Source organism: Citrus sinensis, chromosome 6, assembly GCF_022201045.2.
Source record: "Citrus sinensis cultivar Valencia sweet orange chromosome 6, DVS_A1.0, whole genome shotgun sequence".
NCBI lineage: Eukaryota > Viridiplantae > Streptophyta > Magnoliopsida > Sapindales > Rutaceae > Citrus > Citrus sinensis.
In genome coordinates, this window is record NC_068561.1 from 8,277,845 (window position 1) to 8,349,933 (window position 72,089).

The 72,089-nt window shown below is 35.0% G+C and overlaps 4 protein-coding genes across 16 annotated transcripts; 1 reads left to right on the forward strand and 3 right to left on the reverse strand.

Moving 5' to 3' along the window:
- The first annotated feature begins 12,884 nt into the window (after positions 1-12,884).
- On the forward strand, positions 12,885-16,580 carry LOC102609541 (probable pectate lyase 12). The gene is made up of 5 exons (XM_006491618.3): positions 12,885-13,246; positions 13,523-13,992; positions 14,726-15,168; positions 15,799-16,007; positions 16,373-16,580. The coding sequence occupies exons 1-5, from the start codon at positions 13,116-13,118 to the stop codon at positions 16,551-16,553; spliced, it is 1,434 nt and encodes a 477-aa protein (XP_006491681.1). The 5' UTR covers positions 12,885-13,115; the 3' UTR covers positions 16,554-16,580.
- Positions 16,581-17,679: 1,099 nt separating this feature from the next.
- On the reverse strand, positions 17,680-24,450 carry LOC102610138 (transcription factor MYB48). 13 transcript variants are annotated; one of them, XM_052443346.1, is made up of 8 exons: positions 23,899-24,241; positions 19,323-19,893; positions 19,139-19,214; positions 18,808-18,864; positions 18,567-18,715; positions 18,412-18,481; positions 18,197-18,297; positions 17,680-18,110 (listed from the first exon to the last, which is right to left on the reverse strand). In XM_052443346.1, the coding sequence occupies exons 4-8, from the start codon at positions 18,861-18,863 to the stop codon at positions 17,920-17,922; spliced, it is 567 nt and encodes a 188-aa protein (XP_052299306.1). In that variant the 5' UTR covers position 18,864; positions 19,139-19,214; positions 19,323-19,893; positions 23,899-24,241; the 3' UTR covers positions 17,680-17,919. The 13 variants fall into 13 exon arrangements, with proteins under 13 accessions (XP_052299306.1, XP_052299304.1, XP_052299307.1 ...); XM_052443344.1 differs by having other exon boundaries at positions 18,808-19,039; XM_052443347.1 differs by having other exon boundaries at positions 19,292-19,893.
- A 4,064-nt stretch (positions 24,451-28,514) lies between these two features.
- LOC127903089 (uncharacterized) lies at positions 28,515-29,261 on the reverse strand. Its single transcript, XM_052443747.1, has one exon. It carries the CDS (start codon positions 29,259-29,261, stop codon positions 28,515-28,517), a length of 747 nt encoding a protein of 248 aa, XP_052299707.1.
- A 9,511-nt stretch (positions 29,262-38,772) lies between these two features.
- Positions 38,773-42,782, reverse strand: LOC107176445 (uncharacterized). The gene is made up of 4 exons (XM_052443748.1): positions 42,653-42,782; positions 42,051-42,520; positions 41,427-41,996; positions 38,773-39,102 (listed from the first exon to the last, which is right to left on the reverse strand). Exons 1-4 carry the CDS (start codon positions 42,780-42,782, stop codon positions 38,773-38,775), a joined length of 1,500 nt encoding a protein of 499 aa, XP_052299708.1.
- Between the last annotated feature and the right edge of the window lie 29,307 nt (positions 42,783-72,089).

Below are 72,089 nucleotides of genomic sequence, written 5' to 3' on the forward strand. Positions count from 1 at the left end.
CATCCTTCTCATCTCTCTCATCAATACTTGAATTGAGCAGTTGGTGGTTGATCCTTTTCATTTGTGTTTCGTTCTTGGTTGTGAGACATGATTGACATCTAAGAAAAAATGTTAGAAATAATGTGGAAATGACATCACCACACTCCCTTACGTGATTCACTCAAGAAGATGATTTACTCAATTCCACTCGTGTTTTACTTAAATTATGGCTTTTATCCTCTAATACGCTCACACTCTCTTGCCTTTTTCCACTTGTAGTAATTATGACTCAGTTCTTATTAGACTAATCAAACCAATATCAAGATTCCAGCAAGAGTTCACAAAGATTACACCAAGGAGACTTGGATTTCAAAATCAAGAATACAAAAAGTACACACGATCAGGTTTCGGAAGTAAAAAATAACTAAAATTTTGGGCAAAAATTTTCACCTATAGGGTAAAACCAATTTTGGACTCTCCAAGACACGGATAATGGAAAATGAACAAAAGATTTTAAGCAGAGATCAGGAATTCTTTTTTTTTTTTTTTTCACTCTCACTATCCTCTTCATTCTTCTCTTGTTTCTTTATTTCCTTTTTTTTGTTGGTTCCTTCTTTTTTTTTTTAGGTACAAATCAATATAGGAGACTAACGAAACTTAGAAATTAAAGCAAGACTCACAACTCAATGAATTAAAATAGAGAGACACAACAATTCTAGAAAGAGTGCAAAATTCAGCCAAAAAGGTCTTAGGGATTTTTATAACCAAATTTGGGAGAATGGGAATTAAGACTTACAATTAACAGGAATCGAAAACTAAAGAGAGAATAGACAAAACCTTGTCAGAACCTCGCTCTGGTACCAAATGATACGAACCTCGCTAAGAACTGACCCGACCTTAATCAATTTAATCTCCAAGATCGATTTTAAACCTATAATTGAATAGAACCGAGACCCGATGCTCAATGAAAGTGCGAACCTTAGTATGTGAAGGTGGCACAATCAGTTATAGATGATCTGATTGATAAGTCAAGAGTTTGAATGCTGATAAGTGCAGATTTTTCATATATTTTACTATTAATTTCTCCATCTTTTTCTTGTTTTGGTCTTAAATATTCTAGTTATTTTAGTTAATTTTTAAATTATACATATTTTACCCTTAATTATTTAATTACTAGTTATTTTTATTTGTTATTTTTAATTAATTAAATTATTTTATTGAATAGGGAATTAATTGGAGATTATGAACAAAAAGGGCATGAAGAAGTTCAAATTGAGAAGGAATAAAGATTAAATTGGAAGACAAAAATACAGTCAAAAATTGATAAAACCGAGTGGAAGAAATCAAAGCAATTAATCCAATTGAGAAATGTTGAATAATTAAAAGATTTAATTTTTTCCAATTGGCAATTGGAGTACGCGTGCATGGCATTGCAAAAGTGGAAAGCATTTAAACGGGCCCGCTATTGACTTTCAAAAGTTGGAATTAATGGCTTTTGGTGGCGTTAAATTGGAGAAGGATTTCAATTAGAATTGGAAAAGGATTTCTTTATTCTTGTTGGAGAAGAATTCGGTCAACTAACATTATAAAAGGAGATTGCAGCCGCTGGACAGAAAAAAAGAGCAGGGCAGATCCAATTCGGCAGCAAGAGGAAAATCAACAGCCGCAAGAAGAAGAAAAAATCAGCAGCCGGAATTCAATTGAAGAAAAAGGCAGCCGCTTGAATTAATCTCCATGATTGGTTTTGTCAATTCTCTTATTCCCAATTCAATTATGTTAGGCTAGATTTTTATTTGGTTGAGGGTGAATTCAAAACCCTAAACATGCTATGCAATTAAATTTAAATTCTACCATTCAATTTATTTAATTGAGATTGTTTATGTTCTTCTATAATTAATGTTCATGGTTTATTCTTGTTTTGTTTGAGTGGCCAATTAGATAGGACTTGAATAAATTTTATTGCTAGATTAAAATTCTTGATCCGTAATTGTCTTGATATTTTAATCATTAGTAGCAAGTTGGAATTAATGATTTCAATTGGAGAACATAACCTAGGTTAAATAATCCGAGCTTGTGTGTTTATTGCCTAGATCAACCTAATATCTTTCTTTGTTTAATGCTTCTATTATCTTAAATTTAAAGAGCTTGTTTTAAATTATTTAATGGTTAGAGATTAGGTGAAGAACTTATTTTACCTAACGACACACTAATGAAAGATTGAGACTAACAGAGCTTATTGTTGTCTATGGTTGGTAGTTTTAATATAAATTGATAATAGAATTGATATATTATGTACATGTTTGGTGGTGGTGAATGATCCTTTAACCAAAGTTTTCATCATTATTATTTCTTTCTCCTTTAATTAGAGTTTTTATTAAATTCTTGTTCGTAATTTTAATTTATTTATTTCTTACTATTTAGTTAAAAATTCATAAACCCCCCTTTTATTTTTAATTGGCATTTTTGTTAGTTAGATTAATTTATATTATTATTACTATTATTATTATTATTACTATTACTATTATTTTATTTTAAATCTTGCTTTGGAGTTAATAATAAATATAACTAGCATAGTCTCTGTGGGATCGATCCTTACTCGCTCTGTACTAATTATTTATACTAGTGGTAAGGTTTTAAATTTGGTGCACCTTAACGACACTACCAAATTTTTGGCGCCGTTGCCGGGGACTAGCATTTAGTTTGTTTATTATCACTCGTTTTATTTTATTATTTTTATTTTTATTTCTTTTCTCATTTTATTTATTTATTTTATTTTAATTAGTTATTATTATTATTTTTTTGTTCTATATTTAGATTTTCATGAGCATAGAGGACATTCGATTGAAACTCGAACAACTTAGAGCAACCTCATCATATTCAGAACTCGATTTTGCCATCCACATTCCACTCCCGAAGACAGAGCCAAGCAGCCCAGAACCCGAACCAATGGCTCCGAATAACAACCGAACACTTAAAGAGTTTGCAGCTCCTAACTTGGACTAGCAACCCTTATGCATTGAGAATCCAAACCCTCAGGTAAACTTTGAACTCAAATCTGGGATGATTCATCTTCTTCCTACTTTTCATGGTCTTGCAGGAGAGGATCCAAATAAGCACTTGAAGGAGTTCCATGTGGTCTGCTCCACAATGAAACCAGCCGGAGTTTTTGAAGAGCAAGTTAAGCTAATGGCCTTCCCATTGTCTTTGGCGGATTCAGCCAAGGAATGGTTGTACTATCTTCCCTCCGGTACTGTCACTACATGGAATGAGATGCGTTAGCTATTTTTGGAGAAATATTTCCCAACATCAAAAGCTGGCAGCATTCGAAAAGAAATTTGTGGAATCCGACAGTATAATGGAGAGCCGCTCTACGACTATTGGGAACGATTCAAAAAGCTATGTGCTAGTTGCCCTCACCATCAGATAAGTGATCAACTTCTTATTCAATACTTTTATGAGGGTCTACTACCTATGGATAGGAGTATGATTGATGCCGTTAGTGGAGGAGCACTCGTGGATAAGACACCAGAAGCAGCCCGAAATCTCATTGCTTACATGGCTGCTAATTCCCAATAGTTCAACACTAGGAACGATCTACTGCCGCCACCTAAGCGAGTCAATGAGGTAAGTACTACTTCTCTAGAAAAACAAGTTTCAAATCTTACTTTTTTGATGCAACAATTAGCTCTAAGGCAACAAATGAGACCGTGTGGCGTATGTTCTATGGTCGGACATGGGACTGACATGTGCCCTACTATCCAAGAGGGTTCACATGAGCAAGCCAACGCAGTTGAGGGGTTCCTAGGCCAACCAAGACAAAGGTATGATCCCTACTCTAATTTTTACAATGAAGGGTGGAAGGATCACTCTAATTTTAGGTATGGGAACCAACAACAAGGCATTCCTAATGTGGCACCATCTCGACCACCGGGCTACCCCCAACAGCGGGTGCAACAGCCTTACCAAGTTCGGCCACCTCCACCTCCTCAAAATCAAGGTACGTCTTTGGAAGATCTTGTAAAAGCTCTCTCTACTAACTCTATGCAATTCCAACAGACTACCCAGACACAGCTCCAACATTTAGAGAATCAAATTGGCCAATTGGCCACATCTATGAGTAGGATAGAGGCTAGAACTTCAGGAAAGTTACCTTCTCAACCAGAAATTAATCCAAAGGAGAATGCTAGTGCTATGTCTTTTAGGAGCGGAAAACAGTTGGAACCATTATTAGCTAAGCCATCAAAAGTGTCCACAACATCATCGCACTCTGTGACCAATCCCTCCTCTGAGGCTCTTCCTTTAACAAGGAAAGATGATTCCCATTCGGCATTGCCAGTCGATCCATCTGGCCAGGTAAGTACCCCCTCACCTCGAATTAAGACTCTTTCCATTCCTCCACCATTTCCTAGCAGATTTAAACAATCCAAGAAAGAGGAGCAAGAAAAGAGATCCTTGAGACCTTTCGTAAAGTGGAGGTAAATATTCCTCTACTTGATGCTATTAAACAAGTGCCGCGTTATGCAAAGTTTTTGAAGGAATTATACAGCAACAAGCGAAAGTTGAGCGGTAACGAAAAGGTAAGTGTTGGAGAGAATGTTTCTGCTGTACTTCAAAGAAAACTTCTACCTAAGTGCAAGGATCCAGGTACTTTCACTATCTCCTGCACTATTGGTAATACCAGATTCGAAAGATGTATGTTAGATTTAGAGGCCTCAATTAATGTTATGCCATACTCGATTTATAACTCCTTGAATTTAGCTCCAATGGAAGAAACTGGTATAATTATTCAATTGGTTGACAGATCTAATGCTTACCCGAAGGGGGTTATGGAAGATGTTCTTGTGCAGGTCAATGAATTGGTTTTTCCAGCTGATTTTTATATCCTTGAAATGGAGGATGAGTTGTCGCCCAATCCCACTCCTATTCTGTTGGGGCGGCCATTTCTTAAGACAGCCCGAACCAAGATTGATGTTCACGATGGAACCCTCACAATGGAATTTGATGGTGAAGTGATCCGCTTCAATATCTTTGAGGCAATGAGGTATCCTAGTGATGTTCATTCTGTTTTTTCCATGGATGATATTAATACTTTGGTGCAGGATTTCTTTGAATTATCCGGTAATGACAGTTTTGAAATTGCGATAAGCAAAAATCTTACGAAAGATGATTCTAAGGAACATGCAAATTTGATAAAGTTGGATGATGAGGTAGAGGAAGCTATGGCGATCTTAGATGGAGTAGTCACATTACGCACCCATAGGTATAATGTTTCTTACCTTGAATTGCCTTTATTAAACGAGAAACTTTTACCTTCAATTGTGTAGGCACCTACCTTAGAACTTAAACCACTCCCAGAACACCTGCAATATATTTACTTGGGTGAGAATGAAACACTTCCAGTCATCATTGCTAAAACCCTCACCCCAGTTCAACAAGAAAAATTAATTAGGGTGCTTCGGGATCACAAGACGGCAATTGGCTGGACCATTGCTGACATTAAGGGAATTAGTCCTTCCATGTGCATGCATCGCATTTTGCTAGAGGAAGGGCTTAAACCAACGAGAGATGCACAACGCCGCCTTAATCCACCAATGGTGGAAGTCGTAAAAAAGGAGATACTGAAACTCCTTAATGTGGGGATTATTTATCCCATTTCTGATAGTAAATGGGTGAGTCCTGTGTAGGTAGTTCCAAAAAAATCAGGCATCACAGTGGTCAAGAATGAAGAAAACGAGCTTGTGCCAACTAGAGTTCAAACTGGGTGGAGAGTTTGCATTGACTTTCGTAAACTGAATGCAGCCACTCGCAAGGATCATTTTCCTCTGCCATTCATTGATCAAATGCTTGAAAGGTTAAGTGGTCACTCTAATTATTGTTTTCTTGATGGTTACTCAGGTTATAATCAGATCGTTATCGCTCCGAAAGACCAAGAGAAAATGACATTCACATGCCCCTTCGGAACATTTGCTTACCGACGCATGCCGTTTGGTCTCTGTAACGCTCCTGCCACTTTCCAAAGGTGTATGATGAATATTTTTTCTGATTATGTGGAGAACATCATTGAGGTATTTATGGATGATTTTACAGTTTATGGTGATTCTTTCGATAAATGTTTAGATAACCTTACACTTGTTCTTAAACGATGCATTGACACTAACCTTGTGCTTAATTGGGAAAAAATGTCATTTTATGGTTAATCAAGGTATTGTACTAGGCCATGTTATTTCTGAAAAGGGGATTGAAGTTGATAAATCTAAAATAGATCTTATACACTCCTTACCACCTCCCACTAGTGTGAGGGAGGTTCGTTCTTTTCTTGGTCATGCAGGTTTCTATCGCAGGTTTATCAAGGACTTCTCCAAGATAGCTTTACCTCTATGCAACTTACTTCAAAATGATGCAACGTTTGACTTCAATGAAGAGTGCCAAAGAGCTTTTAAGAAGTTAAAAGAGGTTTTGACATCGGCCCTTGTGATTCAACCACCAAACTGGGATTTACCATTTGAGATTATGTGTGATGCCAGTGACTATGCTGTTGGAGCCGTGTTGGGCCAGCGTGTGGGCAAGCTTCCTCATGTCATCTATTATGCCTCTCGTACATTGAATGATGCACAACTTAACTACTCCACTACCGAGAAAGAACTTTTAGTAGTTATCTTTGCCTTAGAGAAATTTTGTTCTTATTTAATTGGATCTAAGGTGATCGTTTACTCTGACCATGCAGCTATTAGGTACTTGCTCATCAAAAAGGATGCCAAGCCACGTCTTATTCGATGGATACTTCTATTGCAAGAATTTGATTTAGAAATTTTAGATAAGAGAGGTTCTAAGAATTTGGTGGCAGATCATTTGAGTCGACTTACCTATAATGAAGATGCAGTTCCATTGCATGAGAACTTTCCAGATGAGCAGTTATTACATGTAGGTATAGTTACTCCTTGGTATGCAGATATTGTCAATTACTTGGTTACTAGGACAGTACCGAAAGAGATAACCAGTGCACAAAAGGCCAAGATCAAGAGTGATGCCAAGTACTATGTGTGGGATGAGCCATACTTGTGAAAGCATTGTTCTGATCAAGTTATTAGAAGGTGCGTACCCGAAACTGAATTTACTTCTATTCTCACCTTTTGTCATACTTTGGCTTGTGGAGGACATTTTGGACCAAAGAGAACAGCCCTTAAGGTACTTGCGAGCGATTTTTATTGGCCATCACTATTTAAGGAAGCATATTTGTTTTGCAAATCTTGTGATCGTTGTCAGAGAACAGGTAATTTGGGACCTAGAAATCAAATGCCGCAATCTCCCATTCTTATAGTTGAGATTTTTGATGTTTAGGGCATCGACTTCATGAGACCATTTCCTTCATCATTTGGTAATCTCTATATTGTTCTTACGGTTGATTATGTTTCAAAATGGGTGGAAGCAAAAGCCACCCGAACTAACGATTCTAAGGTTGTGGTAGATTTTATAAAGAGTAACATCTTTACAATGTTTGGAACACCAAAGGCAATTATCAGCGACAGAGGCACTCACTTTTGTAACAGGTCAATAGAAGCCCTCTTTCGAAAATACAACATCACTCACAAGGTATCTACATCTTACCATCCCCAAACTAGTGGGCAAGTTGAGGTGTCTAATAGGGAAGTGAAATCAATCCTTGAAAAGACAGTTAATCCGAATAGAAAGGACTGGAGCTTGCGGCTTGATGATGCACTTTGGGCATATAGGACCGCATATAAAACTCCTATCGGTATGTCACCCTACAGGTTGGTATATGGTAAGCCTTGTCATCTTCGAGTGGAACTTGAATATAAAGCATGGTGGGCTGTGAAGCAATGTAACATGGAACTGGACGCCGCCGGCCAACACAGAAAGCTCCAATTGCAAGAATTAGAGGAAATTCGAAATGATGCCTATGAGAGTTCACGAATCTATAAGGAAAAGACTAAGGCTTTTCATGACAAGCAAATCTTGAGAAAGAATTTTGAAGTTGGACAGAAAGTTATGCTATTCCATTCTCGCCTTAAGTTGTTTCCAGGTAAGTTACGTTCTCGATGGGTTGGGCCTTTTATTGTTATTAATGTTTTTTCTCATGGTGCACTTGAGATCAGGAGCTTAAAGACAGGTAAAGAGTTCAAAGTTAATGGTCATAGGTTGAAGCCTTATTATGAAAATTTTCAAACACTCAATGTAGAGGAGGCTCCACTTTATGAACCTGTGTACGTTGATGAGTGAAACTTGAGAACCAGGTCAGGCTGAGGACAATAAACCAAGCGCTTATTGGGAGGCAACCCAATGGCTGGAGAAAAGATTTTGAGAGCACGCCATAACAGATTTGATTTTTCTCCCTCTCATTCTCATTTACTTTACCTACGTTGTGTTGAATTTGTTTGTTTCTGTTTGTGTGTCTCATCTCATTTTCCCATGTTTAATTCTGTCTTTTGTTAGCTTAGGCTTACATTGAGGACAATGTAAGAATTAAGTGTGGGGGGTGGATTTCAAACTTAGTTTTTGTTACTTCGTCTTTTTCTTTTTACAAAAAAAACAAAAAAACAAAAAAAAAACAAAAAACATTGTTTTGAATATTAGCCAGTGATAAGAATTTGATTGACAATGAATATGGTTCTTAGAAAGGGTTGAATATTACCTTAGTTTATACTTGATTCTTGTGTTGATTTCCTCTTAATTGAGATTCTTTAAACCATGAGCACTAATATCAATTCTTTCATAATTTTGACTTAGAATTTGAGATTGACGTAGCTTGAGTTGAGAATTTTAGATTGAGTAAATGACTGTTTGTCTTGATTCTTATCTCCACAATACAATGTAGTATACACAGGCACCATAGTCAGAAATAGCTACCTATAACCCTTAAGAGTGAAGCTATCCTTGAGTAATTTGGGCCTATGTACCACCAGTATGTAGAGGATAATCTACCATGAGAAGAAGGCTACCTTAAGGGGTAGAGTGAAAGCTCCTGACTAAAAAAAAAAAAAAAAAAGAACTTCAAAAGAAAATGCACACAAATGCCTGTAAAAGAAAAAAAAATTGGAGATCAAGATGATAAGATTAGTTTGACTTACTCTTTTCTTTGTTCAAGGCAAAGGCTGTTGATATTGAAGATTTTAGGAATGGATTTTAATTGAATTGATTCACACACACACTATGAGAATCAAAAGAGAGATGTGATTGACTATTGAATTAAAGTTAGAACTTCGATAATATTTGAAATTTTCTTTGAGCTATATGATTTATGCAATCTTTGAGGCTAGTTTTATTTTAAATTCCTTTGTTCTTTTTCTGCTAAAATAAAAAAAAAATGCAATGATGTTTGTGGGTATCATCGCTAAAGCCCTCACGAGATTATAACTCGTCCACTAGGGCCGCCTAGGGGTTTAAAGGCTTGTTGCATACGCTAAATGCAATCGTGATTTCCTACGAAAGTGGTCTAGTTTAGGTTTTCTTTTTATTTTTGTTCTAGGTTTGCTCGAGGACGAGCAAAGGGTAAGTGTGGGGGAATTTGATAAGTGCATATTTTTCATATATTTTACTATTAATTTCTCCATCTTTTTCTTGTTTTGGTCTTAAATATTCTAGTTATTTTAGTTAATTTTTAAATTTTACATATTTTACCCTTAATTATTTAATTACTAGTTACTTTTATTTGTTATTTTTAATTAATTAAATTATTTTATTGAATAGGGAATTAATTGGAGATTATGAATAAAAAGGGCATGAAGAAGTTCAAATTGAGAAGGAATAAAGATTAAATTGGAAGACAAAAATACAGTCAAAAATTGATAAAATCGAGTGGAAGAAATCAAAGCAATTAATCCAATTGAGAAATGTTGAATAATTAAAAGATATAATTTTTTCCAATTGGCAATTGGAGTACGCGTGCATGGCATTGCAAAAGTGGAAAGCATTTAAACGGGCCCGCAATTGACTTTCAAAAGTTGGAATTAATGGCTTTTGGTGGCGTTAAATTGGAGAAGGATTTCAATTAGAATTGGAAAAGGATTTCTTTATTCTTGTTGGAGAAGAATTCGGTCAACTAACATTATAAAAGGAGATTGCAGCCGCTGGACAGAAAAAAAGAGCAGGGCAGATCCAATTCGGCAGCAAGAGGAAAATCAACAGCCGCAAGAAGAAGAAAAAATCAGCAGCCGGAATTCAATTGAAGAAAAAGGCAGCCGCTTGAATTAATCTTTATGATTGGTTTTGTCAATTCTCTTATTCCCAATTCAATTATGTTAGGCTAGATTTTTATTTGGTTGAGGGTGAATTCAAAACCCTAAACATGCTATGCAATTAAATTTAAATTCTACCATTCAATTTATTTAATTGAGATTGTTTATGTTCTTCTATAATTAATGTTCATGGTTTATTCTTGTTTTGTTTGAGTGGCCAATTAGATAGGACTTGAATAAATTTTATTGCTAGATTAAAATTCTTGATCCGTAATTGTCTTGATATTTTAATCATTAGTAGCAAGTTGGAATTAATGATTTCAATTGGAGAACATAACCTAGGTTAAATAATCCGAGCTTGTGTGTTTATTGCCTAGATCAACCTAATATCTTTCTTTGTTTAATGCTTCTATTATCTTAAATTTAAAGAGCTTGTTTTAAATTATTTAATGGTTAGAGATTAGGTGAAGAACTTATTTTACCTAACGACACACTAATGAAAGATTGAGACTAACAGAGCTTATTGTTGTCTATGGTTGGTAGTTTTAATATAAATTGATAATAGAATTGATATATTATGTGCATGTTTGGTGGTGGCGAATGATCCTTTAACCAAAGTTTTCATCATTATTATTTCTTTCTCCTTTAATTAGAGTTTTTATTAAATTCTTGTTCGTAATTTTAATTTATTTATTTCTTACTATTTAGTTAAAAATTCATAAACCCCCCTTTTATTTTTAATTGACATTTTTGTTAGTTAGATTAATTTATATTATTATTACTATTATTATTATTATTATTATTATTACTATTACTATTATTTTATTTTAAATCTTGCTTTGGAGTTAATAATAAATATAACTAGCATAGTCTCTGTGGGATCGATCCTTACTCGCTCTGTACTAATTATTCATATTAGTGGTAAGGTTTTAAATTTAGTGCACCTTAACGACACTACCAAATGCTATGGAAATCTAATAAGTTCAAAGAGTTAGCTTAAGAACCAAATAGAATTAATTCTCTCACCAATTACATCAAAAACTGATTTGTCTCTGATTATTGGATACGAGTACATTATATAGGGTTGGTTACAAGAATTTTAGGAAATAAATCCTAAATTAAAATCAAATCGAATCCTAATCTAAAGCAAATAGGAAAAAATCTAAATCAAATCAGAATCCTAATCGGTTTAAATGTCTTACATCAATTAAAATGGAAACTAGGCAATTAGAAAAAGAAGTAACTAATTTGTCTTGTCACTAACCCCTCAAGAAACGGGAAAGTATCTGAAAAGAAAAATAGTATATTTTCTAAACGGGAGAGTATCCAAAAAGGAAAATAATATATTTTCCCACCATAATGTGCAACCAACTTCCTGATTTCATGGAAGTGATTATTTGGAAACTTCAAAAGCCTGAATCACGCATTTAGTAGTCTGAATATTATGTGGATTTCAACGGGTCTCCACAAATTTGATTGAGCCCAAGTTGCTTGAATAAACCCATTAAACGTTTTTTAAAATTTCTTTGCACGAGCACTTATGACGGGTCCGATATAAACTTGAATTGGATCTGAATATGCCTCTTTTCACGTGCTTATGACAGTTTTGTCCTCAATTTCATCAGAAAAGGAAAGAGACAAAAACTGTTATTTGTTGTATGAAAAATAATATAATGGATAAGTGTCAAATGAAGAAAGGGTGAGTGAGTCCCTTATGAAGTAGGGGTGCATTTGGCAGCTTATTTTATATAATATTTAGTATTGAATTATCATTTTAATGCTAACTCATGTTTGGGTGTAATTTCTAGTTACATTGTGCTACAATGAAGGGTGAATAAATAAATCCATGTGAGAGTAGGGTTTAGGTTGTTTTTCATTAAAACGATGTTCATATTTAAATATAATCATTTAACGTTAATTATTCAATAAATTATAATAAATTTAAATTTATTAAATACTTCTTTATATTTAAATTTCAATAAAATATAAAATATTAAATGATAATATAAAATATTAATAAACCTAAATATTTAATAAATAAATTATAATATATTATTACAGAAAATCATTTTAATTATTTTACTATGATTATGAAAAAATTATTTTAGTTTTATTTAATCATTTACTATTTACTAAAATACTAAATTTTAAAATAAATCGGAATTAAACAACTATATTTGACATATATACATAAATAAATTATATCAAAATATAATAATATAATTTACTAATAAGTATTTTATTATTTAATAATGGTGTATTATTAATTATTATGTATTATTAATTTAATAATTAATTTAAAAATGAATACTAAAACCCTAAATATTAATAAATTTAAATAAATTAATATTAATTTATTTTTTATACAAAATATTTTTTTTTATAATACAATTCATAACAAAAAAAAAATTATATTACAACTTAATATAATACACTATAACGCAACACAGTATAATCCAATATAACTAATGCAGCACTACCTCATAACTAAATTTTCCAGGAACTTTTTAAAACTGCCCACTCATATCTTGACACATCGCCATTTACTCTCACTATGTACTGTGTGCAAATTTTGATTTGCTCTGCTAGTAATGTATGTGAAGTGACAGTAATATCCTTAAACATATAGAGAAAGCTAAGAGACCGTTTTCCTCGAGTGGGGAGTTGATTGTGGAGACGCAATTCTCTCTCTTGTGCTGCTTTTCTTCAAGTGAATCCCAAAAGTCTATCAGCGGCATGATTATAAATGAAACCACAGTGAAAAAGACTGTAAATATTTGAGTGACAGAAGATCAAAATAATTGTTCTCTTTTCCACTCATAAATCTTCATTAGAGCTATGATTACACTGTACCAAGCAGTAGGAAGATACCCAATATACCTCCAGTATTATTCTCAAGCTAGCCGGCCAATCGCTATCTCGTAGAGAAGGACAAGAGCAACAATGTTTCAAAGAACCTGCATTGTCCTAATTTCTCTCTTAAGCTCATTTTCTCCACAAGGCAGAGCAATGCTCAATCTCACTTTTCCCATTCCGCATCCCAATCCTGAAGACGTAGCTCAAGATGTTCACAGGTATCTACAATCGTTAATTGAGTCTCCTGGTTTTGTCTAAGAAAATTGGTATTTGAATAAAAGGAAGGCCAAATCACCTAACAACGCCGTTTTATTTGTTAATAAGAACAAGAGAGAGATAAAATGACAGTTTTTTTGGCGGTGATTTTATTATTGTTTTGTCAATGCGATACCCTGCATTTTCTTTATTGTTAGCTACCAATAGCATTATGAGTTATCTTTACTATCTTTTTGCTCTGGTAGGTGACTTCGTCTGTACTGTCTTTAATTTTGCAGGAGAGTAAACGCTTCAGTGTCAAGAAGGCAAATGCTACAAATTTCTGAAAAAGATCAATCCCCAGCAGCCACATGCTTCACTGGCAACCCCATAGACGACTGCTGGAAATGTGACCCTGACTGGGCCAACAACCGCCAGAGACTCGCCGACTGCGTTATCGGCTTCGGCCAGTACGCAATGGGCGGCAAAGGCGGTGAATATTACATCGTCACCGATTCATCAGATGATGATGCTGTCAGCCCCAAGCCAGGCACGCTGAGATATGCTGTCATACAGCCTCAGCCTCTGTGGATTGTGTTTCCCAGTAACATGCTCATTAAACTATCTCAAGAGCTTATTTTTAACAGCTATAAGACTCTCGATGGTCGTGGGGCCAATGTGCATATTACCGGTGGCGGCTGCATTACTTTGCAGTATATTAGCAATGTCATTATACACAACATTCATATCCACCATTGTGTGGAATCAGGTAAGAAATTGCTTGGTTGTTTACATAATTACATGCATTTTTAAATCGAATAAAATGAGATTTTTCAAATTAATATTCTGATCAGTATGTTAGACTTGTAACCTGAAACAATATGTTAGATCTGTAACCTAAACTGTTAGACTTGGGTCCCCCTAGCTTATAGCTGCTGTGAAGTTGTGAAGTTGTGGCCTTCTAAGCGAAAATTCTATTATTATAAAGATGTGGTTAAGGGTTTTATACTTACAATTTTTATCTAAATTATTGTATAAAAGTCATATTTATCCAACTGAAAAAAATTATATTTATTAACTATTATATTCTTTTATTTCGTATTATAATATTAGAAGAAATTAAGAAAAAAAAATATTAAGAGAGGATCCTACTTCTAATCAAATAGATATCTTACTATTTATTTTCAAATAAATGACGAAAAGATTCTCTTTTTATCATGTAACTATGCAGCGTATATAAATATGCACGAGAATGATAACCCCATCCCTAAATTTTTTATTTGATCATCTCAAGTATACGACACCCCGGGACCCACAGCCTAATCCTAAGCTTAAAGTTAAAGGCATTGATATTTAACCTAATTGTATCCATAGAGTGCACAGTGCGCCTCCGTTAATCTTGAGGGGTCCAGTGAATTTCGAATCCTAAGATTTTCATAAATATAGGTACATAGTTCAAAGAAGCCCAAATTTTTACATTATTCCAATTTCTACCTACTCAGGTAACGCTAATGTGCGTTCAAGCCCAACACATTATGGTTACCGCACAAAATCAGACGGTGATGGAATCTCTATCTTTGGATCCAAAGACTTATGGATAGATCACTGTTCCCTTTCTCATTGCAAGGACGGTCTGATCGATGCAGTGATGGGGTCAACAGGAATCACGATATCAAACAACTATTTTTCTCATCACAATGAGGTGATGCTGCTGGGCCACAGCGATGACTACTTGCCAGACTCAGGAATGCAAGTCACCATAGCTTTTAACCACTTTGGGGAGAAGCTGGTGCAGCGAATGCCGAGGTGTAGGCGTGGTTACATTCATGTAGTGAACAATGATTTTACAGAGTGGGAGATGTATGCAATTGGTGGTAGCGGTAATCCTACCATTAACAGCCAAGGCAATCGCTACACTGCACCCACCAATCGTAATGCCAAGGAGGTATAACAACTATTCTAATTTTTGTTGTTGTTATTATTATTATTATTATTATTATTATTTTGGTATTCTGATCCAAAAGGAATTATTTAGGGCTTGTTTTTCTATTTGCTTGCCTTTTAAGAACTTTGTGACATGTATATTATTAGCCACGTGAAACGGCAAATCAAAGACAAAACGAGTAGAGGATGATTAGAAATACTCTCTTGATTAATTTTTTGGTATATCTAACTGTACAGAGCAACTTTTTCATTTTGAGTATTAGAAAAAAGTAATTTTATTTTTATTAAGTTGGGACATATGGTTTGCATCCTAAGTAATATAATAAAATTAGCAATTGCAATATCACTTGGTGACTAATACGGTATATTATTATGCTAATGATAATATAACAAATCAATAATTATTTAACATGTGGTGATCAATTATTAGTGTTGTATTACTTGAAATACAAACTACATATTTTAACTTCTTAGGCACGACGTTAGCGTTAGAAAACATAAGGTTATTCTAAATTTTAATAACCAAAAATGAAGGGATATTCAAGGCGGAGTTCAAGTTTTGGTGGTTTCAAAACTCTAGCTAAGACTACTTGTATGAAAAATAATAATTTAGTCGACGTTTATGATGCAGGTGACGAAGAGAGTGGACACAGCAGAGAGTCATTGGAGGGACTGGAACTGGAGGTCCGAGGGGGATGTAATGGTAAATGGTGCATTCTTTGTGGCATCCGGTGCAGGTGTTGAAGTTAAGTATGAGAGGGCCTTTAGTGTGGAGCCTAAATCGGCTGAGCTCATTGAGCAGCTCACTTGGCATTCTGGTGTCCTTGGTGTTGGTGGCAGGTAAACTTAGCATTACGCTTCACAATTTTAATTTTCTTTCCCTCCTTTTATTTCTTCTCCTTGCTTTTCCTTTTTCTATCTTTATTCATATTTCCCCCTTTTTTTTTTCTTTTCTTTTTTTGTTAAACCCCTCAACTTTATGAATTATCACCTTTAAGCTTTGACCCCAAATAATTTGAAAACATTGATGCAAAGTAAACCCACAAGATTGTTTACACTTGACTGCACTTATGGGTATGCTGACAATTGCAGTTATGTGACTAGCTCCTCATTGGATCACATAGCACATAACACAAATTTAATAATAGAATAATATCTAATTTTAAGGCGAATTAATGTGATTTGATTTTATGCAATGGATGCAGGGACAACAATTTGGGAATGTGGAGCAGAGGACCTAACGATGGAGAAGCTGGATTTGATTCATTTGATTCAGGAAGCAAAAAATCGTTGACAGCTTCCTCAATCTATGCTATATTTCCTTTCTTAACTGCAATCTCTTGCTTTCTATTCTTGTATACTAGATCCATGACATTCATGTTATGACAAGAAATTAAACAGCGATTTTCTTTAGTATTTTTTTTTTTTTGGTTTAAACCATCCGATTTCCGGCAACCGCATTGGACCCCGACTAATTCGGATTCAGGGTGTAGTCACAGTTAAGGCTCTTTACCCCTCCCAAATGGTGTGTTTAGTGAGGATCGAACCCGAGAGCTCTTCCCACTTACCCAGCCTGCGCCGCCAACTGAGCCACAACCGTTTGGTCTCTTTAGTACTTTTTTAATTTCGCCTTTCGACAAAACAATGAATATACGTATACACATACATTTTTTTTTTTACTAACTTCAAAATCGCAACAGGTAAATACCTATGTTTATTTTGTTGATAATATTGATTAGGCACTCATCACCTACGTATAATTAATTACTGGAGATTTATTTCAACAAGTCACTACACCTTAATCTCGAACATACTAAGCCTTAAATTACAGAAATTTTCCTATAGATATGTTTTGTAACTAAGCTATCTACCACCATAGATAAACACACACACACAAAAAATAAAGACTCAACTTATCCAATAACTGTAAAAACTAATTTTAACATGAACACAAATATCTTGGTCTTTGTTCAACAGTGCCATGCGATGGGGGTGTAAATTTGAATGTTTCAAAAACAAATATCACGAAATAGAAATGTGAAAGATAAAAGAAACAAATTTTCTGGAAGTTGTTAATTTTGTTGAACGAAAGTCTGAATAGTAAATTTGAGTTTTCTAATTTTTATATAGCTACTAAACCCTTATATTCAAAATCAAGTCTTAATTTTATTAATTAGTAGACGGTTGACATAACTTAGGTATTGGATACTTAGGTATTGGATTCAAGTCTCGTGTTATATGCGTGTGATTTAAACAATGAACAATGAAATTTAGTAATTTTAGATATTCAAATTCTTTCATGGTGCTCGAAAGTGAAATATTTTTAATTTTTTAGTTAATAAAAAGATTAAAAATTTTCAATTTCCTTTAACTTGATGGCATCGATGTAACGTGTCCGGGCCTTCTCTCCTATTTGGCATTTATTCTTTTTTTTTTTCTTTTTTTTTTAAAATTTTCTCTTCATCCTTTACATCTATAGTTCTACACTTCTTTATATTGGAGAACAAAAATGTACACATGAGAACGAAAGTGCATGGAATTAACTTTGAATTTATACAATCTGATAACTTGACAGCATATGTAATCTTTTTAACAACTAAAAATTCATTCATCACCTGGACGCTTAACTTAATTCATATCCCAAATTGAGCCTGACCAACCCCATGTATCAGTATATTCTGAAATGCTTGCCTGGCATCCAAAACATGACTCCACAATGTTGGAACCACCCTGCTGTGTTATTTTACTTTGATCATCCGATTTCGTATGGTGAACTTGCAAATGCAAAGTTTGGAAACCCAAGAACATCGAATGAGTTGTCAGTTCCAAAAGTATTCTCCCCAAGCTTGTGTTCATCATCAGTCTCATGCTTTTGCACATTAAAATCAAGATTCGAAAATAAGGAATCTCGCTTGGCATTGTTTCTTCCAAATTGAAAGTTCTCTGAGTGAGAACATAGTTGTTAATCTGAGACTAATAACAAGTTTATACGGCAATCATTAAAAAACCTGAAGCAAACAGCAGTGCACCTTGCTCTTGAGCTTGAATTTTCTTTCTAATACGAGTTCTCCAACAATTCTTGATCTCGTTATCAGTTCTTCCAGGCAAGCTTCGTGCAATCCTCGACCACCTACAGTTCAATATTGTTCAGAAAAATCTTCATTTAATTGTGTGCCCGTGCAAATAAATTTTAATATTCTTATGAAGTTGAATGATGATCTGTTCCTCTTCAGTGCTTATATACCCGTGCTTAATATTTGGACGAAGATAATTCAGCCATCGCAACCTGCAACTCTTGCCACTCCTCTTTAGACCTGCGAGTAAATATTTAAACTTATTAAATCTATTAGATGAGACAAACAATGTCTCTTTTTCTATTTCTATCCTGTTAAAACATACCAGATGCTTTAGCTATGTAATCCCATCTTCGCTCCCCAAAAAGAGTTACAAATGTTACAAGTAACTCATCTTCTTCCTCGTGCCAAGGCCCCTTGCGCAATTTCTCTTCTTGCATGGCTGCTTGATATACCATTGTTTGTTGCAGAATGCTGAAGAGAGGTTGAGTCTTCTTATAGAAAGAACAAGCTGGCAAAAAGTGGGCGAAAAGAAAGCAAAAGAAACAGTGACCAGAAATTCTTACACAGCATCCATAGTTGTAGAACACTGGTTTGTGGGAGCTCCACCATTAGCTGACATACTGAAATAGGGTTATGGTGAGGTCATTCATTAATATTTCTAAGTTTGGTTTCTTGATATGGATTATGTTCTTTATCACTTCTTTGCATCATCATGTTTTGTCTGGTTCTTTATGCAAAGGTTGTCTTTTGCTTCTACAACTACTTTCATAGCAGATGCAGATTACTATTATGTCTCTGCTAAATATAAAACATCAAAATTCAATATTATAACCAATAAATGATTAATAAAGGGAAGAGACAAAAGGATAGGATAAGGATTTCAGGTAAAAAAACCTGAATTTGAATCTTCATCTATATCTACTTCTTTCCTTGACAGGGGCATCATCATCCCACTCATATCTCCTCCCTCCTGGAACCAGGTCCTCTGGTTATTACCGGTAAATGTTTATCCAACTTCAAACAGGAAACATTTTAAATCTTTTTCACCAGCAGATTAAAACAGTTTCAGAGACAATACTGAAAGGAGTGATGATGCATCTCATCATTCAAGAAATGGGTGGAGACTTGGGCCTTCATGTTGAATTGCAGCTTTTTCATCTTTCATGGCTGGACAGGTAACAAGTGTCAAGACCATAGGGAGACAATCACTTAGAAATCCCAATCAACCATTTTATACGTGAACAATACTTCCAAGCAAAGCTTTCAAAGATGGTGAAAACTAAATAAAAACTCTCCCAATTAATGAAAAAAGGTTCAGTCAAATTTAAGTATGAAAATACATGACCCCCTTTCATAGTATTATTAGTATCAAGTCCAAGAAATTATGAGCCGGAGCATAAAAGAAACAGAACCTCCATTGATCAACATCCAGCTTTTGACCCAGACATCATTTGATTTAAAAGTAGGTAGCTAGAACACAATGCAGAATGAAATGCTATCTATGGCCACTTTGCTCAGGTGGCTTCTGGATAGTAAAACTGATACAAAATGATTAAACAGCTGCTTCTTTTCTCTTGATAACTGAAAAATTAGCACCACTACCGATCGATGAAGGATTTGTTCATGAGGTTGACAGCATCATCCATGAACTGCATTAAAAAAAACAACCAGATTAATCAAGAAATCCACCAAATACGCAAATTGCATTCAGAAAGCATAAATTTTTCCTGGCAATGAACATATTTATAGAAGTTTGAAATAAACATAGAAGAGAAACAACAAACAAGTGTATCGTAATTACTATAAGATCTAGGAGAGCAGATGATATTTACTAGTATCTTCGAGTCCTCATAGCCGTTCTCACAAAGAAAGGAGTAATAGGCTGACGACATTAATTTTCTAGGGATTCACTGACATAAATGTGAATTCAAATTTTGTGCTATGGTTTTTAAGTAAGAGTTCCAACTCATGCTGGAGTTCTCAAATTTTCTGCAAGATGTTTCAGCTCTTTTAGTGGGAGGTTTCAAGTCTGTAACCTCAAAGACCTGTATGGTAACCTCAAAGACCTGTATGGTAGCTAATGGCCCATTCTTCTGTTCAAAATTAAAGGCGACCGTGCGTTTGTATATCCAATTGATTATAGTTTCAGATGCTTTACCAGAGACTTGAAAGTTAAAGCACGGATTGTATTTGCATCAATCCAAAGTATGAAGAATATCTTATTGCAAAGATCAATAATAGTGTTTCATGACTTTGTTAGAGGCTTAGAGCATCATCTCTCTCTCTCTCTCTTCTCTTTTCAGTGGAGTTGGGAAGAGGTTAAGCAGCCCTAGTATTGCAGAAGTCTAATCATAGATGGGTAACTTAAGTAACAAAAGCCACCATCTTTGTCTGCCACATCGTGTGCTCTTTTCTCTACATAAATAACAAACCAGCCAATTTCAAGGTTGTAGTCATCAACTAGCCACAAAAGATTTCTAGATAAGAAAATAGTATGTACTAAGTATATAGATAGGTCTCCAAGGCATGGTTGAGTGTTTAAAGGCCAGCCGGGTTCGAATCTTAGGGGAGGTAAGGGCTGAAAAACGAATTTGGGCTTGTCCACCCCCTTACCTCTTTCTTAAAAAAAAAAAAGAGAAAAATTTCATCGAACAGAGAATTTGTGATGAATTTGCTTTTTCTTAAAAGCATGCAGCAGGAATCTTCTCTGGGTTTTTGTTTCACATTTGTCATTTTTATGTTATTTCCTGTCCAATCCTACCTTCTAACTCCTGGATATCATTCCAGTGCTCAAATGGTTTTCAATTTGTTAAAGATTCACAATGGAGAATCAAATAATTTTTGGGATCATGAATTGGGAAATAACAAGTTGAATTTTTTCAACTTATTCAAGAACTTGAAGTAGTACCATAATGATTAAAACCTAATTTAAAAGTTTGCATTGCTTAGTAATCTTCATTTACAGAATATTTAACACACATCAGACACAAAAGGCATCTACTTCGGAAAAAAATAAATTAAGATAAATCCCAGTGTTTTGGTTCAGTTTTGAGAGACTAGGATAATACATTTTTTATTTTATTTTATTTTTTTTTCAAGATTTAAAACTAGACAAAAACTAATAGAGCCATCGTGAGATCTGATACAGTACAAAGTGTTGATTTGGAAAAAATACTATTTCAGCAGCTTAGAGTAGAACCTACAAAAAACGGCATCAGAGGTGGCACTGATAGTGGCTAGCGACACTTTGACGCTAAAGTTAAGAAGGGTAGGATGGTGACTAAATTTCTAAAGGAAAATGGAGAGATAGTGTGAAATGGAGAGAAACTAGAGGGAGGATGAGGTAATTACACCCTGCTTGAGTTGGTGATGGAAATGCCTCTCGCAAAGGATTTAATCAACAAAACCACTTGGAGATTTAGCTAGGAATTTATAGAAACAGAAAAAATAATAGTCTCCACCTAGAGGTACCTAATAATTGGCCCATTTCATTAGATGGTTGTATGACAATACCAATGTAATAGTCTATGTTGAGCCTTGTAGTACTTGATTGGAGAATAGATAGCTTCCAATTGGGCTCCATTTGGATATTGCCTTGTGTTCACCTTAAATCCGCCTTTCTAGTGGTTGGGTGTTTCTAGTTCTTTGAATGAAAAAGGGCAATCATCATTTCTATCCCTCTCCTTTTCCTTTGCCTTGTTCACATGCTATGTCCCAAATTGGCATACACATTATTTCTGATTTTACTCTCGAACAATACATTCCCCCCTCCCCCCAATTTTCTGATTTGGCTATGACTTATTATTTTCCCTTTAGTCAGTAGGGAACTTCTAGTAAATCTTTGCACTAATTTTCAAAAAGTGGGATTGTCCTTTAATGCATCTTTCAATACAAGGAAGTGAGGAACAAAAACCTGGAGATAAAATCAAAATGAATGCATTGCTTATTGAAAGATGACCAGTGGACAAGACGAAGGAAAAGAAAATGATAAAAATGATAAGTGCCCTCTTTAGATATTCTCTTCAAAGAACTAGAAGCACCATACCAATAAAAAGGTGGACATAAGAAAAATAAGGAAAAATCTACATGGGTACCTTATGGGAACCACTTGAAAGCTACCTTATCCAGACCTAAGAATGAAGCCTTATTCCCTTATTTTGTGTCACTTCTCATGTCAGCTCAGAAACCATGTAATCTATACAGTGATCGCCAACAGGCCAATCAAGTACTTGCCAACTCAGCAGAGATTCCCACATGACCAATAGGTCAATAATTGAGTAATACCTATACCTAGAGAGGGAACTGATAACTTCCTTCTAGAAACACCTAGCTTATTCTCCAAGCAGAAGAGATTTTCTCAATTAACCAAGATAATTCTCTACTTTACCCTTGAAATAGAATAAGCTTGCTAATGATTACATGCCAACGAGGCCAAATGAAAGGGTCCCAGATTAAGCTAGGGTTTTAATAAGTAACTCATTCTCTCTAGTTTCTCTGCCTCTCGCTCTTAACTCTTGTTTCTTCATTGTTTAGGTCTCAAGAACTTATACACCATTGTACTCTTCCAAGCTTGAGTGTAAGAGTGTTTTCATTTGCCAGACTAGCTCCACATCTAACGTCTTTTACTTCCCCATAGGTTCTCTATGCTGCTGACATTGTTTTCAATATCAACCCTCTATACCAAATCAAACCTCCCCTCTACTGAACTTGTAACACACGTATCATGTTAAGTCAAAAAAATTTCTTTTCTCTAGTGTTTAACCTTAAAAACAATTTATTATCAACTCTAAATGTATTGACTTAAGTACCCCTAAATTGAGCTAACACACCCAGCAAAATTTTCAAAAAAGGAAAGAACTCTACCTTTCCCAACAGCTTAAGTTCTTTTCCAACTGGTTCTAAGAATTTCAGGTCCACCTCAATTGGCCAAACCTATAACATGCAAAACAGGAAATACTTAATAAGCAAGATAACTATACTACAACAGATACAAAATGCAAAAGGAAACTACGAGTGAGTGATAATTTTTTGCTAAGTTTATGATGCAATATTAGACCATAAATAACGGTTTTAAATACATCACACTATCAAAGAACTCAATGTATGTTCTCCTAATGAACATAAGACCATCAGAAGCAGCTACAGCTTCCTAAAAGTTTACATAGATGTTTTAGAATAACCATAATAACCCACAAACAAATTCCACATAGAAAAAATGAAAGGCTGTACAACGAAGTTTCCCTTTTTCTAACTTTGTTAAAATAGATTAAGGCAGTGTCCTCACAATGTCAGTATGTTCTGTTCTAAACTCAAGGCTATGAAAGCATTGCATTTGAAAGCGTTGGATGTGCATGCAAGTCAGTACTCTTATTATACAAGTCATATAAACAAATGAATATCAAATATAGTGAAAATTTAGAAGACAAAAAACAAACTTATGTTTTATTTGCTCAAGGCACAATAACAGAAAGAGTCTGTTGGCTATCGTGGTGTATTTTTTTTTTTTTTCCTCAAAAGACCATTAGACAAAACCGCATTGGCTTAAAAGCTATACAACTACAGCTCTGCCAGAAGCAGTCATGCAGAGCGGAATTTATTCATAAATTTAACAATGACAAAATACCATAATCCGAAAAAAAAGAAAGAAAAAAAACCTTGAGACCGAGCAATCGAACAGGTTTGATTTGGCCAGGAACAATGCAATCAGGGCCAGCTGCTTCCACAATAGCATCCGAAGCCAACCCACTACCAACCGGATCCGGATGCTGCAACATTCTCAATTGATGCAAAAACAAATAATTTATTATTAGTAATAATAAGAGAAAGATAAAGAAAGTTAAAAGTCAAACAAAACCTTGCTGATGGCAAGGGCGTAATTAGAGTAAGGGGTATGAGCGACACGAAGAACAGGAGAGTGGTGGATTTTAGGAATTGGTTTTACACCCGATTGCCGCCACGGCACATCCTTTTGCAGCGCCGCTGCTCCTCCGCCTTTTCTTGCCATTGAACTTAAATTTCAGTTTGAAGAAGATAAGGCGATGATAATTGATTTTGGGTTTTCACAACTAGAATAAACAAGTTTCTGCCTTTCTCTTTCTGGTGTAAGCGGGATTAACGATTTTGTCAGCTTGAGGTTGAGGCTCGGGCTCGCGCTCTTGGCTATGCTTTGCTTGCTTGGATATAAGTACAGGTGTGTTTAAGTAAAGGTGCGTTTAGTCAAGGGTTTGGGAAATTTACAGTAATAACCAAAAAAAATTTTGCTTTTTTTCATCTTAACCCCCCAAAAATATTTCTATCAACATTAGCCATAAAACAACATTTGAGACCAAAATACCCCTCCCTCATCTCTCCCCCAACACTCCCTTTCACTCATCTCTCCCAAACCGATCCAACTCCCATCATCGGCGGCGACATCAACACTTGTCGGCGGCGACTCCATCTCTCACCGGCATCCGATCTACGATCTACAACCTTCAACAAAACCTAGGTTAGTTATTTTTCTTATTTTCATTAATTTAAAATGAGATTTTAGAATAATAATAGTTATAGCTTGAGAATAATAGTGGTGGTGATGATGTTTGTGGTGGTTGGTGGTGTTTGGGAGTATTGTTTTCGATTTTGAAGTGATTGCGCTTAATTTTGGGGGTGGGAAGGGAGGGGGGCAGGGCGCGCGCGCGCCCATCGCTGGGCAGCAGCACGCGCGCCCATCGCTGGGCAGCAGCACGCGCGCCCATCGCTGGGCAGCAGCACGCGCCCATGCGCGGCTTGCTGTCGCACCAAAAATTAGAGTTTTTTTTTTTAACGAGTCAATTTTTTTTTCTGTAAATGTAATGTAATAATTTTATAAATATTACAGATACATGGCGAAATCAGAATCACCGGATATTGAAGTAGGCAAGATGTATTTTCGTTATGCTGATCACTTTCCTGGTCGAATTTCGAGCATGTGTATGTTATCTTCGATCGTAAAAGCCATCGAGGAAAAATTAACAAAGCGGCAGTTGAGTATGTTCAAAAAGGATATATTTGGGCATTTCTTGGAGTGTCGAAGTTTTGCATTTAGTGGGGTAATTTTGCACAATCTTTTACTGCGGCAAGTGGCCCATGAAGAAGATAGCCGTGAGGATCAGTTATGGTTTCAAATTGGTAAGCATTTGATTCGCTTGTCAATTGTCGAATGGTGCTTGGTTACTGGACTTTCATTTGGTGTTGATACCAATCAAGAAAATGATGAAATAGAGCAGAGGCTACGGAATACGTATTTTGGTGGGGTGCATCGTAAGATTAATGTGAAGCAATTCGATGCAGTATTTAAGGAGTTGAAATTCGAGGAAATAGACGATATGGATGCATTAAAGATTGCGTTGTTTTATTTTGCGGACAGAGTACTAAATGCAAGAAAAAATCACTGTCAAATTACTTTCGATTGGCTTGACCAAGTTGATGATATCCAGTACTTTCGAAAGCGTCCATGGGGTCTATTGTCATGGGAAATGATTTACGAGAGTCTTGACAATGCACTGTTCGAGAAAGACGAGAAATTTAAGAAGACTTGGTTGAAAAATCCAGATCATAATATTGAAAAATACAATCTTTACGGCTTTACGGCTTTACGTCTGGGCTTCAGGTGCTTTTTTTTTGTTTATTAATAAGTTTTATAGTATTAAATATTTGATAGTTGTTTTATTTGATTTTTCACTTTGGTTGTTGTAGGCTTGGATTTACGAAACAATCGGAGGGTTGCAATCAACATGGGTCGTCAAAACGAAGAATAAGATTCCCCACATTCTGTAATGGAAGCCCATGGCGTCTTCGAGAATCAAGTCTTCGAGAATCAACTTTGCGGAGGTTTATTCGTTCTTCAACGACGAATCTCTTCTTGTAAGTAATATGTATTACTTATTTTTTTAACTTTACTAAATTTAAAAAATGTATACTTAAAATTTTCAATTGAATTTATGGCAGGGGGACGTTTTACAAACTCTTGAGCCAAATTCAAAGGACAGTAACAGAAAATATTAGCTCTCTGTGAAGGATTACTTGCCAAGCATTCCAGACTGGGTTCATAAGGTCGGTATACTCTAAGTACTAAAAATTTGTTAATCGAAATTTTTGACTTTTCATTTACTAATTTTAAATGATACTTTATATAGCATCAACCCTCAATCAACGCGATGCCGTCGGTTACAAGGCAATCAGACGAGCATGACGATCATGACGACATACCAAACCTAATACCAGAGCAGCGTCATGACACTTTTGAGGATGAGGTGGATTATGACACTTTTGATGATGAGGTGGCTGTTGAATACCACCAACAGCAAACAGATAACTCTGATGACGCACGAGATTCTGAGGTTATAAATAATATATGATATTTTTCCTTTATAAATTATTATTTTTTTATTGTTATTCTAAATTTATTTTTTCCTTTTATAATAGTCGAGGACAAAGCTGTTTAATGATTACGGACGACGACGACTGGATAAGATTGATCGTAACATGTATGAAATAAAGTCAGAATGAAAAGATTTTAAAGAAACCATTGTTGGCTTCATCGACACATTTTCTAAGCGTCCAAATAAGGATTCTCCCACTGCACGATCGTATGCGGTAAGCTAATTTAAATTTAATAATTATGTTCGTTTAACTTTTAATTTGATAGTTATTTAATATGTTCTTTTTGGCGAATATACAGGCCCCGGATGACTATGGAGTGTATACTGACGTGGGCAATGAAAATTTGTCTACGCCCACGTCATTGTATAGTTTCTACGGGGATGTTAGTGGGGAGAGCGTGCAGGTGTTCACAGAGGTGCCTCCGGGCGTTAGTAAGTTCGGCCGCACGTACATACCGTCGTATGTTTATAACAGTCCTTACATGATTCCTTCGATCAGGCGAGGACAGAACGTCCGGCCTTTACCGCAACCCCAAATCATGGAGCATGCGATTGACATGAGTACGAGTGTGGATGTAAATCCACTGAGAGGATTGGAGGACTCTAGTTTGTTTGCTGAGTTTGATCGATGGTTCACTGGTGATAGCAGAGTCCGCCGGAGAGTCCAGCACCCGCAGTCATTCTTTCAAATAATTTTGAATATATCTTCAATGGGATGGCTAGGCGATGAGGTATTTATATTTTCCTCGTGGTGTATTCTGTTGTGGATTTGTGTATAAATTTTTTTTTAAATCGTAATATTTCTATTTCTATACAGCATATTCACGAGTATCTCGCTTGATTAGCGAGAAACAACGGCAGTATCCAAATGTCTTACTCCAACGTGTCACACATACTAACACATTTTTTTGGGTAACGTGCCGACAAAACTTATAAATACTATTTAATTTGATTTTTAATTATTGCCTTTAAGTTTTGTTCATTTATGCATTTCTTGGTTATCTATGTACTAGGTGTTCTTGAATCAGTTATGGAACAACGGGGATTGTGCGGTCGATTCATTAGTATTCAAAGACCGCTTGAATAGTTATCTTTGTGGGCGACAGCACACAATGTCCAAATCAATGACGGATGTCGATATGGTATGTATTTTATTACATTTCACATGCTCTATAATGAAAACATTCGAGTTGTTGCTTTTTCTTTGTTGTATTTCAATTGCATATATAACGAACATGTTTTTCAATTTTTATATGCAGTTACTTATCCCTGTTAACTTGGACGGCGCGCATTGGGTACTAGCACGAGTTGACTTTCGGAAAAATAAAGTCTGGATTTATGACTCATTACTCACATTTCGCGACAACAAAAGGTACAAGTTGAAATTCAAGCCACTTGAAGTTATATTCCCTCGATGGTTGGAATATGTTGGCTTCTACAATATCCGACCTGAGTTGCGGAGTGAAGACCCGTGGAAAGTTATCGCAGTTAAGAGCGCGCCGCAACAAGAAAGAGGCACTGGTGATTGCGGTGTTTTTGTATTGATGGTTACGATGTATTTAATGTTCGGGCTTAGATTGGAGTTTAACGCTAGTCATGTCGAGTACTTTAGAAAGAAGATTGCGGTTGATATATTTAATGACGATATTATATTGTAGACCTATGTAGTAATTTTAATGTTGAAATTTGATTTTTTTTTTAATTTGCGCACTTAAGTTTATATAATTTTAATGCTTCACATTTTGAACTTTAAAATAAAATAAAGTTTTATGAAATATAAGTGTACAATACACAAAAAACAATAACAGTTTTAACCAACGAAACACAAAAACAATAATAGTTTTAACCAACGAATAACACACAAAATACAACTAACTTCGAGTCGACGCAATAGGATTCTTACATCGCTTACGATTATGGCCTAGTTCATGACACCGGCCGCATCTTACAGTCCGCCGGTCAACGTCCTCGCCAGCCGAGGGTATTCTGAGCTCTTTAAGATGGCCAGGTGGTGGTGCCTCAACTAGTGGGTATACTTGCATCTCCTGAATTTCATCTGGAACTTCCCAATCAGCCACATCACCAACTGGCTCCACTGGTTGTGCATAAGCCATCGCCAACGATTCTGTAGTGTAAAAGTCCGAGCAAAGGTTAATAAAATCCACCCGGTGTGTTAGACATGCCGCAATTGCATGAGCACACACAAGCTGATCAAGCTGAAACACTCTGCAGGAGCAAGTTCTCTTTTGCAAGTCAACCAACCCTTCCTTAAGCCCACCACCTATAACTTGAAAACGATGCGGAGACACCGGCAGAACTATCATTCTTTCAGCTATAGTTCTCCTCTCAGTGACTATTTCATCCGCCCATGTTGTTAGCCGAGTAGTCATTGATTCAGCCACAATTTTTCTATCATAAAACCATTGCTGCAATGTTTTCCTAAAGTGATCAACAAGATGAGTAACAGGAAATTTTCGAGGTTCCCTCATGAAAGCATTAACACTCTCTGCGATGTTGGTGGTAAGAATGCTGTACCTCTTACCTTCAAACTGAGACCTTGCCCAATTACACGTACCGACATTATTTTCTAGGTAATCAACCGCACCCGAGTGGATCATCCACAACCCTTCAAGTTGTCTCTTAAATTCCTCGTGGCCATATGCTTTTGCTCAATTAATAAAGGCAGGCTCAAATTCATCCCAAAGAGCTTTGGACATTCTAAATTGTGACTTAATGTTACCTTTGACGTGGTAAAAACAAACGCCATGAGTTGCATTGTGAAATACTTTAAGAATGGCTCTCCTTATGGCAGTGCATCAATCAGAGATAATTACCAACTCAGGTCTATCACCAATCACTCCGTGTAACTTCATCATAAACCATTCCCAAGCATCATTGTTTTCTGAATCCATGATCCCAATGGCTAACGGATACAATTGATTGTTACTATCAAGACATGTTGCCACGAACATGCTTCCACGATATAGTCCCTTCAAATGAGTACCATCTACAGCAATGACAGGCCATATGTACTGCATAAACCCCTTGATGGAAGATCCGAGTGCTACAAAATAGTACAAGAAATTACCATCTCCATCCTGCTCGAGGTGAGTGACTGTACCCTCATTCGCTGTAGTTAGTACGTGAGAGTATTTAGGGACCAAGTTGTATGACTCTGCAGGGTTGCCGCGAACTATTTCAAGACCAACTTCTCTCGCCCTATATGTCTGCTGGTATGTTAACTGAACACCGTATTCTTGTTGCATATATGCTCTTATGTCATTGGGAGTATAAATCCTCTTATCTTGAATATATTTTTCTGCGATAATATGACCGACAGCCCGGCTCCTTACTTGATGACGTCCATCAACCAATACCTCATTATGACAAGTGTGTACATTATTAATTCTCTTCACTACCCAAGGAACATTTTGCTCGTTCGAACTTCTAGTTGCTCGAATACGCCATTTACATGATTCTGAACAACAGTGTCGTAGTAGACCGTGCAATCTTGAAATCAAACTTATCTCTAAAGGCCACCTTGCATAGTTGTAATATAAGCTCATTCTTCTCAGCAAATAGCTTACCCACGCTGATATCATCTGAGTCACAACTGCTAACAAAGCTTGGAGCAACCATGTTCGAAGGCAAAGTTGGAGCAAGACTTGTAAGGGGGTCAATTCTCCTTCTTGATCGAACCATAGAAGGAATATGTCTATTGCCTCTGTTATTCACGGGAGTATTGTCTTCACACTCATCCTTATGCTGAAACGACGGAACATTCGAAGGACCGGCTCCTCCATCATCACCATCATTATTGAAACGAGTGCCCCGCCTTGTATTATTAGAAGGTTCTGCACAAACATTATCCCCCTCTGTCTCATTATGAAAATCATCATTGTCCCAAAAATCATTGTTGTGATACGGAGAATATCGTTGCTCCAACGACGTTGTTATTGGAAATACCGTTGTTCCAACATCCTGTAACGTAACGCCATTATCATCATCGTTGTCATAATTGTCGTGGATTGGAGAGTAATATTGCTGCAGCGATATTGTCCTTGGCAACACCTCTTCATCATTATCGGGGCCATACATATTTGCTCTAAACGAAGTTTCTGTATCGACATGTGGCTCAATACCTTCGCTCGGAACTCGAGGTGATGTGGTCACGAATATAGGAATGCATCCAAAATTAGCTACGTCAGATGCCATATGCAACACAACCCTCACCATTTCATCGTCACATATATCCATGGGCATTGCACATATACGATATAATGTGTTACTAGACCTCAAAGTTGTCTTCATTGTGATACTATAGTCATTAAGGTTTATTTGTAACATCTCGTATACTCTTGTCAATAACTGATCAAACAGATAATTTTTTCCAACCAAAAAAGCTCGATTTTTACCATTCACGTACTCCATACGACCATTCTCTAATGTCTCCCACCAACCATCGTAACACATTTCAAGTACAACTAAATCCATTAAGCCTGAAATTATAAAAAAAAATTATTTGAGTCCTATTAAAATAATACAATTTTAATGAATCTCCAGGTGGGTGAGACAGGCAGCCTGTCGCCAGATTCAGATTCACCCGACTCAGTTCAGTAAGTTCAGAAAATAATTCATACCACTAAGTGACGTCGATTTGTGTTGGATCTGGATAAATTATGATCGGATATCACTTTTACCGTTGTCTTTTGAGGTCGCCGTTGGCTGATGATTCAAGAGTGAAAAACTACTTTTGGTTTGGCGATATGGGAGAAACAATGTTGGTTTTGTTCTGTAAAGAAGGGTAATTTGGGAAGAAAGGCTTGTGTTTGGCTAATGTTGATAGAAAAAAAGTTAAGAGGGTTAATTGCGAAAATAATAAAATATTAATGGTTATTTTCGTAAATTTCCCCAAGGGTTTAGGGAATGGTAAATAAGTAATGAAAATAAAACTCATATTTATTCGTTAAAATATAATTTGAGAAATAGAATAAAATGTGTAGGTCATATATAATTTGAAAATAAGAAATTGAATTTTATGTTCATGGGGAGTTGGGAATCAGAATGAAGGAATGTGAATGAAATTATTTTTGTATCCCTATAATTTTTTTATATTTTTCGAATTACCCTCGTTCAAATCTCAATCAATTTTATTATTTTAAATGTCATTATTATTATTATTATTAATTTTATTATTTTAGTTATTATTAATTATTATTATTATTTTTATTAATATTACATTATTAATAGTTATTATTATTATTTTTATAATAATATTTATATATGTATTTAGTTTATGAAAATTACATTATTTAATACTATGAATATTTTGGTAAATTGATTCTCATTCTCATTCTCATTTATTTTGCTAAGTAAACACATCAATGACATTCCAGCACATTCTCATTCCCATTTATTTTTGCCAAGTAAACATTAGAATCTCATTCACATTCCTCATTTTTATTCCAGCTCATTTTCATTCCCAGCCCATTCACATTCCATGAAGTAAACGCACTATAAAAGAAAGGATAAATTCACTTGAGAAGCCGTGATTTTTTAAATCGCCTCAAACTATCAATTCATTAATTGAGTCCCAATTCTCAATTTAAGTTATAAATTTTAAAATAAGAAATTTTCTATAATGTTATATATGTTTCTACAATATTGATAGTGGCATTGTTGTAAGCCGATAGATATAGTGTTGCATTACTTTCTAAATTGAAAAATCAAAATTTAGAATCTTAATTACCAATAGTGTTTACTTCACATTTTATGAGTGGAAATTGCAATCAATTACATGGAATCCATGCGAAAACGGTTTTGGGAAATAAGGGTATATTTGGAGCATGTGATTATAGCGTATTATAATATTATTTATATTAATTTAATATTAAGGCAATGCTTGGAAAGAAATTGTATTGAGATAAATGGGGTGCGCTAATGTGGCATTGCTTTTGCTTTTTTAATAATAATAAATAAATATAACTTTTTAATTTTATAAATTATTATATAATATTAATTTTTATTTATTTTATTTTTACATCATAATTATTAAAATAAATTAATAATTCTATAATTTATTATTCATATTTTATTTTTATTATATTAAAAATATAACTAAATAATGTATTATTTAATTATATAATAATTAATAAAATTGATTAATATTTAATAAGTTAATATAACTAACAATAAGTACTTAAATAATATATAAAAATAAAATATTACATAATATTGCATTATTTAATTATATTATAGTAATTAATATATAACAATTGATTATTATTTAAAAAATTAATATAACTAACAATAAATATTTGTATATGAATAAATTTAAATAATATTAATTAAAGTTAATACTAATAAAAATAATAACATAAAATATCATTACGTTATGATATTAGTTAGGGATTATTTGATTAAATTATTTACTTCGATCTTTATTTCACATGTTATATATTTAAAAAATACTGAAAAATAAATGTTATACTGCCGAAAATATAAGGCTATAAGCTTCAATCTTTACAAAATATTGTGATACTTTTTAACATTTATACTAAAAATAATGTTAAATTTCTAAAATTTAAGACTTCTATATTTAGTGTTTTTCTAGGTACTAATAAATATTATTTTCTAAATATATAATTTAAGTTAATCACAAAAAATTAATACAGTATAATATAGTACCAAACATTGTACAACATTATTATAACATTATATTTAATTAATATTATTTAAATTTATTCATATATAAATATTTATTATTAGTTATATTAAAATAATACAATACATTTGTATTAAAAGAATAATATACAATCTAATACAATATAGTGTATCAAACGCACCATGTGAGTACAATTCTCTAGGAAGGTGTAAGAATCAAATTCCTATAAATGAAGTACCAATTTTACCCCATTTAACTTTTAATATCCCAAAATTACTCTCCCTTTAAATTAAAAAATAAGAAAACAAAAAATCAAAACAAAAGTGAGCAAATTGTCGTCAGTGTCCCGGCTCGTCATTGACAAAGCTCCATCATCTTCACTAGTCATTTTCCTATGGAGCAGCAGTGCACAAACACCTTTGTGTCATTACCAAAAGCTCCCTCGTTATTGCTATTCATCGCCTATGGAGACGTGACCGATTGGCCAGCACATCGTTGCCGTTTGGGTACTAGCAACCAACTAAATAATAATAACATAATAACGAGGATGATATTATTATTATTGTTGTTGTTATTTTTAGTTTTAATATTATTTTTATTTTTATTATTATTAATATTATAATGGACATACAAGGAACAACAATTAATAAAGATTATTTTAATAATTTATAATAGTTTATTATAATTTTAAGATAAATTAAACACATCAATGAAATTACAGTTCATTCCAAGTTTGATCTTTACAACTTAAGTAAATAACTATTGTGATTCCAATTCTTCATTATGATTCCAGCATATTCCGATTTCAGTCCATTCTGATTCTAACCAATTCTAATTCTCGTTTAATAAATGCACCATAAGTGTTTTACTCTCATTCATTCATTTAATATAATGATAAATAGTTAGTTAATTAAATAATAATAATAAGTAATTATTAAGTTGTAGATAAATATAGAGGTAAAATCCCATTTAATCTATGTTTGCTGCTTTGATCTATTCACCTGCCAATATTAATCCTCTCCCCAATATTAATGGTCCCCCAAGTCTCAAAAGTCTCCTAATACTTAGTCATTTTGAGATGCCATAACATCAGTATGAGAAACCAATCCTCTTATTGTTCCAACTCTTTTATGCACATCCCAATTTATTTTTGTAATTAATTTGTAGGGCTCTTCTTGTTTCTATTTGAAATTGTTTCATTAATTTCTTGAGTTGTTAAAATTTTATGCGGTAAAAATGAGAGTAGTTGTGACATGATATGTAATTTTATCTATGAGGGAATTATTTACTGAAATGCCAAGGTTATCAAGAATGCCAATTAAAGAATAAATAAATAATGAAGTAATTTGACCTCTATCATTGATGTATTTGTTTGTCTGGCAGTCTGTCGTAATACCTTTCTTCATTCTTAGTCATCAATGCTTTCAAAATCATAATTAAGAAAGTTTTAAAGCAAATCAGAGGTTGAAGAAGTAGCTCACAAGAAAATTAAAGATAATGGCATAAAAAAAGTACTTAATCAATCTCATCCTAATGTAGCATGTAGGTAGTTTAAATTATATTTACAGGATTGTGGCAAGGTTGATGCTTACAAGAATCAGGGGATGAAGAACAAATACGAATAAAAAACAAGTTTGATAAAGTGACGTGAGCCTTGTTCTGCTAGTCTTCTATGTAATGGAATCTGAGCCACTAGTTCTTGGGTGAGTACCAAAGTATTAGATAATGCCTTGAATAGAGATAGAAACTGAAAAAATAAGGGAAATTTACAGCAATAACCATAAAATTTTATGCTTTTTCCATCTTAACCCCCAAACTAATTTCTATCAACATTAGCCATAAAAAAACCTTTCAGACCAAAATACCCCTCTCACATCTCTCCCCCAACAATCTCTCTTTCACTCATCTCTCCCAAACCGAAGAAACACCCATAGTCGGCGGCAACATCAGCCCTCGTCGGCGGCAGCTCCATCCATCATCGGCGTCCGATCTACCATCTACGGCCTTCAACAAAACCTAGGTTAGCCATTTTATTTATATTTCATTAATTTAAAATGAAATTTTAGAATAATAGTGGTTGTAGTTTGAGAATAATGGTGGTGGTGGTGGTGGTGTTTGTGGTGGTTGTTGTTGTTTTGGGAGTCTGTTGTTTTGGGAGTGATTTGTGATTGTATTGTTTTGGGTTGAATGATGCTGCCCACCGAGGGAACCGCTGTCCAGCGAAGGGCACTAGAGCGCACGCGCCGCTCGCACAAGTGACGAGCGCTAGCTTGCACCCATCGCTGGGCAGCAGCGCGCGCGTGCGCTTGCTGTGCTGTCGCACCAAATTACAGTGGGTTTAATTTTTTTTTCCGTCAAGTTAATTTCTTTTATTTTTGTTGTAAATGCAATGTAATAATGTTATAAATATTACATATATATGGCGAAATCAGAATCATCAGAAATCGAACTAGGCAGGATGTATTTTCGTTATGCCGATCACTTTCCGGGTTGAATTTCAAGCATGTGTAATTTATCTTTAGTCGTAAAAGCCATCGAGCAAAAAATTAACAAAGCGGTAGTTGAATCTGTTCAAGAAGGACATATTTGGGCATTTTTTGGAATGTCGAAGCTTTCCATTTAGTGGGGTAATTTTGCACAATCTTTTACTGAGGCAAGTGGCCCATGAAGAAGACAACTGTGAGGATCAATTATGGTTTCAAATTGGTGAGCATTTGATTCGATTGTCAATTGCAGAATGGTGCCTGGTTACAGGACTTTCCTATGGTGTAGATACCGAACTAAGAAATAACAAAACTGTGCATAGGCTACGGAATACATATTTTGGTGGTGTGCATCGCAAGATCAATCTTAAGGAATTCGATGTATTATTTGAGAAGTTGAAATTCAAGGCAATGGACGATATTGACGCATTAAAGATTGCGCTCTTTTATTTTGAGGACAGAGTTCTAAATGCAAGAAAAAATGACTGTCAAATCAATTTCTCATGGCTTAACGAAGTAGATGATATAGAGTACTTTCGAAAGCGTCCATGGGGTCTTTTGTCGTGGGAAATGATATACGAGAGTCTTGACAATGCAATGTACGAGAAAGACGAGAAATTTAAGATGACTTAGTTGAAAAACCCAGATCATAGCATTGAAAAGTACAATTTTTACGGCTTTACGTCTGGGGTTCAGGTGCATTGTTTTTTTGTTTATTAATAAGTTTTATAGTATTAAATATTTGATGGTTGTTTAATAGGTTTTTCACTTTGGTTGTTGCAGGCTTTGATTTATGAAGCGATCAGAGGTTTGCCGTCAGCATGGGTCGTGAAAACGAAGAAGAAGATTCCCCGCATCGTGCAATGGAAGCTCATGGCGTCTTCGAGAATCAACTTTGCTGAGGTTTATTCGTTCTTCAACAACGAATCTCGTCTTGTAAGTAATATGTATTAGTTATTTTTTTAACGTTACTAAATTCAAGTTATGTATACTTACTTAAAATTTTGGATTGAATTTATGGCAGGGGGACGTTTTACAAACCCTTGAGCCGAATGCAAAGGAGAGTAGCAGAAAATATTGGCTCACTGTGAAGGATTACATGCCACGCATTCCAGACTAGGTTGCCTACTCTTCTAGGTGAAAAGGTTAGGAATTCCATTAAAGCCCTTTATGATAACCGCATTCCTTATGATGAACTCACTTATGGTGAGTTAGTCAGTTTCGTCAACAAAGAAGGTTTAAAGATCTGTCAAGATTTGAAATTACAGAAACGACTTAAATGGGAGCTTAGGAAATCTAAGCAAGAATTAGACAGTTTCTGTAAACAATTTAATTATGACCCCTTTAAAACTTCCATTTCCAAAAATTTTAGTGGTGAGTGTTCTTCCAAACCTCACAAGAGACATTACAAATCCAAAAGCTATAGAAAGCCATTCCAGAAATTTAGAGAATCTTCTTATAAGAAACCCCAGAGGCCTTACAAGAAGCCCAACTTCTCTAAGAAAAAGGAATTTAAACCTAAACACAAAGCCCCTTTCAACTACAAAGAAGCCATATGCCATAAGTGTGGTATAAAAGGCCATACTGCAAAGTATTGCAGAATGAATCGAAAGCTTCATGAACTTGGCCTTGATGAAGAAATCCTCTCCAAAGTAGCCCCTCTTCTCATAGAGTCCTCTGACTCTGAGTCTTCTATGTCGGGAGATAGTGACCCCCTTCAGGTCGATGAGCTTATTGACTCAGATACCTCTGCATATAGCAGTAGTGATTCTGAAACAGATTCTTATTTAAAGAAAATCAATGTCTTGACTAAAGATCAAGAAACCTTTCTTGAACTCGTAAAGCATATTTCTGATCCAAATCTCCAAAAAGAATATCTTGATAAGCTTTTGAAAACTCTAGATTTTAATAAAGCTGAGACTTCTAAAATTCCAAGCGTTAAAAAGAGTTCTTATGATCTTACTAAAATTTTGGATAAAAAGAAAATGAAGAAAACTGCTCCTAACATTCAAGATCTTCAAAAAGAGATTAAAGAAATCAAATCCGAGATTAAAGAATTAAAAGAAAAACAAAAAAGTGATTATGATACTATCCAACTTCTTTTACAAAAACAATTACAAGATAATTCGGATAATGAATCGAATTCTGATAATGATGATAAAAATGATCAAAATCTAGAAAACATTGAGTCTGTACCCAATGATTTTCTATTTGTTTTAAAACAAATCACTATGAGAAAATATTTAATTAAAATTACCCCAATTTTTTCTAGTGAATTTGCAATAGACGCCATTGCCCTTTTTGACACTGGTGCCGATTTAAATTGCATAAGGGAGGACATTGTCCCCAAAAGATTTCATGAGAAAACAAAAGAAAGGCTTTCCACAGCCAACAATTCAAAACTTAAAGTAAATTCTAAAGTCGAAGCTTCAATTTATAATAATGATTTTGAATTTAGAACTTCTTTTGTTCTTACAAATGACATACACCATGCTGTCATTTTAGGAACCCCTTTTATAAATCTTATTACTCCCTATACTGTCAATTACGATGGTATATCTTTCAAAGCAAAAAACAAAAAATTTGTTTTCCCATTTATTGAAAAGCCAAAAACAAGTAATTTGAATATTGTTAAAGCTTGTTCTGTTTATCAGAATCAAATCAATAATCTTCTCAGATAAAGACAAAGTGATTTAATGTTTTTACAAAAGGATTTAAGTTTAAAAAGAATCGAAAGCATATTACAAAATGATTTCATACAAAAGAAAATCTCTGATTTCAAAGCACTCATTGAAAAAGAAATCTATGCTGATCTACCATCTGCTTTTTGGAATAGAAAACAACACTTGGTAGATTTACCTTATGAAAATTCTTTTGATGAAAGACAGATTCCCACTAAAGCCCGTCCAATCCAGATGAACATGGAATTGGAACAACACTGTAAAACTGAAATAAGTGACTTGGAGTCCAAAGGACTTATTGTTAAATCTCGGTCTCCTTGGTCTTGCGCCGCGCTTTCTTTTTCAGAGATCTCTTTTGGAGATTCCTGGTTTGGGAGAAACTTTGTAATGCAAGCATGAGCTCGGGAGATTTGGAAATGGATTTCATCCATTGGTTAACTTGGTCATGGGTAGAAAGGGCTTTAGACTTTGCCTCCTCATCTTCGATCATGTCAATCCAAGACTTGATTGGCATGGCAGAGGAGAGTAGTTTTTCTTTAGGAGGAGAGGATTGGGATTCTTTAGAAGTGGCTTTAAGATCAATATCTTTGGCAATGCCTTTTCCTTTGCTGCTTCTTTTTGGCGGCATTATCTGTTTTGAAGAAATTCCCGAGTTAGAAAATCAGGAATAGAATTTTTATCACCTTTAATAAATTGAATATCAAAATCAAAAACACCTAAAATAGCTTGCCATCGTGCAAAAATCTATTTTGATGCAATGTTTTGAACATCCTTTTCTAAAACATGTTTTGCAGCTTTGCAATCAATTCTAAGTAAAAATTTTTGATTTAATAAATCACTTTGAAATTTGGAAATGCATAGAACAATGGAAAGAATTTCTTTTTTAATAGTAGAATATTTTTTCTGACATTCATTCCAATGGGCAGAAACATATTGTACTATTTGTTCTTTATCATTTTCTTTTTGTTTTAATATTCCTCGATAACCTAAATATGATGCATCAGTTTCAACTATTTTAGGTAATGCAGGATTAGCAAGATATAAACACGGAATACTTTTAACAGAATTCTTTATGAGTTTAACAGTCCTAGTATGCTCAACATGATTCTTTTTTAATCTATCATGCAAAGGTTTAGACATCCTATTGATATTTGGACAAAAATCAAGTACATAATTTAAACTTCCTAGAAACCTCTGTAATTGAGTCTTATCTAGGATTTTGTCTGGGAAGTTGTCTACGAAGACAAGGGAGCGCTCAATAGGAGTAATGGTTCCTTTGAAAATATTGTGACCTAGGAACCTGATCTTTGTTTGGAACAAAGAGACTTTGGAACTAGAGATTGCTAAGCCAGCTTTTTTGGCAGCAAAGTAAAAAGTCTTTAAATGTTTAAAATGTTGGTCGATGGTTTGAGAAAAAATTAAAACATCATCTATGTAAACAATGCAAAATTCAGAATAAGGGTTATAAATATCATTCATAATTCTTTGAAATTCTGAAGGTGTATTTTTCAAACCAAATGGCATAACAGTCCATTCATACTGTCCGAATGGAACAGTAAAAGCGGTTTTATAACGGTCTTTAGGATGGATTTGAATTTGCCAAAAACCCAACTTCATGTTAAATTTTGAAAATATGAAAGCAAAATGCAGTTTTTGAAGCAAATCCTTTTTATTAGGTATTGGGTATCTAATCCATTTTAATGCTTTATTAAGGGGTTTATAATTTATAACTAATCTAGGTGTTCCCCTTTCAATCTCGAAATTCTTATTAACATAGAACGCGGCGCAAGACCAAGGAGACCAAGATTTAACAATAAGTCTTTTGGACTCCAAGTCACTTATTTCAGTTTTACAGTGTTGTTCCAATTCCATGTTCATCTGGATTGGACGGGCTTTAGTGGGAATCTGTCTTTCATCAAAAGAATTTTCATAAGGTAAATCTACCAAGTGTTGTTTTCTATTCCAAAAAGCAGATGGTAGATCAGCACAGATTTCTTTTTCAATGAGTGCTTTGAAATCAAAGATTTTCTTTTGTATGAAATCATTTTGTAATTGGCTTTCAATTCTTTTTAAACTTAAATCCTTTTGTAAAAACATTAAATCACTTTGTCTTGATCTGAGAAGATTATTGATTTGATTCTGATAAACAAAACAAGCTTTAACAATATTCAAATTCCTTGTTTTTAGCTTTTCAATAAATGGGAAAACAAATTTTTTGTTTTTTGCTTTGAAAGATATACCATCGTAATTGACAGTATAGGGAGTAATAAGATTTATAAAAGGGGTTCCTAAAATGACAGCATGGTGTATGTCATTTGTAAGAACAAAAGAAGTTCTAAATTCAAAATCATTATTATAAATTGAAGCTTCGACTTTAGAATTTACTTTAAGTTTTGAATTGTTGGCGGCATAAAGCCTTTCTTTTGTTTTCTCATGAAATCTTTTGGGGACAATGTCCTCCCTTATGCAATTTAAATCGGCACCAGTGTCAAAAAGGGCAATGGCGTCTATTGCAAATTCACTAGAAAAAATTAGGGCAATTTTAATTAAATATTTTCTCATAGTGATTTGTTTTAAAACAAATAGAAAATCATTGGGTACAGACTCAATGTTTTCTAGATTTTGATCATTTTTATCATCATTATCAGAATTCGATTCATTATCCGAATTATCTTGTAATTGCTTTTGTAAAAGAAGTTGGATAGTATCAGAATCACTTTTTTGTTTTTCTTTTAATTCTTTAATCTCGGATTTGATTTCTTTAATCTCTTTTTGAAGATCTTGAATGTTAGGAGCAGTTTTCTTCATTTTCTTTTTATCCAAAATTTTAGTAAGATCATAAGAACTCTTTTTAACGCTTGGGATTTTAGAAGTCTCAGCTTTATTAAAATCTAGAGTTTTCAAAAGCTTATCAAGATATTCTTTTTGGAGATTTGGATCAGAAATATGCTTTACGAGTTCAAGAAAGGTTTCTTGATCTTTAGTTAAGACATTGATTTTCTTTAAATAAGAATCTGTTTCAAAATCACTACTGCTATATGCAGAGGTATCTGAGTCAATAAGTTCATCGACCTGAAGGGGGTCACTATCTCCCGACATGGAAGACTCAGAGTCAGAGGACTCTATGAGAAGAGGGGCTACTTTGGAGAGGATTTCTTCATCAAGGCCAAGTTCATGAAGCTTTTGATTCATTCTGCAATACTTTGCAGTATGGCCTTTTATACCACACTTATGGCATATGGCTTCTTTGTATTTGAAAGGGGCTTTGTGTTTAGGTTTAAATTCCTTTTTCTTAGAGAAGTTGGGCTTCTTGTAAGGCCTCTGGGGTTTCTTATAAGAAGATTCTCTAAATTTCTGGAATGGCTTTCTATAGCTTTTGGATTTGTAATGTCTCTTGTGAGGTTTGGAAGAACACTCACCACTAAAATTTTTGGAAATGGAAGTTTTAAAAGGGTCATAATTGAATTGTTTACAGAAACTGCCTAATTCTTGCTTAGATTTCCTAAGCTCCCATTTAAGTCGTTTCTGTAATTTCAAATCTTGACAGATCTTTAAACCTTCTTTGTTGACGAAACTGACTAACTCACCATAAGTGAGTTCATCATAAGGAATGCGGTTATCATAAAGGGCTTTAATGGAATTCCTAACCTTTTCACCTAGAAGAGTAGGCAATCCTGCTAAGAACTTCTCTTTCCAGGTTGTATGATTTGCATCATCTCTGAGAAAGAGTCTAGTGAAGAAGGTGGTTTTGTAATCTTGGAATTCACTGAGTTTCCTACATCTCAAATTATATAGTAACTCAGCATTTTTGTCTCTAAGGTGGGAAGGATCACCTATGAAATGGAGGGATATAGTTAGAATCAGGGTAGCTACAGCATCCTGAATTGGGTTAGTAAACTCATCAAGAATGGGGGCTCCATTCTCATCAATTTGGATGGCATTAAGGATATCTAATTGTTGCTGCATAGTGAGAAGGTGATCCCACCATCCTTTAAGTTGACCAGTAAAACCCGCAATGAGAATCTCTGCAATGGCTTTGTCAGAAGTTCCTGATTGGGTTTTATAGGCATTGGCTGCCATGGTCATCTATTGCAACAATCCTATGATGTTATACTCGGACATTCCATCTATATTCCACTCATAGATAGAGGATGCATTATATCGAGACTGATTTAATGCACTAGGCTTGTTGTCTATGGTCAAATCAGGTGGAGACTTGACAGTGGGAAGGGCTAATTCCCAATGGATTTTATTGGCTTTAGGGGTAGGTTCTTCTTTAAAGGCTTCTAGATCAGAAGAGCCTATAGACATTTGGTCATGTTCCAATACTCCAATCTTGCTAGATTGGGGAGTATCAGGGGCTATTTGAACTTTGCTAGATGAGGAAGAAGCAGCTTCTATCCTATCTAGTTGTTCTCTAATGGCTTTAGCAAAATCTGATTTTGACTCTTGAACAAGCTTTTGACTAGTTTTTGAAACCTGAAAAGGTTTGAAAATAGGTTCTTTAAGCTTTTTGTCAGAATCTGATTTTGATGAAACAGGAGAAACGGAGGAAACGGCAATAGTAGTCTTTTGGAATTGGTTTTCTATACGGGCCAATTGTTTTCCAATTGTATTTAAGTTAGTATTACAGAAATTATTCTGTTGAATAATACTACTTAAATTCGCATCAGTATCATTTGGCTTTGGGATTTTGTAAGGTGAGGGTCTAATCTGAACAGGAGGTTCACCGTGATCGACGGTTAAACTCCGAAGAGGTGGATGCTCAGATTCTATGGTCCTATCGCTATCAGAAAGTTTCCACTCAGAAATTTTCTTGCTAATAGTAATAGGGTTTGACTCTTTAAAAGGATATGAAATGTTGTTCTCAGAAGAATATATTTCGAACCAATCAAAAAACAATATATGAACTTGATGTAGGTTTACAAATTCATAATAAACTTGTTGGATTTCTTTTCTTTGATTTAGAAAATGTTTAAAAAACCAAGTTCTTTTTTCTTTATTATTTTCTGAATAAAAATCATTATGAAGAAGATTTTTGTCTAATTTAAAGTCCTTTTTAATGACATTAATAACATTTTTGGTAACAGCAAAAAATATTGGAGAAGTTGGAGGAGAAGGTTCCTTCTCCTCCTATCTTTGTTCATGTTGACTACTAGTATAGATTGGGTGTGGAACACTAGTGGCATATTCAACAGAACGTATGGAAGAACTAGGTATATCTGAGGTAGAAAACCTAGGTTGACTCTTCACTGGTTGGTAAGGGAAATTTATGACAGAAGGGATTTTTGTAAATTTCCTTTCTAATGAATGAATGCTTGAGCACGACTCTTTATCAGAAAATCTGGATGAAGTAGATCTCCTGAAAGACAGTTTGACTTTACCATCAGAATATTGAGTCACATTTTGTAACTCTGTATTAGGCTTAAGTTGTTTTGGAATCGCTGGTGGAGCGGCTCCTTCAAGAATCCATTCCTCTGGAAGGTGGACATCTTTCCATTGGATTGGTTTTGGAATGACTGTGTTGGCTTTCGACAAATCAGTCTGCAAGAGAAGAGTCTCATCTCTTTTTGACTGAAATTTATGTTGCGTACTGAAAGCAGAAATCATAGCTTTATAAGAAATTTTAAAAATCAAGGCGACAGGAACTGATCCCTTAATCATATTATAATTATGTGTTTTGATTTGTAAAATCATACTTTTCAAAATGTTTTTATCTTTAAGAGAAATTGTTATGTTTGGATAACAATCGAAAGATATGGGGCCTTTACAGAGACTCGATTCAATACTACTTAGTAAAGAATCATCAAAAGAGATGAATCGACCATCTCTAAGGACAGCGAGGATAGAAGTATCTAAGCCTTCTTTGGTTAGGGGTTTTATGCCAACCTGGATAAGTCCTATATGAACATAATTAAAATTCTTTTCTTTTAATTTCTTTAAAGACTTCTCTGAAAACAAATGAATTGTTTCAAATGGCTCAGAAAGAGTTATATCACGTTCTTCAGTCTTTATCACATAATCATTTTTTAAAAAATTAAGCTTTTTTGTTTTGTAAATCTTTTCTTTGGAAATCTTTGGAAGTTCTCAACAATCAATTGCTTTATCAAAGTTCTCAATAATGAATTCTTCTGAACTCACAACATGCTTTGAATCACTAGTCTTCCCGGAAGAAAAGCTAGAAAAGGACGATGTTCTACAGAGTAGAGGGTCCATGGGTAAAAACCTATGGTCTATTTTTGGTCTTGTCAGAATGGCTACAGGTATGGTTTTACAGCCCTAAACGGAAATCCTTATCCTAAAACGGGACTTACTACCAGTAAAAATTCACCACACAACAAAACTTCAAAATAAAGACTGAAGTTCATGAGAATTTAACTGACTATTTTTCAGTTAAATTTGATAAAGAAGAATAGTTCATGAGAATTTTCATAAGGGAGAGTGACAATAGGATCGAAGGGTTAAATTTGCAATAGACTGCTCAAAAAGGGCCCTTTTTAACAAAGTATTAAAATGGATTAGATACCCAATACCTAATAAAAATGATTTGCTTCAAAAATTGCATTCTGCTTTCATATTTTCAAAATTTAACATGAAGTCGGGTTTTTGGCAAATTCAAATCCATCCTAAAGACCGTTATAAAACCGCTTTTACTGTTCCATTCGGACAGTATGAATGGACTGTTATGCCATTTGGTTTGAAAAATGCACCTTCAGAATTTCAAAGAATTATGAATGATATTTATAACCCTTATTCTGAATTTTGCATTGTTTACATAGATGATGTTTTAATTTTTTCTCAAACCATCGACCAACATTTTAAACATTTAAAGACTTTACTTTGCTACCAAAAAAGCTGGCTTAGCAATCTCTAGTTCCAAAGTATCTTTGTTCCAAACAAAGATCAGGTTCCTAGGTCACAATATTTTCAAAGGAACCATTACTCCTATTGAGCGCTCCCTTGTCTTCGCAGACAACTTCCCAGACAAAATCCTAGATAAGATTAAACAGATTTGCTTTGGAACACGGTTGGTCAGGTTTTAATAAAGGTACGTGGCGTTGTATCTAGATCGATGCAGAGCCAGGTCTGCCTTTGGAACCAGATCTGACTTAGAACATATCAATATCCCGCACGTTCTAGTTTCCAGCCGATATACCAACTTTATTTATCAAATATTTATTAGGTTCTTTATGCAAGCCTAGCAACAAACATACATCTAAAGGCCAGGGTGCATACACAGTACTAGATCTGGATCCCAGAAATTGTGCTCTGAAGGATTGGGGAGAGAAGAGAAAGAATACAACTAAGGATTGAGATCTGGTCTCGTTGCCTTAGAGGAACGTAGTAGTTGTATGGCAGATCTGATACAGATCAGTCTGCAAAGGATGCATAAAATTTAAATGCTTTAAAATAAATTGCGGAAATTAAATCCCATGGTTTAAAAAATCAAGCTTTGATACCAGAAGGAAATAGGATCGAAGGATGGATGTGCTTTCGTCGGAAGTCCAATATTAAGAAATCAAATTAAGCAATGCTTGGATTAGGTCGGCTTTGTCAAATTTTTTTAAAAATAAATTACCAGCTTTAAAGATTAAACAGATTTGCTTTGGAACGCGGTTGGTCAGGTTTTAATAAAGGTACGTGGCGTTGTATCTAGATCGATGCAGAGCCAGGTCTGCCTTTGGAACCAGATCTGACTTAGAACAGATCAATATCCCGCACGTTCTAGTTTCTAGCCGATATACCAACTTTATTTACCAAATATTTATTAGGTTCTTTATGCAAGCCTAGCAACAAACATACATCTAAAGGCCAGGGTGCATACACAGTACCAGATCTGGATCCTAGAAATGGTGCTCTGAAGGATTGGGGAGAGAAGAGAAAGAATACAACTGGATCCCAGTCTGCAAAGGATGCATAAGCTTTTTTGTTTTGTAAATCTTTTCTTTGGAAATCTTTGGAAGTTTCCAACAATCAATTGCTTTATCAAAGTTCTCAATAATGAATTCTTCTGAACTCACAACATGCTTTGAATCACTAGTCTTCCCGAAAGAAGAGCTAGAAAAGGACGATGTTCTAGATAGTAGAGGGTCCATGGGTAAAAACCTATGGTCTATTTTTGGTCTTGTCAGAATGGTTACAGCTATGGTTTTACAGCCCTAAACGGAAATCCTTATCCTAAAACGGGACTTACTACCAGTAAAAATTCACTACACAACAAAACTTCAAAATAAAACACAGATCTTTGAACACGAAATCTCTAAATAATATTACACTATCCTTCCCTTGGCTCTGATACCAGAAGGAAAAAGAAATCTGTGCTGATCTACCATCTGCTTTTTGGAATAGAAAACAACACTTGGTAGATTTACCTTATGAAAATTCTCATGAACTTCTGCTTACAGAATTTTTCTGTTGTGTTAAATTGACTGTTTTTCAGTTTTCCCATTTATTGGATCGAAGGTAAGGATTCCTAAAAAAAAACTTCGATCCTATTATTTAATTTGAAAAATTTCACTAGTTCCTTACTAGTGAATTTATTAAATCCTTCTGCTTGCATAAGGGAAGACATTGTCCCCAAAAGATTTCATGAGAAAACAAAAGAAAGGCTTTCTGCCGCCAACAATTTAAAACTTAAAGTAAATTCTAAATCTTATTACTCCATATACTGTCAATTACGATGGTATATCTTTCATTGAGAGAACAGGACCTTTCGGGTGAACGTTGTGAGAAAACACTTTCATTTTAGAAAAATCAGTTTTGGAGGATAAACAGGACCTTTCTGATGCACGGGACCCTCAGGCTTGAGGCAAGTGCAGAGCATACTCAGTTTAGAAATTTTGAGGTGAGCGTATCATTTTTAATTCGAATAATTTCTTCGATTCCTAGAAGAGAGAGAGAGGTTTAGGGAAACATAATGTATAAAACTTAAGCTTTTATTTTTCAGATTGGCTCCCTTACAACTGAGACCAAAGGTGCCTTATATAGACGATCATTGAGAACAGGACCTCTCGAATGATCATATCACATAGCACACCTTTTTTGACAGCAAAACATGCCGATAAGGACTTTGACAAAAGGGAAAGCATACTTACAAGGACTTTAACAAAAGTAAAACACACCGACAAGGACTTTAGCAAAAGTAAAGCATGCCGACAAGGACTTTAACAAAAGTAAAGCATGCCGACAAGGACTTTAACAAAAGTAAAGTAAAAGACAAACGGGAGTCACATGGGTTGTGCTATCAAAACTCGTGCGACAAAGATAAGGCGTTGTCATGGAGTGGAGGGATAATGAGATGGTGACACATTGCCTGTGTCTTTTTCATATTGGCGCTTGTGCCGACGCCTCTGTCTCTAGTCGAGATACGCCTCAGCTTGCTAATACTTTTCTTCATCAACTTCAGACATGTGCTGTGAGGTAGATGGAGCAGGAGAGTCTGGGTTTGTGACAATATAACGGAGAGTGTCAGTATGGAGAAGGGACTGAAAGTCTTCCCATGGGTCCTAAGCATCTTGGAATAAGACATTAGTATAGTTAGGACGTTGTTCCATGACAAGGATTCCGTGAGGACTTGAACTTGAACCTGGAGTACAGCCTTGTGTTTTTGAAATTATTTCAAGGGTGTGTGATGGTCCAATGGAGGTGTGGTGAATATCTGTGGCAGGTGGAGGAACATTGTTAAGTTTAATGAGATAGGCTTTGAGAACGGAGGTGACCGATGTATCATGGATGAAGGTATAAGGATGAGGGTAAGTTCTCCATTCATGTGCCATGTCCTGTGTCCAGTAGTCCCGTGTTTCTGGATGCTGAAAATAAGGCCTGTGGAAAATGAAGGTTGTAGTCCACATGTTAGCTTCTTGTGCTGACATTTTGTCTAATCCATGAAAGGTAGACAAATGTTGGAGTTGCTGGCGCCACCAAGTGAGGGGGGAATACCATTCAAAGAGAGTCTAGAGAAGGTCTGGTGAGAACTCTGGAGTGGTAAGGTGAGTCAGGACTGGTTTGATGGGAAAAACTAGCTTTGTAGCATACAAGGTGGTGAGACACCACATATACCAAAGCTCATCTTCAGAGATGGACAAAGAGGACAGAGTGAGGCCTGTGAGAAACAGGTGCTCCATGCAAAGATTAGGAAAGCGGTCAGGGTTTTTGGTCTGAACATTAAAGAAAAAACCTGTAAAGGAATTTCTTTGCAAAATCTTGAAGTTGGTAAGCCGATTGGAAAGAGATGTTCATGGGGAAATTTCTTTGGTTGAGAGCTTTGAAAGGAAGTTGGCGATTCATGGCTATAACTGGAATGGTTTGAATTGAGGAAATGAGTGCGGGTTTATTTATAGCTGGACGGGTGAGGAAGTCTGGAATGAGGTTTTGGTTGCCTTTTATGTGTTGAACAGTGAAATCATACTTAGCAAACCAGGTTTTGAGGCTGAGTAATTGCTTGTCAGGTAGCAATTTATTCTTGAAGTCAAAGATGCGGGGAAAAGAAGAGTTATCCATGTTGATAAGGAATTTGTGGCTGATGAGATGGAATTCAAATTTCTTAATTCCATATTTGACTGCCAAAATCTCTTTGTAGATCACATGGTAGTTCTTTTCAGAGTCTTTGAACTGTCCGCTTGCATGTGCACAGAAATGACGCACGCCATTGATGTCTTCAAGGAGAATGGCACTCCAATAATCATCGTTGGCATCAGTCTGGAGGATGCGTTGTCCACTTGTGGGAATTCGAAGTGGAGGAGGTGCTTGTGCTATCACTTTTAGCTGTTTGACAGCTTCTGTCTGAGCAGGGCCCCATGGAGGGCACTGTTTCTTGAGCATGCGGGACAGCTGGCTGGTGTGGATTGCAACCTTTGGGATAAAATCACAGACATAATTAACAATCCCGAGGAATTGTTGTATTTGCTTTCTATTGAGATGTGTGTCCGGAAACTTGAGTAATTCGATTGCAATATGGGGACCAGGCTGATACTGGCCGTCTTTAATCACCATGCCAAGAAAGTCAATTGATTCCTTTCCTATGCTGCTTTTCTTTTCGGAAAGCATGATGCCATGTGCCTGCACAATGTGAAAGAAATCCAAAAGGAGCTTCTGGTGGCTCTCATGGTCAGAAGAAAATAACAAGATATCGTCAATGTAGACCAATTCATGATGGAGAATAGGACTAAAGATTTTTGTCATGGCTTTTTGAAATAAAGAGGGAGCGACTTTGAGACCAAAAGGCATAACCGTCCATTGGTAATGGGCATCAGGGATGCAGAAGGCAGTTTTGTGATGGTCAACTGGTGAAATACCAAGTTGCCAAAAACCAGCTTTTAAATCAAACTTAGAGAAGATACAAGCCATGGACAAACAGGGTCTGGATTTTTGGAAGGGGAAATTTATCATCTTTAAGAAAAGAATTGAGTGGCTGGTAATCAATTACTAATCTCTTTTTCCCACGAACTAATTCAGATCGTTTTTCAACATAAAAGGCTTGACAAGCCCAATCTGAATCAGTAGACTCAATAAGACCTTATTGGAGTAACTGAGAACATTCTTGCTTAGCAAGCAAGAGATCTGAAGGAGACATACCCGGGTGTGATGCTTTTGTGGGGTTTATGTCTTCATTGAGTTTGAAGGGAAGATGTATGAAGAATTGTTCATTTTTCCAAAGAGGTGAAGGATGGTGGAACTGTGAATGGTTTTCTGGACATAACTCTAAGAAAGTTTGTGAGATATGACTGTATGGAGATGGTGTCTCTGAAAGGGCATACAGACGGAGGGTATCTATATAGGGTAAGAACATCTGTTTGTAGCGAACTCCAGAACTGGTGAGGAATAGGTTTTTAACCAGATGAAGAATGTCAAAACCGATGAGTAAATCTTTATCTAGAAGTTTGGAGGCTACAATCTTTTTCCAAATTATACAATTCGGAAAGAATTGAATACCAATGGGTTTTTTGGTAATTAAAGTTGTTTCAAAGGTCTCACCATTAACTGCTCTGAAAAGTTTAGAATGAGGTTCCTAACTGTCTGATGGAAGAACAGAAGGATCAATCATACTGGTATCCGCACCAGTGTCAATGAACCCAATAACAGGAATAGGTTTATGGAATTTGGAAGGAAGGATGGACATCTTGAGAGAAGGCCTTGGAATAGTGGAAACATGGTTAATAGTTTGAACTGTAGAGATGACAGAAATATCTTCAAAATCTGAAGATTCTGCAATTAGAAAGGCAGTCTGATCATCTTGTGTGGACTGTTCTGAAAAATTTGATTCGACATCGTCATTCTCAGATAGCAAAGAAGAATGTTGAAGATGTTGTATAAGACGAACAGCTTTGGCTGGTTTGTGGGGACAATTGCGGGCAAAGTGACCGCATTTCTTGCAAATGAAACAACGGTTGGATTTTTTCTTCCGGTACTGAGAGACATCTTTCTTTTTGAAATACCGAAAAGGTTTTTTGGAGGATGACTTTCTGTGGAAGTGTTTCCGAAAATGTCGTTTCTTTATGGTTGGACAAACACATTTCTTTTCATCCTTACACTCAATTTTGAGATAAGGTTTTTTACAAGCTTCAGAGAAGGGTTTCTTGTCTTCCATGAGATCTTTGAAGAATTCTTTTTGTTCACAGATCTTATCAAGAGATAGCATGGCCATTTGAAAAATCTTTCCCAGAGAGATATCAGCTATGCCCCGATTTGTGGCTGTGAGTTTTCTTTGAAGATCGGGTTGTAACTCAAGGGGAAGAGAGGCAATGAAGACATGTTTAAGAGATGGCTCATTGAACCCATTTAGCTTGTAAAATAGAATACTCATTCTTTTGTAATGAGCATCCAGAAGATGTCTTTTAAGAGAACAACATTTCATCTGATGGTATTCTTTTCTGTCTGCTTTAGTGGAAGCAGTTTTTTCACCGATGAATTGCTCATGAATAAGAATGAGGGCTGTACTAATCGGAGATTCCATGAATTGGAGCTGTCTATATTCTCCTAAGCTTTCTAGCCAGTCTCGTAAAGAACCCGTGGAGCAGGCCATGAATTCACGAAGAACGGCTTGAGGTTGAGCATTAGGCTTGGTACCTTGGAGATCAATCCAAGCAGCAAATTCTTGAAGTCTAGCAGCCCATTTATGACGGGGAATGTCATCAAATGTAAACCAAGATGCTGAAGATGGTTTTGTTGAGTGTTCATCAACTAGTGGTGGTATGGGTTCTGTTTGAGATGATTGGTCAGGAGGATTGTCATCAACAATGGGTGTTGAAGTAGAGGCACTTGGATTTGCAGTTTCAGTGGCCATTAATATGCCTGTAATGTCAGCATATTCAGACTCGGAGTCAGTGGAGGCATTTAATGAGTCATAAGAGGAGGACGAACATGAATTGTATGTTTCAGGCTCAGAAGAGTCGGAGGAATCTGAAGATTGGGTCTGGACAGTATGATAATGATACTGATCCATTGGGCCTTTATCTTTTTTAAGAGGCTCGGGACGGTCTTGTGGTGATTCTTCTGGAGGGATTGTAGATGTAGAGGAAGAGGAAGTGGCCTTGGGACGTGGTTCAAAGATTTTGACTTTAGATCGTGCCTTTTTGGGTGAAGATGGTTGAGGAGTCGGTTGAAGGTGGGAGAAACCAAAAAACTGATTATAAACAGGTTGTTGAGGGCGGGATGGTGTGTAGAAAGGTGAATAAGTTTCAAAGAACGGAAGAGATACGGGTGTAAGGTCGAGTCTTTTCAGCATCAATCCTGGACAATTCAGCTTTGAGTTTTCTGATCTCAGCTTCTTTTTTATTAAACTCTGGACCCCAGATATGATTGTTGATCATCCGTCTGAGATCAGCATCTAGCTCAGAGATCCGGTCTTGGAGATGTATATACATCTGATCTAAACGACTGCTGATCGAATCAACTTTAGTTTCAGTCTGGGAGACTTGAGTGGCAACACGGTCAATTTTCTTACCGAGTTGTTGGAGAGTATGATTTTGAGCATTGGCATTTTTGGTTTGCCAATTCAAAACAGCTTCATACTGTTTTGGTTCTTCAGGTTGCCTAGAGGCTGTAATTAGAGATTGAACAAAAGGTTTTGAGGTGACACGAGTTTGTGTGTCTGTCTGTTTTTCAAGTGGAGGAAAGGATTCTTCATAGGAGTGACTTGAAAACATAAGGCAAGATCTGATTGGATGGACAGGAGGTTTGGGATCTGGTGGAGGATGTGGAGGAAAAGATTTGCAAGATGATGGTGGATAAGAAGATTTTTTCTTTTTCTTTTTCTTTCTCCGCATAATTTTCAATTCTTTGTCAATATCCGTATCATCCAGGCAAGGACAATCCGGGTTGCACATATGGGCTTCAGGAACATCCCATAGAAAATGACCATTGATTTTGTCAGGATATACTGGATACCCTTCGGAGGAAAAACCATGAATAGGAAGTTTCTTTTCTTGACCAGTTTGAACTGCTGTGATCATAGCAGTATAGGAAAGCTGTGGACTGTTTGAAACCGGCTCGGTGTCAGGAGTTTGAAAAGATAGTTTGACTTGACCATTTGGTCGTCTATTAAACGTGGCTTCTGTGGTTTGTACTGGTTCCGAATTTTGGTGAAAATGCTCATAGTTGGTTAGCCATTCAAGAGGCATGAGCTTGAGCAATTCTTGTTTCTGGATTTGTTTGGGGATTTGGATAATGGTTGGAATTGTGTCTATGTCTGCCAAGATCATCAAAGCATCAGAAGTTGTGTATGGTGTAGGAAGATCTAGGGCATGATTCTGTAATCGATAGACTATTTGATGATGGAGGGTTGCAATCTTTGATGTGGGTGTTTGTTCTGCTCCTTGGAGCTGGATCTGGACTTTAAGGGTTGTTGGAAGGTTGGGATCCTCAAGAGAGAGGTTGAAATTAGGGTAAAAGGTTAATAAGACACTGCCAGCATGAAGGGTTGTCAGAACGGTGCCTACAACAGTGTGTTGGTACTCCTTGAACCTGGTGTCTAGGAGAGCAATTCTAGCTGTAACAGGTAAGCCTTTTCGACCATGAAGAGTGAGAATTAATCGTACACCACCAAGATGGAGGTGTGTGTAGCCTTCTCGTTTCCAATTGGCGACGAGATCTGAAGGTATTTCCATAGTGACATATTGTTCACTCTGTGAGGCTTGTAGAGCACACTGGTCCAGTCTAGAAGATTGGATATACTCTTTTGGGAGTGGTCTTTTAGTGGAGATGAGGGTCCGAATACTTCTAGTGAAAGAAGTTTTCTGTTTGTAGAGATTGTAAGGACTCATGATGGGAAACTAGGACTCATTGATTTGAGTAGATTCTGGAATATAAGAATATTCAACAAGATTCTCAATTTTGGAGGTTGTGTTTAGAGCATGATTTGGGAAGAGAGAGAGTAGAAGAAAGAGAAATATGAGATGAAGAGGATGTAGAAGTTGAAGATGTGTTTGTTTCCATGGCTGATGAATCTTCTTCTAGGAGATCAAATAAGATTATTCAAATTACTAATGATACCACCTCAACTTGAAGTGTGGCTCTGATACCAGTGGTATCGTGATACCACCCCCTGCTGTCATTTTAGGAACCCCTTTTATAAATCTTATTACTCCCTATACTGTCAATTACGATGGTATATCTTTCAAAGCAAAAAACAAAAAATTTGTTTTCCCATTTATTGAAAAGCCAAAAATAAGGAATTTGAATATTGTTAAAGCTTGTTCTGTTTATCATAATCAAATCAATAATCTTCTCAGATCAAGACAAAGTGATTTAATGTTTTTACAAAAGGATTTAAGTTTAAAAAGAATTGAAAGCCAATTACAAAATGATTTCATACAAAAGAAAATCTCTGATTTCAAAGCACTCATTGAAAAAGAAATCTGTGCTGATCTACCATCTGCTTTTTGGAATAGAAAACAACACTTGGTAGATTTACCTTATGAAAATTCTTTTGATGAAAGACAAATTCCCACTAAAGCCCGTCCAATCCAGATGAACATGGAATTGGAACAACACTGTAAAACTGAAATAAGTGACTTGGAGTCCAAAGGACTTATTGTTAAATCTCGGTCTCCTTGGTCTTGCGCCGCGTTCTATGTTAATAAGAATTCCGAGATTGAAAGGGGAACACCTAGATTAGTTATAAATTATAAACCCCTTAATAAAGCATTAAAATGGATTAGATACCCAATACCTAATAAAAAGGATTTGCTTCAAAAACTGCATTCTGCTTTCATATTTTCAAAATTTGACATGAAGTCGGGTTTTTGGCAAATTCAAATCCATCCTAAAGACCGTTATAAAACCGCTTTTACTGTTCCATTGGGATAGTATGAATGGACTGTTATGCCATTTGGTTTGAAAAATGCACCTTCAGAATTTCAAAGAATTATGAATGATATTTATAACCCTTATTTTGAATTTTGCATTGTTTACATAGATGATGTTTTAATTTTTTCTCAAACCATCGACCAACATTTTAAACATTTAAAGACTTTTTACTTTGCTACCAAAAAAGCTGGCTTATCAATCTCTAGTTCCAAAGTCTCTTTGTTCCAAACAAAGATCAGGTTCCTAGGTCACAATATTTTCAAAGGAACCATTACTCCTATTGAGCACTCCCTTGTCTTCGCAGACAACTTCCCAGACAAAATCCTAGATAAGACTCAATTACAGAGGTTTCTAGGAAGTTTAAATTATGTACTTGATTTTTGTCCAAATATCAATAGGATGTCTAAACATTTGCATGATAGATTAAAAAAGAATCCTGTTGAGCATACTAGGACTGTTAAACTCATAAAGAATTCTGTTAAAAGTATTCCGTGTTTATATCTTGCTAATCCTGCATTACCTAAAATAGTTGAAACTGATGCATTAGATTTAGGTTATGGAGGAATATTAAAACAAAAAGAAAATGATAAAGAACAAATAGTACAATATGTTTCTGTCCATTGGAATGAATGTCAGAAAAACTATTCTACTATTAAAAAAGAAATTCTTTCCATTGTTCTATGCATTTCCAAATTTCAAAGTGATTTATTAAATCAAAAATTTTTACTTAGAATTGATTGCAAAGCTGCAAAACATGTTTTAGAAAAGGATGTTCAAAACATTGCATCAAAACAGATTTTTGCACGATGGCAAGCTATTTTAAGTTTTTTTTATTTTGATATTGAATTTATTAAAGGTGATAAAAATTCTATTCCTGATTTTCTAACTCAGGAATTTCTTCAAAACAGATAATGCCGCCAAAAAGAAGTAGCAAAGGAAAAGGCATTGCTAAAGATATTGATCTTAAAGCCACTTCTAAAGAATCCCAATCCTCTCTTCCTAAAGAGAAACTACTCTCCTCTGCCATGCCAATCAAGTCTTGGATTGACATGATCGAAGATGAGGAGGCAAAGTCTAAAGCCCTTTCTACCCGTGACCAAGTTAACCAATGGATGAAATCCATTTCCAAATCTCCTGAGCTCATGCTTGCATTACAAAGCTTCTCCCAAAGCCAGGAATCTCCAAAAGAGATCTCTGAAAAAGAAAGCCCTAAAGAAATTACAAAATCCTCTCAAAGTATTATTGTTTCTGGTGAAAGTTCATCATCACAAATTATTCTTTCACAACCAACAAAGAAAACCTCGGTTTGGTTTGATAAAGCCCATTTCCAAAACATTTTAACTATTGAAGATGGGTTTTACCATACTGACCCATTTCAGACACTTACAAAGTTTTTCCCTAAAGGCTGGTTTTTTAAACCATGGGATTTAACAAAACCCCAGCCTTATTACCAAAGCATTTTGGAAGCCACTGAGTCAGTTAAATTCAAACATTTTTATCTCAGTGACTCCCATTCTGAGCCGGCCTATTCCACGGCCACTATCCTAAAAGTCTTGAGCCCAAACCAGTGGGGCGACCAACTCCACAAATTTAAATCTTTCCCTCCAAATTTCCAAATGCGTTTACCACATTGCTTGACATTTTCCTATTGGGATTATCAACAAGCTTGGTTTAACACATTCTTTATCCAAAATCCAAAGAAATCTCATTCATGGTTATTTTTCTTCAATTCAAAGATAACCGTCCAAACCATTTAAAGTAAAATGGTGGTCAAAATTCGATGAACAGTCTAAATTGACTGACACCTTAATCCGAAATTGGCTCTCTGCTAAAGGATTTCTTGAACCAACCATTAAGCACTCCAAAGCCCAACAAACCTTTCTAACCCAAAAATCCAAAACCCAATCTCTTTTAGCCAGTGTCAAAACTGAAGAAGAGTATTTTAAAGTTATGCAACAGCTTCTCGCCACGAGGTCTGAAACATCTGTTGCAAGTTCCTCCTCAAGCACCTCCGGAGATGAAGAGCCTTTTATTTCCCTTGGTGACGAAAATGAAGACGACTGCTTCGACATATTCTCCCCATTAAAGCATTCCAAATGATTATTGTCCTCATGTAAAGTAAAAAAAAAGGTATATACATTTTGCTATTTTCTTGTAATTTCTTTGTTTGTATTTCTTCGGGTGGTCCCCTGGACACAAGTGAGAGCGCACATGTCTCTTCACTCGTATTATTCTTGTATTTGTATTTTCTTGTTACAAAACTACAGCTTCGCTACAATCTACAGTGAAGAGTTCCAAAGATTACTGTTTGCTACAGCTCCGCTACAGTGAACAGTGAAGAGTTCCAAAGATTACTGTTTGCTACAGCTCCACTACAGTGAACAGTGAAGAGTTCCAATTTGTATAAAAACCGAAAGGAAGACTTAGACTCCTCAAGGTTTTTCATTTGCAAATTTGAGAGCTTCTCTCTCTCTTCCCTCTTTCTCTCTCTCTCTCTCTCTCTCAGGGAATCAGGAATCCGAAGGGTTCAAGGAAATTTTTCTACTTGCAGAATAGTTCCTTACCTTCACGATTAATTTCCCTTTCTTTACTAAAGAAAAGAAATCGATGTAAGCATTTTATTTTCAGTATTAAAGCATTTGTAAATTCTATTGAAAGCTTTCCATGTATGTTTAAATTTCTGTATTTTAATTTTCGCAATTTATTTTAAAGCATTTAAATTTTATGCATCCTTTGCAGACTGATCTGTATCAGATCTGCCATACAACTGCTACGTTCCTCTGAGGCAACGAGACCATATCTCAATCCTCAGTTGTATTCTTTCTCTTCTCTCCCCAATCCTTCAGAGCACCATTTCTGGGATCCAGATCTGGTACTGTGTATGCACCCTAGCCTTTAGATGTATGTTTGTTGCTAGGCTTGCATAAAGAACCTAATAAATATTTGATAAATAAAGTTGGTATATCGGCTGGAAACTAGAACGTGCAGGATATTGATATGTTCTAAGTCAGATCTGGTTCCAAAGGCAGACCTGGCTCTGCATCGATCTAGATACAACGCCACGTACCTTTATTAAAACCTAACCAACCGTGTTCCAAAGCAAATCTGTTTAATCTTTAAAGCTGGTAATTTATTTTTAAAAAAATTTGACAAAGCCGACCTAATCTAAGCATTGCTTAATTTGATTTCTTAATATTGGACTTCCGACGAAAGCACATCCATCCTTCGATCCTATTTCCTTCTGGTATCAATATATATATATATATATATATATATATATATATATATATATAAATTACCTTGGCGATCAAAATTTACTTTTATAGGAGTGGAGTTCTCAATCCATTAAAATAGTTAGCTGAACAACCTCAACTTTTATCTGCATAATAATAATTGGCAATAATTAAATCCAGCAAACATGGCGAATAAATTAAATATGAAATTCCACAATTGGCATAATAATCGTGGCAAATAAATTTGTTCTTTACTCTTCTTGAGCTCTCTTTAGGACCTTCTTAGCCTAATGAATAAGAATAATGAACAAAGACATTGCTCTTCTTGAGCTCTTTTTGGGACCTTCTTGGTCTTTCTTGGTCCCTTCCAAATTGGTCAAAATCTTATTTTTTTTCATTTGTTTCAAGCGAAATTAGTAGAGTAAATAGCATTAAGGATGGTTACTCGCCTACCTCTTTTAACATATACTTTGGACATCCAACTCTCGTGGTTGTTATTTATTTTTAAGTTATGTATCCCCTACTTTTCTTAAGAGAACAAAGAGTGTGGGCATGAGCATACTTAACAAAACCTTATGACATTATAATATGATTGCTTACTTTCTCCTTATGACAACCCTCTCTTTTCTTTCAAATAGCCACATTTTTGTAATCTCTCTGAAAAGTTGTGTTGTTTCTTTGTATTCTTTTTGTTGGCTTTCACTTTGAGTATATATGTCATGATTTGAACAAGTTAGGTATCCTAACTTGCTCTGAGATAATGTAATCTCTTACTATTCTATTGTGTCATAATAAACATTGCACAGGAATAGGCATGGAGTTAAACTAATGGTGATTATGTTCAAACTGAACAATATCTCAAACCATTCATCCACATTCCATAATCAAAAGGTGAGTAAAAAGAGCACACATCATCATATTCTAGAAAGGAAATGCATTAATAGGTAAGGCAGTATGGATTATTACATGACTTAGTTTTGGTTATCTTAATGAGAAGGTGGGAACCTGAGATCTCCCATTCTTTCATTCAAGGCTTAAAATTTTGAAAAACGTAATTGATCATTGCAGGGGTACCCTAGGTTCCTCGCAGACTCGTGACACAATATTTACAGATGTATATATATAAAGAAACTAACCACCGCAGGGTACCCGTAAGGTCCCCATAAAGTCCTCACACAAAATTTAGGGCTAAATGTCATTCTTAGGTTAAAAGGGGAGAATGCTTTTAGCGTATGGATTATTACATGACTTAGTTTTGGTTATCTTAATGAGAAGGTGGGACCCTGAGATCTCCCATTCTTTCATTAAAGGCTTAAAATTTTGAAAACGTAATTGATCATTGCAGGGGTACCCTAGGTTCCTCGCAGACTCGTATATTTACAGATGTTTATATATAAAGAAACTAACCACCGCAGGGTACCCGTAAGGTCCCCATAAAGTCTTCACACAATATTTATAAATACACATTTACAAATAAAACTGACCATTGTATGATATCTCAAAGGCCCTTACACACAATTTAGGGCTAAATGTCATTCTTAGGTTAAAAGGGGAGAATATTTTTAGCGTTCTTTGTCATACTTAGGGAAAAGAGACAAGAATATTCATTTTATACTAGATTTATTCTTTTTCATAAATATCTTGAAGTATTCAAACTTGATCATTGATTTCCAAGCACATCTAATGTAGTAATGGTGCATTTACTTCTTGGATTTAGGAATCATGAAATTACTATTTTGCCTAAACAAATACCAAAAAATAAATAAGAAATAAAAAAAGAAATTACAAAAAACACCAATGAATATAAATTGAAAGAAGTAAAGTGTGATCACATATGATCAAATTCAAAATCTATCAATATCCAGCCAGTAACTATTGTAAAACGTAAAACATAAAACCACTTCAATTAAATAATGATGGAGATTAAAATTAAAAGCTTAATCATCATTAGCTACATCAACACGCTCAAAAGCCCACTCATACTTCTTCTTAACAGCTTCTTCCTCCTCAGATGTGAAATTATTTGCAATCCTACAGAACTTCTTGACACACTTGACACTCTTTTCTTGATCCTGTTGGCCTAAGTCTTTGTTAAATAATCTAACATCTCCTTGATATTCAAATAATTGGCCACCAATATCATCTCCTTCAGCTCATCGTTGCTCTTACTCTTCCTAAACTCCTTGTTGAACGTCTTCACCTCCTGTTTCAGTGACTTTTTCTTTAGAAACTCTACATGGGCCTTGTACAATTCAATTATGTACGACAGCTGCGCCGCCAACACGTTCAGCAACAGCACCATTGTGTCTTCTGATGCATTGTTGCTCGTTGAAGAACGACTTCATGATCTCGAACTCCATCACCGACTCCTCCATCTCGAATAGTTGCTTGTCCATCGTCTTCAAAGATATTTTCTTCATTGCCTTAGGGGAACAAGAGGGTGACAATTCTCAAAATTTATTACAAATCAACTAAATCTATATTCTAGGTTTTCCAAGAACAACAATTAATGACAATTACCATAGAATCAAAATGTTAAGGATTGATAGCAAATAAATTAGAGAAACAATGGTGTGCTTATGGAGGGAAGTTGGGTGGATTTTTAAGCATTGTCAGGCATCTCACACACATGAAGGTTGATGGAATTTGGAGAAACAATGGCTTGCTTTTGTTGTAGTTGGAGTTAAGTGGTATCTTGTTGATTTTTTTTTTCTTTCTATCGAGTTTGTACGACATCACTTTTTGTTGCAAAGGTAAAATGATAATTTTAACCCTATGACATCAGCAAGGTTATAACAACATGCAGATGAAAGTAGGTAGGTGCAAGAAAATATAGCTTCAGGTGGAATTCTCCCCAAAAAAAGACATGTATTTTTTAAAAAGCACAAAAAGATAAGTGGTCTAATACAATTAATTAATGATAATAAAATTAATAATAATAATTTTAAAAATAACAATAGTAATATTAATTAGTGTTGGTGGTAGTGGTGGTGGTGTTGGTCATGATGATAATTTTAACTAATAATAATAATATTAATTAATTAATAATAATAATTGTTTGGGGGCAAATTTGGATGCCAGCAAGACCAATAACTTTGTAACATGTGGCAAAGAAAGTCAACTAAGTGAAGTCAACTCGTTTCACCGAATGACAATATAACTCTTAAAGATCAGAAGATAAGCTCCTAAGGAAAAGGATGACTTCTGTAAATATGTCCAACATTAAGGAGTATTATCAGAACCCAAATTTTGGTGGTTACAATTTGCATGTGAATAGCACACGCCATTATGAGAAGGAAAAAAAAATTTCTTTTTGGCTAAGAATAAGGAGCCAATAGGAATTAAAGTTCTTTGAGCAAATCAATAGGAGGGGAACACGTCAGCTGTCCTTTGAAAAACAACAAGACCATAAGGCTAAGACTTTGCCACATGCCCAACTATTGTGGCAAAAAGGAGGCTGGAGGTTTCCTTACTTTCCAAGTTCATGGACATTACCATCAAGGAATCACAAGATAAATTACTCAAATAATCTTACTTGAAAGAGGTCAGCTAGCAAATAAACCCCACGTGTCCAAATTGACCAAAACAACTATCAAGCACACTCCAATAAAGCTTAAAGGATTTTCAAAAGAATGACAACTTCTCCGTTATTAATAAAATAAAGTCATCTTCTTCTTCTTACTAGGAGCAAAAATGCGATTGATAAAGTTTCAAGATTCCCTAGACCTTAAGGACACCACTCTATCATCCAAAATTTTACTTGAGATCTCTATCTCTATCTCTCTTTTTGCTCTATCCAACCCTAAGCACTTTTTCAGATCTAATTTCTGCAGAGGCTGCTTCATATTCTTCTCCCTCCATTTTTTTACCTTTATGGAAGATCTTGACGACCTCATTTCTCAAATAAGCTCCTCTATTATTCTTCTCTTACAAAACTCTCTAATCTTTATAAGACCCACATCTTCCTCATATTATTATCCACCATAAACAACATTTCTTATATTGTAAAGCAAATCATGTCATACTTCATTTATATAGTGGATTGGAGATGAGCCACTCCCGTGGATGTAGGGTAAAGGGCCAAACCACATAAAAAGTAACTTGTTCTTTATTGTTTATGCCTATTTGCCGCTTATTATGATGGTTTTGATGCCAAATTGTACTTCATATAGGAGTTCTAATGAGTTATCTAACGAGCTCTATTGAGCTTCCTAGATAAGCTTTTCAGAGCTATCCTCAAGTTCATCAAACTTACGCCCTTAGCTCTCTTAAGCTCCTCATGTCAACTTTTGAAATTACTCTCATGGGCTCTAGTGAGCACTCCATATCAATTCACCTACACCTCCTCCCCCAAATATAAAAAAATAATCCTCAACTTTTTCTAGCCCAATCTCCCCCTAACTATAAATGTTATTTGGTTTAATTAGATTTGACCTAAATCTCGTGAGAACAACCACTTAACAACTCAGATCTTACCAAAAATCTAGTTAAAATAATATTTAGCAATAATAATAATTATTATAGTTAAAATTATAATTATAATTATAATTTTCATTATTATTTAATAATAATCAAATTATTATAATAAATAATGACAATAATCAACTAAGGTAATTTTAGTAACTTGTATCAATTCATTTTGATTCCAAGACAAAATAAACACATCAATGATAATACAACTCATTTCGATTCCGATTCATATAGCTAAAGTAAGCAATTTATTCTGATTCATACTTGTTCTGATTATCGTTTAGTAAACGCATTACAAATTCTTCCAAATGGCACCTTTATATTATTCTAAGTATTTCGCCCATGTTCCTCTTGTAATTATCCACATGTTATTCATTTATTGGTCCAAAATATCACTCCAAATTTACCAAACTATTATTTCATTTTTATTAATATTCTTTTTATTATATTATTAATAGTTTATTATTTTTATTATTACTACAATTATTATTATTATTGTTATAATTATTACTACTACTTTTATTAATAGTTTTAATATTTTCTTTTTATTACTATTACATTCTTATTATTGTTGTTGTTATTGTTACTATAAATAAGATTATAACTATTATTATTATTATTATTACATTATTATTTTTATTCATTTTGAATTCAAGAGAAAGCAAACATGTCAAAATAAATATATTTAATTCTGACTCCAAATCGTACATCTCCAGTAAACTATTTATTTTGATTCTTATTCCTCATTTCGATTCCAACCCATGTCGATTCTAATCCATTTTGATCTAATTCATTTCTACTACCAATTGGTAAACACACCATAAAAATAATCTTATATCAATATTACACTATATTACAGCTACATCATATCCGATCTCAAGTCTAAACCCTTAAAAAATAAAAAATTCAAATCCACAACCTTAATAGTGAGAGAGAAATGTCAATAACTTGCTAAAACAAGATTTAACACGTGGATAAGAAATTATATGAAAATATAGTTAATTGAGTGGATAAACTTCTTTAGTTAGGCAAATGGTATTTGACTAAGTTATAGGTGTTAATTAAAATGGGTCCATCTGCGTGACCTAGTTTTGGTTTTCCAAGAGTACTATATTGGCTTAGATGTGTTTATTGAGTGATTATCAGTAAAATTCCCTATTATACTTTTGACATATAAGTCCATAATATTTTAAACTATTTACACTATGAACTAATTGGACAATTAAAATGACTTATTCTTACATTTATTAATATAGTCAACTTAATATTCTTATTAATTAATTAATTTTTGTAATTAATGTAAATATGATTCTTTTTTAATTATATAGCCTAAGAGCAATCTGATCACCTCTTTTGATACGAAATCCCACAATGAAACTTTGAAACTCACACTTAAATTGTAGTTTCAACTTCCCAAGAAAGTTCTAAACAGATTTATGACAAACAAAACCTTGGCGCCAAAGGTATAGAGAATGATATTGACGCCACACTCAAGAAATAGATGAGAACGTGAGTGATAAGTCTAAATTTGGAACGCCACAAGAATGCAAATTCTTGATAAGTTCACTAGTTCTCAAAAGAACCAAAGAAAGAATAATCTTTCTAATTCAAATAACATTAATATCTTAATTGTCATACATAGCAAGGTTGCTGAGTTTAAATAAGCTAAAAGAAACCCAAGATCCTAAAAATACAAATGGAAACATTGGAACAACCCTCCAAGTATAGGTTTGTCAAAGGGTGCTTTAAAAGCCTTCACCAACCCACCATTATTAATGTTAGCATTGACAAACATAATACTAGCTCACCATCATCAATGGTAGACTTACCTAACACATTGATAAACTTGACACAAAACAAATAAATGAAGTTGAATAATAAAAGGAGTCGTTTGAATTCCCAAGCCTGAACCAGCTGTAATAAATTGATCATAACTCCTTCTCGAGAACTCCAAATCCAGCTCTGTAAAATGCATTGGAAAGCTAACTTAATTATCTTTCCAATGGTATATAGTTTGCACATTAATTCTGGCTCAATAAATACCAGATTTATTCCGAATTTGCCCTTTCTGCATTTGATCCAAATTGTGTATTTGGCTGCCCAATAGCTTGAATAATGCCCACAATGCCTTGTCTTCTATCCAAGCCCAATTCATGATGTCTTGCATCTTGAATTACATTTTCAATCCATATTTTCTCAATTAATCCATTTAATGCAACTTGCATCTTTTTGGCTCTAGCTCTTGTAATTGGGCCTCCATGAATGTGCAAAGGATCATTTGAAGCTTTAATGGTATTCCCTTGATGGTTCTCATCATCTTCACCCATGTGATTGGAGTTCGAACCCTCAAACCTATTTTTTAGCATAAAAGATTTTACCATCTAAAGTAGATGGAATCTACAAAATTTGAAAATAAATTTAATTTCCTGTTCTATGTTGTCAATGTTTTATTATCTTTTAGCAACATAATATTTATTTAACATACAATCAATTATTTGATTATGTAATAAAACTGTATTAATTTATCAATAAAAATGAAGTGTTAATTTATGAGTTGAAAAACCATTTTTGTTTGTTTGAGCAAGGATTTTATACTTTTGATCGACTCTTTGTCACTTAAAAGAAAGAATAAACTTAATTGCACACTCAAATAAATTGACATTTGTTACTTTAGCCAAATATTTCGAAAAGTAATTAGTGCATATCCACTTAATTAAGATATTTCATTAATATAACCAAGACCTAATCATTAAAGGAACAAATCTAAACAATTACTTTATTTGAAAATAATTCAAAATGTTTCTTTAAATGAATAAATTTGAAAATTTCTTCTCACTGAAAAACTAGCACTATAAGAAAATTGACAATAGATGACGGAAGAAAACTATCATAAAGGGGGTGGATGACAGTGAAATTATCCGTCATTTATATACCTGTCACTCTTTTATGATAGAAAAAAGTATGTCATTAACTTATGATAGTTAAATGTCATTTGTTTGTCATGGAAAAAAATGAATACATTAATTAATTTTTGGCAGGAAATTTGATTTTTTAAAATTTTGAAATTTTGGTGGGAAAATAGATTTTCGCGCGTGAATTATCGTATGGATAATTTTAGTGGGTAAAATACTTAGTTTGTGACGGAATTTGTGATTGATATTTTCTGTCATAAATTATTTTTTTGTTACTTACTTTATGATTAATATATTGTCACAGGATCTAAAGTTATATTGAAAAATATTATGAATTATTTCATTTAAATTTACGCATTTCTGTATATGAAATTCAATCACAAATTCACTATTGTATTAAGTCCAAAAACACTTTATATTAATAATGTCATCCAAAAACACTTGTATCCAAGAATTATATCAAACAATATCAATTCAGCAAATAGAATCCAAAAACACTTGTATATAAGAAGTAATAAAAATGTTTGTGTATAGTTTTAGATTCATACTAACCATTTTTTTCTGCATTAATGATTTCAGAACAATTTTTAGCCCACTCCAAACGAACTTCATCTATCTTAGCCTGAGTGTATACGGCCTTTCCATGGAATTGTAAACCATAAAATCAACATTGTCAAATTTTAACAACGCACTACATATGGTATAAACTAATCCTATGATATTATTCATCACTGACTCACATCATTCATTAACAAACTAAGATCTGCTATAATGTCCTTCATAAACCTCAAGACGTAATAGCCACATTCCACGCTTCCCGGTTGTTGAGGGGTCTATTCACAGTTATAAACCAAAAAAATAATTATAAACATATTATATTTTAGGCTTAAAGTGAAAGATACACAACATTTTACTTAAGGTAATCTGTTTACCTTCATAAATCTCATCTTAGAGCCATAATTTCATCTTTTCTTACAATCCTTAGCTAAAAACAGTGTCATAGTGCTATGTGATAAAGTGTAATGGTTAAAGCATCAAAATATATTAAAGAAAGCGAGAATATTGGGATTATGGGATGGAAATGAATACGTACGATTTAATCAACTAATCTAAATCAGGATAAGGAACATCGTACCCCTTTGGATCCAAATAAAACACTTCTTTTTTCACCACATCAATCACAACCAAAACCCAAAGGAAGCTAAAATAGAAAAAAAAAAAAGCAAAGAAAACAAAGCAACAGTTATGAAAGACAAGATAAAATCAATAAATAATGATAATCACTTGAAATTTCCAAACCAAAGATTGTATGACATGAAGAAGAATTGTCCTTTACGAGCTTTTTTGAAGTGCGCACTCACCTTTTGCTCTGCTGGGATGGGAAAGGTCTGGTATTTGTCCAAGATGGGATGACACAAAACATAGACATATGAATCCAGATGGTCTTGTTCCTTTTTTATTTGGAATAATTGAGTCATACAGTAACCTAAAACAATGGATGCAAAATACCAAAACATGTCATTAGACAAGTATTGCAACATCGTATGAATTAATTAATGTGTAAAGAAAAACAAAAATCTTTTACGCAATATATACTTCAATAACATTTACTCCTATCACTTGCATCATTAGTATCGTATCACACTCCATTTTCCCAACATGGGCCACAATATGGAATCCAATCGGATGGAGGCAAGTACTGTTGAGTGTTAGAAAATGTATATTTATAAAGGAGAAATTCGTCATTTTACACTTCAAGTTTTACTAACACCCTTACTTTTATGTATTTAAGCTTCTTGTCATTTAATTATGTGTGTTGTATTATAATTAAGTATTTTATGTATTTTAGGGGCATCATAGTCATTTCACAATGAACAAGAGATCAAACGGCAAAACGGACATCACTTTTGAACTCAGGACGGTCGAAAACCTTAGGAGGAGCATAAAAGGAAAAATGGCACTGTTCACATGTACAGTACTATTCACATGTACGGTAATGTCTACGTTACTGTTCACGACACTGTTCATATAGACGGATCGATGACGTGGCATTGACCGATGATGTGGCATTGAATGATGAGGTGTCACGATCCTATTGGACTAAAATTCTTATATACTGTTGATCGATGACGTGGCAGTATATTAGTGGACTAAAAATCTCGTGTATGGTACACGCATTACACAGGATTATTTTCAACCAAACCGCGTCACTGTTCAAGCCGGGTCAAACCGTGTTACTGTTCAAACAGCGTACTGTTGACTGATGACGTGGCGCAATCCTGAGTGTCCGAAATATTTTTTATCTGATGGCCATGATTTACTCAATGTATCTATAAAAAGAGGGCTCTCCCCCCCTAATTTGATATCTCTGAATCCATTTTTGGACTCTATTTTCTATAATTCCTTCTCCATCTTGTATTTTCTAAGTATTTTAATAAATTTCCATTTTGCCCCTAGTTCAATTATGAGTAGCTAATTTTCTTTCAAACTTGGGTTGAAGGTGAAGTTTCAACATGTGCCATGGGCTTTATTTGGTAAATTTATTTTCTCTTCCCCTCTAGTTTTTGTGGATGTTTTGACTTCTCGTCGACAAATAATAATAATCTTGTCTAGATACCGCCTTGGTTTCACCGGCTCTCTAGTACAAGGTTATTATTATTTGGCACGATAAGCCCTTAGCACCATATTGATTAGAGTGTGGTTCATGAGGTGTGGATTCCCCCCTCATGATTTAATTGGCACTAATAAGGAATATTTAACCCATGGTGCATGTTGATATAGATCCAGATACCCAAGTACGTCAATTTAATAGATGTCCACTTCAATTTATTCTTGTTATTTTAATTCGAATTTTAGGATAATCCAAATCATTTTCACCACAAATCCAACCACCTCCTCATGGGATCGACACTCGTCACCATTGATCTATTCTACAATAGATTCGTGCACTTGCGAGTTCAATAAAATTTGCACAACAAGTACATGTCATATAGTTTGCCAAAGAGTTGCAGCATTAGACGACTGTTTTTCTGCATCGCTATCGCATGCCCAGTGTTTCTCGGCACATGTTGCATTGCACCTTTCTTCTTTTTGTTTTTGTTCAGATTTGCAACCCTTATTTTTTGGCTATCAGATGGAACTTGCTATATACTATCAGTTAATTGCACATTCTCCTGAAATAATGGCTTTCTAGAACTACCAAGCCCCAAACCATCCTTAAGGAGTTCAGTTCTTGTTTTACGGGATCTTTAAGGGATTGGTTTGAAAGCCTTGGCCAATACAGACAACTCCAGCTGAAATTCCCCAGGAAATTATGGCCAATAAGATGAAATTCAAATTTTTGAATTCCATATTTAACGGCTAGGATTTCTTTGTAGATCACATGGTAGTGCTTTTCTGATTCCTTGAATTGTCCACTGGCGTGAGCATAGTAAGATTCTTTGCCATCATGTTTTTCTAAAAGGATGGCTCCCCAGTATTCATCACTTGCATCAGTCTGAAGAATCCTCTGACCATCAGTGGGGATTCTCAGTGGAGGAGGATGCTGAGCAATCTGCTTGAGATGTTGGACAGCAATAGTTTGAGAGGGGTCCCATGGTGTGGCTGATTTTTTGGGCATCTTTGAAAGCTGGCTGGTGTGAACAACTAAATGTGGAAAGAATTCTCGAAGGTAATTGATGATACCTAGGAATTGCTGAATCTGATTTTTTGACAAATGTTCATCTGGAAAATGAGTGAGCTCTTGGGCTATGTGTGGACCAGGACTATAGTATCAATCTTTTAGAGTCATGCCAAGAAAGGTTACAGTGTTTTGGCCTAGGATCCTCTTTTTGTCAGACAACATTATGCCATATGTCTCCACTATATTCAGGAAATGGGAAAGTAATTGTTGGTGGGAATCATGATCTTTGGAGAATAATAGCACGTCATCTATATAGATAAGTGTGTGATGGAGGATAGGTTCAAAGATCTTGATCATGGCCTTTTGGAAAAGTGAGGGGGCTATCTTGAGGCCAAAAGGCATTACTTTCCATTGGTAGTGGGCATTTGGAATGCAAAAAGCTGTTTTAGGTCTGTCATCAGGGTGGATTCCTAATTGCCAGAAACCTACCTTAAGGTTAAATTTTGAGAAGACCTTAGCATTTTGGATATGAACAAATAAGGATTGGATTTTTGGCAAAGGGAACTTATCGTCTCTAAGAAAACAGTTGAGAGGCTGGTAATCAATAACAAGACGTTTTTTGCCTCTAACTATTTCAGACCTTTTTTCCACATAAAAAGCTTGACAAGCCCATTCTGAACCTGTGGGCTCAATAAGGCCTTGTTTTAGCAACTGCAAGCATTCTTCTTGGGCTAGTTTCAGGTTGGACGGAGTCATTCCTGGATGGGTAGCTTTGGTTGGGTTAATTTCTTCGTTAAGCTTGAAAGGGAGTTTAATGAAGAAGTTTTCATTTTTCCATAGAGAGGCAGGATGAAGAAATTGACTATGATTTTCTGGACAGTGAAGGAGAAAATGAGATTTGAGAGGATCAAATGAAGGAGGAGAGCTTGAGATAGAGAACAATCTCAGGATATCCGTAAAAGGTTGAAACATCTGTTTATAACGGATTCCAGAAGCTGTGATATGGATTTTTTTAACAAGGTGAAGAATATCAAACTCGATTAAAAGATCTTTGTCAGGAAGGTTGGATCCAATAAGTTTTATCCAAAGAACACATCCTGGAAAGAATTGAATACTAATGGGTTTTTTGGTAATCAAATTTGTATGAAACAATTCTCCATTTGCAGCTTTGAAATATTCTATATGCTTTTCCCAAAAATGGGAAGGGAGAATTGAAGGGTTAAACATACTCTTCTAAGCTCCAGTATCAACAAATCCTATGATGGGAACTAGTTTGCCAAATTTTTCTAGGAGAAGGTGGATTTTGATAGAAGGGATAGGAACGACTGGTTGGACTTTCTGGATTTGCTGTATAGTTTGAATTACAAAAACATTCTTAGACTCAGAATGTTCTTCTATTTCAGCAAGAACAAAAGTTGTTTGTTCATCATAGTCCTTTTGTTCAGAGAAGAAGGATTCAACATCATCACTTTCTGAAAGTAACATAGACCCCTGGACATGCTCAATAAGCCGGATTGATTTTGAAGGCATGTTTGGACAATTTCTCGCGAAATGCCCTTTCTTTTTACAAATAAAACAACGACTGCTTTTGGATTTAGAGGACTAGTCAAGGTTCTTTTTTCTAAAGAATCAGTAAGGTTTTCTAGATCTGGATCTGGAAGAGGTTTGGTTTTTCTTTTCTGAATTATGAAGTTTCCGAAAATGGGATCTCTTTTTTGTTGAGCAAGTGCAATCTTTTTCACTTTTGCACTTAATGGATAGATGAGGTTTTTTACAAGCACTGTTGAAAGGCTGTTTGTTCTCTATGAGATCTTTGAAGAATTCTTTCTGTTCACAAAGTCTTTCCAGACAATTGACTGCTAACTAGTAGATTTTTCCCAAAGAGAGGTTGGTTATGTCCAACTGATGGATTGTTAACTGCCTCTGAAGTTCTGGTTAGATTTTTTTCGGAAGAGATGTTAGAAAGACATGTTTTAATGAAGGATCATTAAAACTGTTGAGCTTGTAATACATTGTAGACATTCTCTTGTAGTGAAAATCCAGATCTTTTATCTGGAGAGAACAACACTTCATTAAATGAAAGTCTCTTCTTGTTTGTTCATTAGCCACTGTGGCTTCTCTAAGGAATTGGTCATAAATGAGCCCAAGGACTTGGGGAATTTCAGCTTGGATCAACTGGAGTTGTCTGTATTGGCCAAGGCTTCCAAACCAATCCCTTAAAAATCCCGTAAAATGAGAACTGAACTCCTTAAGGATGGTTTGGGGCGTTGCTCCAGTTCTGAGCATTTGAACATCAATCCAGGCAGAAAATTCTTGGAACCTGGCTGGCCATTTCATTTTTCGAATGTCATCAAAAGTAAACCATGGGCCATTGGAAGGTTTAGAAGAAGAATTTTCTTGATAGGGTGTAGGATTGGTATCAAAATCTGCTTCCTCAACTATAGGTATTTGAGGAGGTGAGGAGGGAGAAAGATCATTTGACCCAGTTGATGGTTGGACCATCAGAAGCTTAGAGATATCAGCTAAGCTATTTTCGGAGTTGGAGGAAGAAGAATAAGATTTTGAAGAGAAAGATTCTTCATCAGTGGAGGTTTCTTCTGATTCTGAAAAGTGAGGGAGGACCTAAGATGAGTATTGGTGCATAGGTTCTTTGTTCTTTTGAGTAGATTAAGGTTTTAGAGATGATTGTGGAGAGAATTGTGGATCAGAAGGTTGGTGGCAAGCTAGAGGCTGTTAAGTCTTAGTAGGTCTAGTACGTGGTTTAGGAGGAGCAGGAGTTGTAGTGTGTTTGAGATGGGACAGACCAAAGAATTTGGCATAGTCTACAGGTTGTCTAGAAGTAGAAGGTGTATAAAAGGGTTGGTATGTACTAAAGGTTAGTGTGTGTAGAGGTAATGAGTGAGATTTTGTAAACAAAGAAGGTTGTTGTTTGTCTGCATCAATCCTGGCAAGTTCAGCTTTTAACTGTCTAATCTCTGATTATTTTTTATTGAATTCTAGACCCCAATATCTGTTTTGGATCATAAATCGCAGATCTGAATCAAGTTGGGTAACTTGATTTTGCATGTCAAGATAC

Coding starts and splice junctions, on each gene's coding strand:
- LOC102609541 (XM_006491618.3), top strand. CDS start 13,116: ATGTTTCAAAGAACCTGCATTGTCCTAATTTCTCTCTTAAGCTCATTT. Junction 13,247..13,522: donor GTAGCTCAAGATGTTCACAG/GTATCTACAATC, acceptor TTAATTTTGCAG/GAGAGTAAACGCTTCAGTGT. Junction 13,993..14,725: donor CCACCATTGTGTGGAATCAG/GTAAGAAATTGC, acceptor CTACCTACTCAG/GTAACGCTAATGTGCGTTCA.
- LOC102610138 (XM_025092718.2), bottom strand. CDS start 19,202: ATGAGTGGGATGATGATGCCCCTGTCAAGGAAAGAAGTAGATATAGAT. Junction 18,753..19,138: donor AGATGAAGATTCAAATTCAG/GTTTTTTTACCT, acceptor ACTTTTTGCCAG/CTTGTTCTTTCTATAAGAAG. Junction 18,298..18,411: donor CGTCCAAATATTAAGCACGG/GTATATAAGCAC, acceptor ATTGAACTGTAG/GTGGTCGAGGATTGCACGAA.
- LOC127903089 (XM_052443747.1), bottom strand. CDS start 29,261: ATGATCCACTCGGGTGCGGTTGATTACCTAGAAAATAATGTCGGTACG.
- LOC107176445 (XM_052443748.1), bottom strand. CDS start 42,782: ATGTCTATAGGCTCTTCTGATCTAGAAGCCTTTAAAGAAGAACCTACC. Junction 42,521..42,652: donor GACCATAGACAACAAGCCTA/GTGCATTAAATC, acceptor AAACCCAATCAG/GAACTTCTGACAAAGCCATT. Junction 39,103..41,426: donor AAGAAACCTTTCTTGAACTC/GTAAAGCATATT, acceptor TCTTCAAAACAG/ATAATGCCGCCAAAAAGAAG.